This window comes from Pristiophorus japonicus, chromosome 2, assembly GCF_044704955.1.
Source record: "Pristiophorus japonicus isolate sPriJap1 chromosome 2, sPriJap1.hap1, whole genome shotgun sequence".
Classification (NCBI taxonomy): Eukaryota; Metazoa; Chordata; class Chondrichthyes; family Pristiophoridae; genus Pristiophorus; species Pristiophorus japonicus.
In genome coordinates, this window is record NC_091978.1 from 53,162,784 (window position 1) to 53,234,872 (window position 72,089).

Below are 72,089 nucleotides of genomic sequence, written 5' to 3' on the forward strand. Positions count from 1 at the left end.
GGGCTATCGCTATGACTTTATTCAAGGTTGGGGTCGCTACAGTCAAAAATTTGTGAAGTATCACTTCATGGCCAATGCCAAGTATGAAGAAGTCTCTGAGCATATGCTTCAAATGTCTTTCAAATTCGCAATGTCCTGCTAGTCGGAGGAGGAGCGAGTTCCGGGGACGTCGGAGGCCTATAAAGGCCAGCGGGAGTTTGTGGTCGGAGAGCTAGTCGGAGGAGCGAGTTCCGGGGACATCGAGGCCTATAAAGGCCAGCGGGAGTTCGTGGTCGGAGAGCTAGTCAGAGGAGGAGCGAGTTCCGGGGAAGTTGAGGCCTATAACGGCCAGCGGGAGTTCGTGGTCAGAGAGCTAGTCAGAGGAGGAGCGAGTTCCGGGGACATCGGAGGCCAATAAAGGCCAGCGGGAGTTTGTGGTCGGAGAGCTAGTCGGAGGAGGAGCGAGTTCCGGGGATGTCGGAGGCCTATAAAGACCAGTGGGAGTTTGTGGTCGGAGAGCTAGTCAGAGGAGGAGCGAGTTCCGGGGACATCGAGGCCTACCAGTGCAGCTACAGGGAGAAGGCAAAAAGAAGTATTGAAAGGTGACGTCACAGCCAAGGGGATAACTGATTGGCTAGTGATTGGTAAGTAGCTTTTCTTTTTCTTTCTTTATCAGTAAGTAACCTTTAGCATTATTGTTGCCCAATTAAGTTAATCCAAGGGCTAAGTCATGGCAGGAGAGCTCGGGCGCGTGTTATGCTCCTTCTGTACTATGTGGGAACTCAGGGACTCTTCTGGTGTCCCTGACGACTATGTGTGTGGGAAGTGCATCTGTCTGCAGATCCTGACAGACCACATTGCGGCACTAGAGCTGAGGGTGGATGAACTCTGGAGCATCAACGATGCTGAGAATTACGTGAATAGCACGTCTAGCGAGTTGGTCACACCGTAGGTAAAGGGAACACAGCCAGATAGGGATTGGGTGACCAAAAGGAAGAGCAGTGCAAGGAAGGTAGTGCAGAGGTCCCCTGCAGACATCCCCCTGCAAAACAGATACACTGTTTTAGGTACTGTTGAGGGGGATGACTCATCAGGGAAGGGCAGCAGCAGCCAAGTTCATCGCACCATGGGTGGCTCTACAGCACAGGAGGGCAGGAAAAAGAGTGGGAGAGCGATAGTGATAGGGGATTCAATTGTAAGGGGAACAGATAGGCATTTCTGCGGCTGCAATCGAGACTCCAGGATGGTATGTTGCCTCCCTGGTGCAAGGGTCAAGGATGTCTCAGAGCGGGTGCAGGACATTCTGAAAAGGGAGGGTGAACAGCCAGTTGTCGTAGTGCATATAGGTACCAACGATATAGGTAAAAAGCGGGATGAGGTCCTACGAGACAAATTTAGGGAGCTAGGAGCTAAATTAAAAAGTAGGACCTCAAAAGTAGTAATCTCAGGATTGCTACCAGTGCCACATGCTAGTCAGAGTAGGAATCACAAGATAGCTCGATGAATATGTGGCTTGAGGAGTGGTGCAGAAGGGAGGGATTAAAATTCCTGGGGTATTGGAACCGGTTCTGGGTGAGGTGGGACCAGTACAAACCGGAAGGTCTGCACCTGGGCAGGACCGGAACCAATGTCCCAGGGGGAGTGTTTGCTAGTGCTGTTGGGGAGGAGTTAAACTAATATGGCAGGGGCATGGGAACCTATGCAGGGAGACAGAGGGAAATAAAAGGGAGACAGAGGCAAAAGATAGAAAGGAGAATAGTAAAATTGGAGGGCAGAGAAACCCAAGACACAAAACAAAAAGGGCTACATTACAGCAAAATTCTAAATTGGCAAAATGTGTTAAAAAGACAAGCCTGAAGTCTCTGTGCCTCAATGCGAGGAGTATTCGGAATAAGGTGGATGAATTAACTGCGCAGATAGCAGTTAATAGATATGATGTAATTGGCATCACGGAGACATCACTCCAGGGTGACCAAGGCTGGGAACTCAGCATCCAGTGGTACTCAACATTTAGGAAGGATAGACAGAGAGGAAAAAGAGGCGGCATGGCGTTGCTGGTTAAAGAGGAAATGAATGCAATAGTAAGGAAGGACATTAGCTTGGATGATATTGAATCGGTATGGGTGGAGCTACAGAATACCAAAGGGCAGAAAACGCTGGTGGGAGTTGTGTACAGGCCACTAAACAGTAGTAGTAGTTAGGGGACAACATCAAGCAAGAAATGAGGGATGTGTGCAATAAAGGTACAGCAGTTATCATGGGCAACTTTAATTTACATATAGATTGGGCTAACCAAACTGGGAGCAATGCGGTGGAGGAGGATTTCCTGGAGTGTATTAGGGATGGTTTTCTTGACCAATATGTCGAGGAACCAATTAGAGAGCTGGCCATCATAGACTGGGTGATGTGTAATGAGAAGGGACTAATTAGGAATCTTGTTGTGCGAGACCCCTTGGGGAAGAGTGACCATAATATGGTAGAATTCTTCATTAAGATGGAGAGTGACACAGTTAATTCAGAAACTAGGGTCCTGAACTTAAGAAAAGCTAACTTTGACGGTATGAGCCATGAATTGGCTAGAATAGACTGGCAAATGATACTTAAAGGGTTGACGGTGGATAGGCAATGGCAAACATTTATAGATCACATCGATGAACTTCAACAATTGTACATCCCTGTCTGGAGTAAAAATAAAATGGGGAAGGTGGCTCAACTGTGGCTAACAAGGGAAATTAAGGATAGCGTTAGATCCAAGGAAGAGGCACATAAATTGGCCAGAAAAAACAGCAAACCTGAGGACTGGGAGAAATTTAGAATTCAGCAGAGGAGGACAAAGGGTTTAATTAGGAGGGGGAAAATAGAGTACAAGAGGAAGCTTGCCGGGAACATTAAAAACTGACTGCAAAAGCTTCTATAGATATGTGAAGAGAAAAGATTGGTGTAAACAAATGTAGGTCCCTTGCAGTCGGACTCAGGTGAAGTTATAATGGGAAACAAAGAAATGGCAGACCAATTGAACAAATACTTTGGTTCTGTCTTCACGAAGGAAGGCACAAATAACCTTCCAGATGTACTAGGGGACCGAGGGTCAAGTGAGAAGGAGGAACTGAAGGATATCCTTATTAGGCGGGAAATTGTGTTGGGGAAATTGATGGGATTGAAGGCCGATAAATCCCTAGGGCCTGATTGTCTGCATCCCAGAGTACTTAAGGAAGTGGCCCTTTAAAAAGTGGATGCATTGGTGATCATTTTCCAACAGTTCATTGACTCTGGATCAGTTCCTATGGACTGGAGTGTAGCTTATGTAACACCACTTTTTAAAAAAGGAGAGAGAGAGAAAACGAGTAGTTATAGACCGGTTAGCCTGACATCAGTAGTGGGGAAAATGTTGGAATCAATTATCAAGGATGAAATAGCAGCGCATTTGGAAAGCAGTGACAGGATTGGTCCAAGTCAGCATGGATTTATGAAAGGGAAATCATGCTTGACAAATCTTCTGGAATTTTTTGAGGATGTAACTAGTAGAGTGGACAAGGCAGAACCAGTGGATGTGGTATATTTGGACTTTCAAAAGTCCTTTGACAAGGTCCCACATAAGAGATTGGTGTGCAAAATCAAATCTCATGGTATTGGGGGTAATGTATTGGCGTGGATAGAGAATTGGTTGGCAGACAGGAAGCAGAGAATCGGGATAAACGGGTCCTTTTCGGAATGGAAGGCAGTGACTAGTGGGGTGCCGCAGGGCTCAGTGCTGGGACCCCAGCTATTTACAATATACATTAATGATTTGGATGAAGGAATTGAGTGTAATATCTCCAAGTTTGGAGATGACACTAAACTGGGTAGCAGTGTGAGCTGTGAGGAGGACGCTAAGAGGTTGCAGGGTGATTTTGACAGGCTAGGTGAGTGGGCAAATGCATGGCAGATGCAGTATAATGTGGATAAATGTGAGGTTATCCACTTTGGTGGCAAAAACACGAAGGCAGAATATTATCTGAATGGCGGAATATTAGGAAAAGGGGAGATGCAATGAGACCTGGGTGTCATGGTTCATCAATCATTGAAAGTTGGCATGTAGGTACAGCAGGCGGTGAAGAAGGCAAATGGCATGTTGGCCTTCATAGCTAGGGGATTTGAGTATGGGAGCAGGGAGGTCTTGCTGCAGTTGTACAGGGTCTTGGTGAGGCCTCACCTGGAATATTGTGTTCAGTTTTGGGCTCCTAATCTGAGGGAGGACGTTCTTGCTATTGAGGGAGTGCAGCGAAGGTTCACCAGACTGATTCCAGGGATGGCTGGACTGACGTGTGTGGAGAGACTGGATCAACTGGGCCTTTATACACTGGAGCTTAGAAGGATGAGAGGGGATCTCATAGAAACTTATAAGATTCTGACGGGATTGGACAGATTAGATGCGGGAAGAATGTTCCCGATGTTGGGGAAGTCCAGAACCAGGGGACACAGTCTTAGGATAAGGGATAGGCCATTTAGGACTGAGATGAGGTGAAACTTCTTCACTCAGAGAGTTGTTAACCTGTGGAATTCCCTGCCACAGAGAGTTGTTGATGCCAGTTCATTGGATATATTCAAGAGGGAGTTAGATATGGCCCTTACGGCTAAAGAGATCAAGGGGTATGGAGAGAAAGGAGGAAAGGGGTACTGAGGGAATGATCAGCCATGATCTTATTGAATGGTGGTGCAGGCTCGAGGGGCCGAATGGCCTACTCCTGCACCTATTTTCTATGTTTCTAAGGCGTCTTAGCTCGGCGACAAAACTTGCCACTTCCTGGCCTTCAGACTTATTGTAGGTGTAGAACCGGTGCCTCGTCATCAGAACGCTTTCCTTCAGGTTCAGATGCTCCCGGACCAGTGTGCACAAAACATTGTACGATTTCTCTGTGGGTTTCGCTGGAGCAAGCAGATTTTTCTTGAGGCCATACTTTGGTGCCCCGCAAATGTTGAGGAGAATCGCCCTTCGTTTGGCAGCGTTCGCTTCTCCTTCCAGCTCGTTGGCCACGAAGTATTGGTCAAGTCACTCCACGAAGGTTTCCCAATCATCTCCCTCCGAGAATTTCTCCAGGATGCCACTGTTCTCTGCATCATTGGGTTCGTCATCTGTATCTCGTTGCCAGCTGTTATGTATGAATAAAGAGTCTGACTGGATACTGTGAGCTCAAAGTAAAGTGTGACCTTAGTCTTTTATTGCCGGTCTCCTGAGTGCCTCTCCAACCCGTGAGGCCTCCTTAAATACCCAGGATCCTTTGGGACTCCAGGGAATGAGCCCTCTGGTGGCTACACAAGGTATAAACATATATAACAATCTCACCTGCTGAAACACCAGTTCACACGTGACTGCTGAGGTTTGATTCTGGCATCAATCACATCCTTTGTTTGTGCTGATGTTAATAACCACTATAATTGGCTGGTGTTTAAGTTTCTGGATATGTGTCCAACCAGTTTTGATATAAACACACTCCCACTCTGTTGTGTTCTTTATTTCTGTAAGATAGGAGACTAATTGATGTCCTGTTACTGACTGTTCTATTTTTAGGCCTTTTCTCCTTTCTAACAAGATTATTTCAGTTCTTATTCCTTTGGTTACTCTCATAGAAAGGTCCCAGCTCCCCATACCTTCCAGAGTGCCTCTCCTGGACTTGGAATCCAAATTTGGTGTAAATTTATTTATATGGACTTCCAGAAAGCATTTGATAAAGTCCCACACAAGAGACTGTTAACTAAGGTAGAAGCCCACAGAATTGAGGTCAAATTATTGACCTGGTTAGGAAATTGGCTGAGCAGCAGGAGACGGAGAGTAGAGCTAATGGGTAGGTACTCAAATTGACAGGATGTGACCAATGGTGTCCCACAGGGATCTGTGTTGGGGCCGCAACTATTCACAGTATTCATTAACAACTTAGATGATTGCGTAGAAAGTCATATATCCAAATTTCTTGATGACACAAACATAGGCGGCATTGTAGGCAATGCAGATGAAAGATAAAATTTCAAAAGGATATTACATAGGATATACAGCACAGAAACAGGCCATTTAGCCCAACCAGTCCATGCTGGTGCTTATGCTCCATTCGAGCTGCCTCCCATCTTTCCTCATCCATCAGCATAACCCTCTATTCCCTACTCCCTCATATGCTTGTCTCGTCTCTTAAATGCATCTATACTGTTCGCTTCAACCACTCCCTGTTATAGCAAGTTCCACATTCTCACCACTTTGGGTGAAGAAGTTTCTTCTGAATTCCATATTGGATTTCTGGGTGACTATCTTATATTGATGGCCTATAAATGTATAAGATTTTGAGGGGTTTTGACAGGGTAGATGCAGAGAGGATGTTTCATTTTTTGGGGAATCTAGAATTAGGAAGCATAGATTCATAATAAGGGGTCACCCATTTAAAATGGAAATTAGTAATTTCTTATCTTAGAGGGTCGTGAATCTTTGGAATTCTGTACCCCAGAGAGCTGTGGAGGCTGGGTCATTGAATATATTTAAGGTGAGATAGACAGATATTTGAATGATAGGAAGTCAAGGGTTATGGGGAGCGGGCAGGAAAGTGGAGTTGAGGCCAAGATCAGATCAGCCATGATCTTATTGAATGGCGGAGCAGGCTCGAGGGGCCAAATGGCTTGCTCCTGCTCCTATATCTTATGTTGTTATGGCCTCTAGTTATGCTCTTTCCCACATTTGGAAACATTCTCTCTGTGTGCACGCTATCAAAATCTTTCATAATTTTAAAGACCTTTATTAGTTCACACCTCAGCCCTTTTTTTTCCAAAAGAGACCCAGCCTGTTAATCCTTTCCTTATGTTTATATCCTTGCATTTCTGGTATCATCCTTGTAAATCTTCTCTGCACCTTCTCCAGTGCCTTTGCATCCTTTTTATAATATGGCGACCAGAACTGTACGCAGTACTCTAAGTGTGGCCGAACCAAGGTTCGATACAGGTTTAACATAACTTCCCTACCTTTTCAATTCGATACCTCTAGAAATAAACCCTAGTGCTTGGTTTGCTTTTTTATGGCCTTGCTAACTGTGTCACAACTTTTACTGATTTGTGTATTTGTACTCCGGGGTCCCTATGTTCCCCACCTAGACTCGCACCCTTCAAGTAATAAGGGACCTCCCTATTCTTCCTACCTTCATGGCAAACGAGCCAAAGGTGGGCAGCGGAAAGGTTACAAGGACACCCTCAAAGCTTCTCTGATAAAGTGCAACATCCCCACCGACACCTGGGAGACTTGGCCAAAGACCGCCCTAAGTGGAGAAAGTGCATCCGTGAGGGTGCTGAACACCTCGAGTCTCGTCGCCGAGAGCATGCAGAAATCAAGCGCAGGCAGCGGAAAGAGCATGCGGCAAACCAGTCCCACCCACCCCTTCCCTCAATGACTATCTGCCCCACCTGTGACAGAGACTGTGGCTCTCGTATTGGACTGTACAGCCACTTAAGAACTCATGTTAAGAGTGGAAGCAAGTCTTCCTCGACTCCGAGGGACTGCCTATGATGATGATTCTTCCTACCAATATGTAATAATTCACATTTATCTGTGTTGAACTTCATTTACCAATTATATACCCATTCTGCAGGTTTATTAATGTCCTCCTGTAATTTGTTGCAGTCCTCCTCAGTATTGACAATTGGTGAAATCCGCAAATTTAGAAATTGTGTTTTTGATTCCTAAGTCTAAATTATTCATATAAATTGTGAACAACAGTGGTCCCAGCACTGATCCTTGTGGAACACCATAACCCACTGCCCACCTTCTGCCATTGTGAATAGCTACCCTTTATACCTACTCTGCTTTCTGTCCTGAAGCCAGCTAGCTATCCATTCTGTTATTTGTCCCCTGACCTCACATTCTCTGACCTTGTTCATCAGTCTATTATGGGGTACCTTATCGAAAGCCCTTTGAAAATTCAGATAAACCACATCTACTGCATTAGCATTGTCCACTCTCTGTTATCTCAAAAAATTATAAATGGTTGGTCAAACAAGACTTTCCCTTTTGAAATCCATGCTGACTATTCATTACTATATTTTTGGTTTCTAAATTCTATTTTCTCCTTTAGTAGGGATTCCATTATTTTTCGTACCACTGATGTTAAGCTGACTGGTCTATAATTCCCTGGACATGTTTTGTACCCCTTCTTAAACATAGGTAGTACATTAGCTATATGCCAGTCCTCTCGCACTACAGCTATTTCTAATTAATGATTAACTATGTGTAATAATGCCTCTGCTATCTCTTCCCTAGATTCTTTTAAAATGAGTGGATGCAATCCATCCAGACCAGGGGTTTTATCCTCTTTGAGTTTGATTAGTTTATTTAATATATCCCCTCTTTTTATTTTAACTGCACTTATCTCATTACTAATCTCATTATCCAGTGTCATGTCCACCTGTTTTATCTCCCTCTTAAATACTGAAGCAGAATAATTATTTCATATTTCTGCCATCTCCCTATCGTTACCTGTGGTTTTATCCTGTCTATCCCTTAATGGCCCTATTCCCATCCCAATCTTCCACTTTTTATTGATGTGCCTGTAAAATATTTTACTATTTTGTTTTATGTTCCTTGATAATTTAACTGCATAGTTCCTCTTTACCTTCCAAATTGTTTTTCTGACTTCATTTCCAAATCTTATCTTATTCTCCCTTATCATGCACTCCCCTACGGTCCACGTACTTAATGGATGCCTCTTTCCTTACCCTCAATTGTTCCCTTATGGCTTTATTCATCCGTGGAGTCTCATTAGTGTTTAGTTTGTACTTTCCTTTTAGTGGAATATATTGTTCCTGTGTTCTGTTGTACACTGTTTTAAATGTTTCCCATTGCTGTTCTACATCATTTTTTTGTCAATATTGTTGCCTGTTTATTTTCCCAAGTTCTATTCTCAGCCCCTCAAAATCAGCTTTTCTCCAATCTATTACCCTGGTTTTCGTCATACATATGTCCTTCTCAATTATCATCTTATAAGCTCTGAAAATCTGAAGGGACACCAGCTTGGTCACACTAATGAGAGACCATTCATAAGAACAGAAGAAATAAGAGCAGGAGTAGGCTATTTGGCACTTAGAGCCTGCTCCGCCATTCAATAAGATCATGGCTGATCTGATCCTGGGCTCAACTCCACTTCCCCACCTGCTCCCCATAACCCTTATCATTCAAAAATCTGTCTATCTCCACCTTAAATATATTAAAAGACCCAGCCTCCACAGCTCTCTGGGGTAGAGAATTCCAAAGATTCACAACCCTCTGAGAGAAGAAATTCCTCCTCAATTCTGTTTTAAATGGGCGACCCCTCATTCTGAAACCATGTCCCCTAGTTCTAGATTCCCCGATAAGAGAAAACATCCTCTCTACATCTACCCTGTCAAGCCCTCTCAGAATCTTATATGTTTCAATAAGATCATCTCTCATTCTTCTAATCTCCAAGGAGTATAGGCCCAACCTTTCTTCATATGATATCCCCTTCATCTCAGGAATCAACCTCGTAAACCTTCTCTGAACTGCCTCCAATGCAAGTATATCCTTCCTTAAATAAGGAGACCAAAATTGTACGCAGTACTCCAGGTGTGGTCTTACCAACTCCCTGTACAATTGGAGCAGGACTTCCCTACTTTTATACTCCACCTCCTTTGCAATAAAGGCTAGCATTCCATTTGCCTTCCTGATTATTTGCTGTACCTGCATGCTAACTTTTTGTGTTTCATGCACAAGAACCCCTAGATCCCTCTGTACTACAGCATTTTGTAATTGCTCCCCATTTAAACCTGACCAACATATCCTTCTATTCATTTTACAATCTTGTGGCTTCCCCTTAAATGCAACTATGCTAGTCACCTCAACTGCTCTTTGTGGTAGCAAGATCAACATCTTCACCACTCGCCGAGGAAAGAAGTTTCTCCTGAATTCCCTACTGGATTTATTAGTGACTACTTTATATTTATGGCCCCATAAATTTGCTTTTTTATTTTTCCTACCGAAGTGGATAACCTCTCATTTTCCCACATTATAGTCCATCTGCCAAATTTTTGCCCATTCATTGAGCTTATCTATATCCTTTTGTAGATTATTTGCATCATCCTCACACCTTGCTTTCCCACCTATCTTTGTATCATCAGCAAATTTGGCTATGTTACACTCGGTCCCTTCATCCAAGTCATTAATATAAATTGTAAATACTTGAGGCCCCAGCACTGATCCCTGTGGTACCCCTCTAGTTACAGTTTGCCAACCTGAAAATGACCCATTTATCCCGACTCTCTGTTTTCTGTTAGATAGCCAATCCTCTATCCACGCTAATATATTACACCCAACCCCGTGAGCTTTTATCTTGTGCATTAAAGCCTTACCTACAGCCCTAGTTATTTGATTTGCCAGGACACTGGCTCCAGCCTGGTTCAAGTGTTCTGATTGTGGGAAGAGCTTTAAAAGCTCTTGTTAGCTGAAGAAACACCAGCTTGTTCACACCGATGAGGGACTGTTTACATGTTCTGACTGTGGGAAGAGCTTTAAAAGCTCCATGCATCTGAAGAGACACCAGCTAGTTCACACTCATGCTCCATGTGTGGGAAAGGATTCACTCAGTCATCCGACCTGTTGAGACACCGAGTTCACCCTACTCTGTGGTGCAGGGAGCTGTCAGCAGCTAGGGCAACGTGAACATGGAAAATGTTTTATAAATTTTGTACTGCTGTTTAATCTATCAGCCTGTTGAGCTGATGGTTCCCTTCATTTGACCTTTCATGGTATTACATGAAATGTAAAGCACTGAAACAGGCCATTCAGCCCAACTAGTCCATGCTGGGGTTTATGCTCCATACAAGCCTCCTCTCACCTTACTTCATAGAACCTGATCAACATATCCTTCTATTCCTTTTACAATCTTGTGGCTTCCCCTTAAATGCAACTATGCTAGTCACCTCAACTACTCTTTGTGGTAGCCAGATCCACATCTTCACCACTCTCCAGGTAAAGAAGTTTCTCCTGAATTCTCTACTGGATTTATTAGTGACTATTTTATATTTATGGCCCCATAAATATGAACTTCTGTTCAGCTGACTAATATGTTGTTGTACTTTGTCTTGTTCTGATGAATGAAACATTACTGAGCACCTGTACCAGTAATATGGGATGAAGTGACAGACAAGTAAAGACACAATGTCTGGGTGTGAAGCTAATAATAACCTCAGCCCATATAGGTGTAATACCCAGACCGCTTGTGGTTATAGTCTGGTCACAGCTGAACTAAAATCCCCGAATTAGCGGGGGTTCAGGAGGCGGTCAACAGACGGGTCCAAACAATCCCATTTCCTGAGCGGTAACCAAGCTTGTGTATAAGAATAGTCCACTTAGGTCGTTGTTGGTTGGAACAGACTTGAGAAAATGGTGCGCGAATCCACTGTACTTCTGTAATCCAGATTGAGGGAATTATCACCCGATCTGTGTTATGCAGCGCTCTTAATAAACCCTGGAAATATGGGTCCCAAGTTTCCACACGCGGCCAAACAGGCGCCCCTCCGAGCTGGGCGCCCGTTTTTCGCGCCGAAAACGGCGCCTGAAAAAAAACGCGGTATTCTCGAGCGCCTTGCAGCTCGATGTCTGCTTGGCGCGGTGCACAGGGGGCGGAGCCTACCACTCACGCCGATTTTGTAAGTAGGAGGGGGCGGGTACAATTTAAATGAGTTTTTTTGGTGCCGGCAACCCTGCATGTGCGCGTTGGAGCGTTCGCGCACGCGCAGTCTGAAGTAAACATTGGCACTCGGCCATTTTAAAAAGTGCTGCAGAAAAAGTGAAAATTTGTTTATTGAACCCTTGCAAAGGCTTGTATTTTAATTTTCTTGATATTTGTGTGTGTGAGGGAGTGCATTCTGTAATTAAAGATAGACTGTGATAAACAGGACACATGCACTTGTTTGAGACTATTCAAATTCTTTGTAGCTGTTCAATATTTTACATTTTTTAATAAAACCACATTGCCCTTCCATGATCAGCACTGAGGCTTCTTGCAGCTTTCTCCCCCTGCCGTCGGTCGGGCCCGATGGCAAACCGCTGCCTCAAGCACTGAGGCTTCTTGCAGCTTTCTCCCCCTGCCGTCGGTCAGGCCCGACGGCAAACCGCTGCCTGAAAGGCCTGCCTGAAGCACTTTCACACAGGTAGGAACATGGTTTATTTAATCTTTTCTTTGCTTATAAATTTTTATTCAGGTTGGATTTATTTGTATAATATTTGTATAAGTATAAATAAGGATTTATTGTAGAATTTAATGACTTCCCTTCCCCCACCTCGTTCCCGACGTCTAATTTCTAACCTGCGCCTGATTTTTTTATTGTGTAGAGAAGGTTTTTTCAAGCCTACAAAAATCTTCACTTGCTCCATTCTAAGTTAGTTTGGAGTACGTTTTCACTGTGGAAACTTTCAAATCAAGCGTCAGTGGCCAGACACGCCCCCTTTTGAAAAAAAAATTCTGTTCAAAAGTGAAACTGTTCTACCTGACTAGAACTGCAGAAAACTTAAATGTAAATAATTCCGATTTCTAAGATACTCTGTTGTCCACCAGTTGCTCCTAAAAATCAGGAGCAAATCATGTGGAAACTTGGGGCCAAAATGTTGTTGAGAGTTTTTTTATTTGTTCATAACATCCGGGTGTCATTGGCACGGCCGGCATGTATTGCCCATCCCTAATTGCCCTTCAAAAGGTGGTGAGCAGGAAATGTGTATTTAAATAAGCTTGTGTGGTGAAGCTGCTGTCCCTCTGACCCTTTGAAAGGCCGCTCACTGTGGCCCCTCTCCCAGATTCCAGCCCAAACTCTGTGCTCACTGTGGCCCCTCTCCCAGATTCCAGCCCCAGCTATGCTCACTCAGCTGCTCTCACCTGGGGACCGTGCATCACAACACTTTTAGAGGAGACAAAATAAAACATTTAAATCAAGTACCCCCCAGGGGCCACTCCAAACATTTTCCAATGCCCTTTTTTGGGTTTTTTTTGTATTTTTGTAGTTTTTTTTGTGTTTTTTTTGAGCATTAACATCGTATATTTTACAAGTGCCCCCTATAAAAGGGGAAGACACTAAAACCTGGCAATTAAAACAAATTAAACTTTAAAACATATAAATTCAAATTAAAATTTGGTTGCCGGGGGTAACGATGCACTCCAGCCCCTCCGGTGCCCACCTCTCGCGGAAGGCCGCGAGCGTACCGGTGGACACCGCTTGCTCCATCTCCAGGGACACCCTAAACAGCGCGTCACAACTCTTTTGGGGAGTACAAAATAACATTAGATCGAGTGCCCCACGATCTAGGGGACACTCCAGACACTTATAACTGCCCTCTTTTTTTTTGTTGTTTTTTTGTGTTTTTTTTCCTTTTGTGATTTTTTTTGGGGCATTAAAATCATATAATTTACAAGTGCCCCCTATAAAAGGGGAGGGGGACACTAAACCCTGGCAATTAAAACAAATTAAACTTTAAAACATATAAATTCACATTAAAATTTGGTTGCCGGGAGTAACGATGCACTCCAGCGCCCACCTCTCGCGGAAGTCCGCGAGCGTACCGGTGGACACCGCGTGCTCCATCTCCAGGGACACCCTGGACAGCGCGTCACAACTCTTTTAGAGTAAACAAAATACATTCGATCAAGTGCCCCCTCCCCCCATCTGGGGGACACTCCAAACATTTCCCAAGGCCTTTTTTTTGTTGTTGCAGCGCGTCACAATCGGCCCGAGCGCACCTCAGCTGGTCACCAGGCCCCGCCCCCTTGCTGCCCCGCCATTGGTTGGAGGATCCGCCGCCAACTCGCTCCGCCCACCTGCGCTCCCGCTCTTCCTATTGGCCAGAGCTCCCGTCAGTCAGGCCGGGCCTCAAGCTCATGTGTTCTTCGCCTCGACATCAGATGATCGACACGGCTGAGTCCGCTCCATTCGATGTCCGGGGAGCTCCCGCCTACTCTCGGGTTTGGATTTTACTTTATTCTCTCTCTCCCCGTCCCCACTCCCTGCACCGTCTCTCCGCCCAACCTCGAGCTCACTCGGTGCCGCAAACTCACTTTCCGCCGGTGATTCGGCCTCAATGGCCGCCCGTCTGCCTGACCCAGGGGGCCCCGCGCGATTGCACTGTTGACTCGAGCCCAACGCGCAGGCGCAGTAACGTTTTGATTGTTGGAGCGGGTACTGCTTCCTGAGCATGCGCTGCGCCCAGCAGGTTCCTGCCATATTTAAAGGGATACTGTTTCTCTGTTCCTGTGATTAAAGGGACAGATAGTGGCTTTGTGTTCGACTTTGATTTCAATGCAGAGAGGAAGGAGAGCGGGTTTTGGAAGAACAAAAAGACAAAATTTTAAAAATGGCCTATTGTGATGTGACCTTGTTTTACAGGGTATTACATGGGGAGGATTTGCAGAAGGGAAGCTCAAAGCAAACATCTTGTTTAGATCTAGGGAGGCACAAGCACAGTCACACTGTGGAGAGACTGTTGGAAGAAATTCAGTCATCCCTCTGAGCTGGAAAAGTATCAATGCAGTCACACCAGAAAAAGGCTGTTCATCTGCTCCATGTGTAGGAAGGGATTTAATCAGTCGGGAGACACTAGCATCTACACACCAGAGAGAGGCCATTCACCTGCTCTGCGTGTGAGAAGTGCTTTAGCCAGTCTTCCAACCTGTTATCACATGAGCGGGTTCACATGATGAGAGATCGTTTTAATGCTCTGATTGCGAGAAGTTTTAAAAGCTCCAGCGACCTGATGCAGCACAAGCACTTTAAATGTCCCAACTGCGAGAAGAGCTTTAGAAGCATCAACACATTCACACCGGGGAGAGGCCGTTCACCTGTTCCATGTGTGGGAAGGTATTCGCTCTTGCATCTTCTCTACCTTTACACCAGCTTGTTCACTCTGATGAGAAGCCATTTAAACGTTCCACTATGAGAAGAGCTTCAAAAGGTGCAAGGACCTGAAGATTCACCTCAGGCCATCCTGGTGGGGGATGGAAGTGTAGAGGGATTGGATGTCCATGGTGAAAAGGAGCCAGTTGGGGCCGGGAAACTGAAAATTGTTAAAGTGACAGAGGGTGTCGGAGGAGTCGAGGATGTAGGTGGGAAGAGAGTGGACAAGGGGAGAAAAAATTGAGTTGAGATAGGAAGTAATAAGTTCTGTCGGGCAAGAACAGGCTGACACGATGGGTCTACCAGGGCAGTCCTGTTTGTGGATCTTGGGAAGGAGGTAGAAGCGGGCTGTGCGGGGTTGGGGAACTATGAGGTTGGTGGCTGTGGAGGGAAGATCTCCAGAGGAGATGAGGTCAGTGACGGTCTGAGAAATGATGACTTGATGTTCAGTTGGTCATGGTCCAGGGGGAGGTAGGAGGAGGTGTCAGAGAGTTGGCGATCAGCCTCTGCACGGTAGAGTTGTTTGGCGAACCGACCAACAGCCCCACCCTTGTCAGCAGGTTTGATGACAAGTTTAGGCTTGGATCTGCGAGCGGAATGCTGCAAGTTCAGAGGGAAGTAGGTTGGAGTGAGTGAGGTGAGCAGAGAAACTGAGGCGGCCAATGTCCCGTCGGCAGTTTGCAATGAAGCGGTCGAGAGAGGGTAAGAGGTCAGAGGGAGGGGTCCAGGTAGAGCGAGAATTCTGAAAACTGGTCAGCTGTGCAGGTGGAAGACTCCTGGCCGAAGAAGTGGGCATGGAGGCAAAGGCAGCGGAAAAAGAGCTCAGCATCGTGCCGAGCTCGAAATTCATTGAGGTGGGGGCATTTGTTGAGGACTGAGATAGAGGAGCAAATTTGCAAGCAAATTACGAAAGATGCAGGAACTACTGAGTAGTGATAATGGGAGCGTTCAATTATTCTAATATAGACTGGGATTGTAATAGTATAAAAGTCACAGAGGGGGAGAAATTCCTGACATGTGGGCAGGAGAATTTTCTTCATCACTGTTTGCAGCCCAACGAGGAAGGAAGGAGTGCTGGATGTAGTTCTGGGGAATGAAATGGGGCAAGTGGAACATGTTTCAGTGGGGGAGCATTTGGGGAACAGTGATCATAATGGTGTTGTAATATCAGGTTCAGAATAGTCATGGAAAAGGACAAGGAACAATCAAGCAACTGAAAGAGGGCTAACTTCAGTGCATTGAGAAAATATCTGGCTCAGCTGGATTGGGATCAAAAATTGGTAGTCAAAACAGTAATTGAGTAATAGGTCAAGGGCCAATTAACAGAATGGATGGAAAGATGGCTACAAAACAGAATTCAGAGGGTAGGAGTTAAGGGATGTTTCTCCGCTGTGGATTAATGCTTGGGACTATGGGGCCTTCTCCCAGGGATAAATTAATGCTCTGGTTTATGGGGCCACATGGGTGGATTAATGTTTGGGCCAATGTTGCCCTTACCCACGAGTGAGCTAATGCTTGGACCTACGGTGCCCTTCCCTGGGGGTGGATTAATGCTCAATCCAAGGAAGCCCTTCCCCAGGGGTGGATTTTTTAAAAATTCCTCCATGAGATGTGGGCATCGCTGGGAAGGCCAGCATTTATTACCCATCCCTAATTGCCTTCAAGAAAGTGGTGGTGAGCCGCCGCCTTGAACTGCTGCAGTCCGTGTGGTGAACATAAGAACTTAAGAAATAGAAGCAGGAGCAGGCCATACGGCCCCTCGAGCATGCTCTGCCATTCAATAAGATTATGGCTGATCTGATCATGGACTCAGCACCACTTTCCCGCCGCTCCCCATAACACCTTATTGTTTAAGAAACTGTATATTTCTGTCTTAAATTTATTCAATGTCCCAGGTTCCACAGCTTTCTGAGGCAGCAAATTCCACAAATTTACAACCCTCTGAGAGAAGAAATTTCTCCTCAACTCTGTTTTAAATGGGCGGCCCCTTATTCTAAGATCATACCCACTAGTTCTAGTCTCCCTCATCAGTGGAAATATCCTCTCTGATCCACCTTGTCAAGCCCCCTCATAATCTTATTTGTTTCGATAAGATCATCTCTCATTCTTCTGAATTCCAATGAGTAGAGGCCCAACCTACTCAACCTTTCCTCATAAGTCAACCCCCTCATCCCCGGAATCAACCTAGTGAACCTTCTCTGAACTGCCTCCAAAGCAAGTATATCCTTTCATAAATATGGAAACCAAAACTGCACGCAGTATTCCAGGTGTGGCCTCACCAATACCTTATATAGCTGTAGTAAGACTTCCCTGCTTTTGTACTCCATCCCCTTTGCAATAAAAGCCAAGATACCATTGGCCTTTCTGATCATTTGCTGTACCTGCATACTATCCTTTTGTGCTTCATGCACAAGTACCCCTAGGTCCCGCTATATTGTGGCACTTTGCAATCTTTCTCCATTTAAATAATAACTTGCTCTTTGATTTTTTTTCTGCCAAACGGCATGACCTCACACTTTCCAACATTATACTCCATCTGCCAAGTGTTTGCCCATTCACTTAGCCTGTCTATGTCCTTTTGCAGATTTTTTGTGTCCTCCTCACGCATTGCTTTTCCTCCCATCTTTGTATCGTCAGCAAACTTGGTTAAGTTACACTCAGTCCCTTCTTTCAAGTCGTTAATATAGATTGAAAATAGTTGGGTCCCAGCATTGATCCCTGCGGCACCCCACTAGTTACTGGTTGCTATCCTCTATCCATGCTAATATATTATCCCCAACCCCATAAACTTTTATCTTGTGCAGTAACCTTTTTTGTGGCACCTTGTCAAATGCCTTCTGGAAGTCCAAATACACCACATCCACTAGTTCCTCTTTATCCACCCTGTTCATTACATCCTCAAAGAACTCCAGCAAATTTGTCAAACATAACTTCCCCTTCATAAATCCATGCTGACTCTGCCTGACTGAATTTTGCTTTTCCAAATGTCCTGCTACTGCTCCTTTAATAATGGACTCCAACATTTTCCCAACCACAGATGTTGGGCTAACTGGTCTATAGTTTCCCATTTTTTGTCTGCCTCCTTTTTTAACTAGGTGCGTTACATTTGCAGTTTTCCAATCTGCTGGGACCTTCCCAGAATCCAGTGAATTTTGGTAAATTACAACCAATGCATCCACAATCCCTGCTGCTACTTCTCTTAAGACCCTAGGATGCAAGCCATCAGGCCCAGGGGATTTATCTGCCTTTAGTCCCATTGTCTTACTGAGTACCACCTCCTTAGTGATTGTGATTGTGTTAAGTTCCTCCCCCCATAGCCCCTAGACTATCTACTGTCGGAATATTGTTAGTGTCTTCTACCGTAAAGACTGACACAAAATACGGTAGTGCCCTCTACCGTAAAGACTGATGGAGTGAAGGTACTCCCACAGTGCTGTTAGGGAGGGAGTTACAAGATTTTGACCCAGGGACTATGAAGGAACAGTGATAGGATAGTGTGTAACTTGGAGGGGAACTTGCAGGTGATGGTGTTCCCATGCGCCTGCTGCCCTTTTCCTTTTAGGGTGTAGAGGTCGTGGGTTTGGGAGGTGCTGCCGAAGAAACCTTAGTGCGTTACTGCAGTGCATCGTGTAGATTATACACACTGCAGCCACAGTATGCTGGTGGTGGAGGGGTGTTTAAAGTGATGGATGGAGTGCCAATCAAGCAGGCTGCTTTGTCCTGGATGGTATAGAGCTTCTTGCATGTTATTGGAGCTGCACTTATCCAGGCAAGTGGAGAGTATCCCATCACACTCCTGACATATGCCTTGTAGATGGTGAAAAGGCTTTGGGAGTCAGGAGGTCAGACACTCACCACAGAATACCCAGCCTCTGACCTGCGCTTGTTGCCACAGTATTTATGTGGCTGGTCCAGTTAAGTTTCTGGTCAATGGTGACCCCCACAATGTTGGTGGTGGATCCGGCGATGGTAATGCCGTTGAATGTCAATGGGTGGTGGTTATCCTCTCGGAGATAGTCATTGTCTGGCACTTGTGTGGTGCGAATGTTACTTGTTATTTATCAGCCCAAGTCTGAATGTCGTCCAGGTCTTGTTGCATGCTATGGAGCCCTTCCCCGGGGTGACGAGACCCCGCCACAATCTCTTGAGGCTTAACCACACTGTTCAGAATCTTGATGTCCCATTTGACCTTGAGTTGAGCTTCCGACCATATATCCTTTCTATTACCAAGAGCACCTTCCACCTCTAACATTGCTCAACTCTGCCTCTGCCTATCTGCTGCTCAAACCCTCATCCATGACTCAACTATACCAATGCTCTCCTGGCTGGTTCCCATCTGTTGCCCTCCATAAGCTACAGCTCCTTCAAAACTCTGCTGCCTGTATCCTGACTCTCACCAAGTCCCATTCACCCATCACCTCTGTGCTTACCGACCTACATTTGCTCCCGGTCCAGCAATGCCTCAAATTACAACTTTCATCTTTGTGTTCAAATCCCTCCTCGGCAGCGTTCCTCACCATCTCTGTAACCGCCTCCGAGATATCTCTGCTCCTCCAATTCTGGCCTCTTGTGCATCCCCGATTTTTATTGCTCCATGATTGGCGGTCATGCCTTCATCTGCCTAGGCCTGCAGGTCTGAAATTCAGAAAATCTACCTGCATCTTGCCGCCTTTAGGATAATTCTTAAAATCTACCTTTTTGATTAAGTTTTTCACCTGTCCTAATATCTCCTTATGTGGTCTGGTGTCACATTTTGTCTAACATTCTTGTGAAGAGCCTGAGAACATTTTACTAAAGTAAAAGCCCCAAATAAATGTAAGTTGTTGTTATTGTTGACTCAGCAGGAGGCACAGAAGGATCACCCACTTGGCACTTCTGGTTCAAGATAGTTACAAATGATTCAGTCTTGCCTTTTGCACTTACATGATGGGCTTTGCATATTAGTTGCTTAATTGTCCACTACCATTCGTGACTAGATGTGGCAGCACAGCAGAGCTTTGATCTGATCCATTGATTGTTGGATCGCTTGGCTCTGTCTACAGCATGCTGCTTTCTCTGTTTGGCAGACATGCAGTCCTGTGTTTTAGCTTCACCAGGTTGGCACCTCATTTTCAGGTACACCTGGTGCTGTTCCCGGCATGCACTTCTGCACTCCTCTTGAATCAGGGTCAGCCCTCTGGTTTGATGATGATAGACGAGGGAGGGGTATGCTGGGCCATGAACATAAGAACATTAGAATTAGGAGCAGCAGTAGTCCATATGGCCCCTCAAGCCTGCTCGAATAACGGGTCACCTCTTCAGAAGGAGCGACCGTTATTCAGAATAAGGGCTTGCCCATTTAACACGGAGAGGAGGAGGAATTTCTTCTCTCAGAGGGTCGTGAATCTTTGGAATTCTCTACCTCAGAGAGCTGTTGAGGCTGGGTCATTGAATATATTTAAGGTAGAGATAGAAAGATTTTTGAACGATAGGGGACTCTAGAGCTATGGGGAGCGGGCAGAAAAGTGGAGTTGAGGCCAAGATCAGATCAGCCATGATCTTATTGAATGGCGGAGCAGGCTCGAGGGACCAAATTACCTACTCCCTGCTCCTATTTCTTATGTTCTTATGTATGTTCTCCTCCATTCAATAAGATAATGGCTCAACTTCGACCTCAACTCCATTTTTATGCCCGATCCCCATATCCCTTGATTCCCCGAGAGTGCAAAATTCTGTCTATCTCAGCCTTCAGCTTCCACATCACTTTAGGGTAGAGAATTCCAAAGATTTACAACACTCTGAGTAAAGATATTCCTCCTTATCTCAGTCTTAAATGGCCGACCCCTTATCCTGAGACAATGCGCCCCAGTCCTAGACTCTCCAGCCACAGGAAACAACCTGTCACCATCTACCTTGTCAATCCCCCTCAGAATATTACATGTTTCAATTAGATCACCTCTCATTCTTCCAAACTCCAGAGAGTACAGGCCCAATCTACTCAATCTCTCCTCACATGACAACTTCCTCCCCCCAGGGATCAATCGAGGGAACCTTTGTTGAACCGCCTCTATGTCCATTCTCGGATAAGGAGACCAAAACTGTGCACAGTACTCCAGGTGTGGTCTCATCAGAGCCCTGTACAATTTTAGTAAGACTTCCTTACTCTCATACTCCAAACCCCTTGCAATAAAGGCCAACGTGCCAGTTGCCTTCCTAGTTGCTTGCTGTACCTGCATGCTAACTTTCTGTGTTTCCTGTACGAGGACAGCTAAATCTTTTTGAACACCAACATTTAATAGTTGATAAGAACATAATAAATAGGAGCAGGAGTAGGCCATTCGGCCCCTTGAGCCTGCTCCGCCAGTCAATGAAATCATGGCTGATCTTCGACTTCAACTCCACTTTCCTGCACTAAACCCATATCCGCACCTGGAGTACTGCGTGCAGTTTTGGTCACCTTACTTAAGGAAGGATGTACTAGCTTTGGAGGGGGTACAGAGACGATTCACTAGGCTGATTCCGGAGATGAGAGGGTTACCTTATGATGATAGATTGACTAGACTGGGTCTTTACTCGTTGGAGTTCAGAAGGATAAGGGGTGATCTTATAGAAACATTTAAAATAATGAAAGGGATAGACAAGATAGAGGCAGAGAGATTGTTTCCACTGGTCGGGGAGACTAGAACTAGGGGGCACAGCCTCAAAATACGGGGGAGCCAATTTAAAACCGAGTTGAGAAGGAATTTCTTCTCCCAGAGGGTTGTGAATCTGTGGAATTCTCTGCCCAAGGAAGCAGTTGAGGCTAGCTCATTGAATGTATTCAAATCACAGCTAGATAGATTTTTAACCAATAAGGGAATTAAGGGTTACGGGGAGAGGGTGGGTAAGTGGAGCTGAGTCCACGGCCAGATCAGCCATGATCTTGTTGAATGGCGGAGCAGGCTTGAGGGGCTAGATGGCCTACTCCTGTTCCTAATTCTTATGTTCTTATTATCCTTTGATTGCCTTAATTTCCAAAGATCTATCGATCTCTGTCTTGAATATAAACAACTGAGACTCCTAAGCCTTCTGGGGTAGAGAATTCCAAAGATTCACCACTCTGAGTGAAGAAATTTCTCCTCATCTCGGTCCTGAATGGCTGACCCGTTATTCTGAGACTGTGGCCCCTGGTTCTAGACTCCCCAGCCAGGGAAAATCAAGCCCTGTAAGAATTCTGTATGTTTCAATGAGATCACCTTTCATTCTTAAAGTCTAGAGAATATAGGCCTAGTCTACTCAATCTCTCCTCATAGGACAATCCCCCCCCCCCATCTTGGGAATCAGTCTCGTGAACCTTTGTTGCACTCCCTCTATGGCAAGTATATCCTTGGGTAAGGAGACCAAAGAGCCGAAATTCAGCACCGCTGGAAAGCTGGCTCTTGCCCCGACTTTTTGGGGCCATTACCGCCGAAATTTTTTCGGGGCTGGCCCGACCCATATGCAGCTCCAAAAGTCAAGCGGGCTGCAACATGGTGACGGCGCTAGGCCACCTCGGGTGCTACCTCTCCGGGGGGGTGGGGGGAACAAGTCTGTACCGGGGTTCTGTTGAGGAGGACTCAAGACGAGCCCATCGATGTTGCGGCTTATTAGAGAAGCCCATGCATTCGCAGATGTTGGGGGCACTGACAAGGGTGGCAGAGAGGCTGATGGAAGTGGTGAGGAGTGTGGAGGAGTCCGTCTCCCGAACACTCGACAGCTCTGCGCACATCATGGAGCCAATCATTGCCAATGTGCAGGCGATGGTGGAATCCCAGAGTGTCCGTGTGGATCCACATGTGATGCAACCTGCAGGTGATGTGGCAACTGCCATTTTGGTGCGCTCAAACGATCGCATCGGTGCTGCTTTGGAGAGGATGGCCACGGCCCTGGAAGCGCAGAATGCTCTTATGCACTCTGGCCAACAGGTCACCCAGCGTCTTAGTGCTGCCATGGAGCTCAAACCGCTGCCATCACTGGTGGATTTGAGACTGTGGATGCTTTCATTCAGTCTCAGCTCAATGCCATCCAACATTTCAGTGTTGCGTTCCCAGCTGGGTCCAACACGGGCCGTGGGGGACCCTCCGGTCTTGCGCCACAGCACCGACCTGACCTCCCTCAGCTTAGTGGTGGTGGTCATGTGCCACCCCCGGGGAGTGACACAGGCTCCTCGGACCAGGGTGCTGCTGATGTGCTCTCTCAGGATCGCAACATTCCTGGCCCCAGACCTGGCACTCCGCCAGTGCCTCAATGCATGGTTCCACCTGAGCCAAGCCAGACTGAACCCTCCCAGGAGGGTGCTGGCCAGTCTGCACCCAGCCCTTCCAGGCCCAGAGGTGTTCCAGTGCGTCCTAGAAGTTGCTGTATGTCCCAGACAACAATCACAGCAGCCTTCCTGGATCCATGATGCAGCCACAGGGATAACACTTGGGCTTAGTGTTGGGGTAGTCACGCGTAAGAGGTGTTCTAGTGAGGTGCGTAGGGGTAAAAAATGATTAGAGTATTATAATGTTGTTGTTTATGTTCTGTTTTTGCAGTGATTTGGATAATTTGATAAATATTTTTGGCACATATATCTGGCCAGGTGTTTCATTTGGGAGTGGGCAATTCTGTGTGAAGGCACTCATTGCGATGGCCATTGAAAGTGGGAGCTGAAGGGTCATGTGTGGATGGGGTTATCTGAAGCGAGCAGCTATCCGACGTAGCTGCACTTGCCTTGCAAGGTTGCGATGGGGACGATGCCTCCTAGCTCTGGGGCGACGAGGATCCTCCTCCTCCTGCGCCTCCTCCTTCTCATCAGGTGGTACTGCTGGCTCAACCTCCAGTGGCTGTCCCTTCATAATGGCCAGGTTGTGCAGCATGCAGCAGACCACCACGAATATGGAGACCCGTTGAGGAGAGCACTGCAAGGCACCACCAGAGCGGTCCAGGCAACGGAACCTCTGCCTGAGGATCCCAATGCGCTGCTCGATGATGCACCTGGTAGCAGAAAGAGCATCATTGTAAGCATGCTCTGGCGCTGTCCTGGGGTTCCACAATGGAGTGAGCAGCCAAGTGGACAGGAGATATCCCTTGTCCCCAAACAGCCAACTGCAATCCTGATTGGTGCCGGTAAAGAAGGCAGGCACACTGGTCTGGCGCAGATTGAAGGAATCATGGCTGCTTCCTGAGTACCTCGCATCACACACGAGCTGCACATTCAGCGAGTGGAAGCCTTTGCGGTTCACAAAGATCTTGGGGTGATATTGGGGTGCCCTGAGCCGAACGTGTGTGCAGTCAATGGCACCCTGCACCCTCGGGAAGCCTGCAATTCGGGCAAATCTGGCCTGACGTCTCCCTTGTCATTGGGAAGGAGATGTACTGGACCCTTGTCCTGTTTAGTGCATTTGTGACCTGCCGGATGCACCGATGTGCCAAGAATTGGGAGATGTTGCCAATGTCTGCAGTGGCAAACTGGAAAGCCCCCGTGGCATAAAAATTCAAGGTGACGGTGGCCCACGGTGAGGGCGGTCATGAGCCTTGTTTGAGGCTTAGATCTTCTCGCAGGACAGTGCAGAGCTCCCTGAGAACTTCTTTACGAAATCTTAGCCTTTGCAGGCATTGCTCATCACTAAACTAAAGGAAGGAGAACTGATGTCTGTAGTCTCTTTGAGGGTATGGCCTCCTTCCCCCATCTCTGCGTTGGCCACCTCCCCTGGCAGCTGGCTGCTGGCCATCTCCCTTTCCGATCGGCCACCCAAACCCCGCGGTAACGGTGAATTCAGGGACAGTGAATTTCGGCCCCCAAAACTGTACACAATACTCCAGGTGTGGTCTCACCAGGGCCCTGTATAATTGCAGTAAGATGCCTTTACTCTTATATTCAAATCCTCTTCTAATAAAGGCCAATGTACCATTTGCTTTCTTAATTGCTTGATGTACCTGCATGTTAACTTTGTGATTCGTGTACAAGGACACCCAGGTCCATTTGAACACCAACATTTCCCAATCTCTCACTATTTAAAAAATACTCTGCTTTTTTATTTTTCCTACCATAGTGGACAACTTCACATTTCTCCACATTATATTCCATTTTCCATGTTCTTGCCCACTCACTTAGCCTGTCTATATCCCTTTGAAGCCTCTTTGCATCCTCTTCACAACTTACATTCCCACTTTGCTTTGTATCATCAGCAAACGTGGATATATTACATTTGGTCCCTCATCCAAATCATTGAATAGCTGAGGCCCAAGCACTGATCCTTGCAGTACCCCACTCGTTACAGTCTGCCAACCCGAAAATGTTTCTCGCCATTTAAAAAAAAAAATATTCAGTTTCCCTCTTCTTAGCAAAGTGAATTTTTAAAAATTCATTTATGGGATGTGGGCATCGCTGGCAAGGCCAGCATTTATTGCCTTTCCCTAATTGCCCTTGAGAAGGTGGAGGTGAACCGCTGCCTTGAACCCTTGAACTTGACTGGGAAGGTTCTCCACAATACTGATACGGAGGGAGTTACAGGATTTTTCCCAGCGACAATGAAGGAACGGTGATATACTTCCCAGTCAGGATATGTGTAACTTGGAGGGGAACTTGCAGGTGATGGCGTTCCCATGCACTTGTTGCCTTTGTCCTTCTAGATGGTAGAAGTCGCGGGTTTGTGAGGTGCTGCCGAAGAAGTCTTGTGGAGTTGCTGCAGTGCATCTGTAGATGGTGCACACTGCTGCCATGGTGGAGGGAGTGAATGTTTAAGGCGGTGGATGGGGTGCTAATCAAACGTGTTGCTTTGTCCTGAATGGTGTTAAGTTTCTTGAGTGTTGTTGAAGCTGCACTCATCCAGGCAAGTGGAGAGTATTTCATTACATTCCTGATTTGTGCCTTGTAGATGTGGAAAGGTTTTGAGGAGTCAGGTGAGACACTTGCCGCAGAATACCCAGCCTCTGACCTGTTCTTGTGGCCACATTATTTATGTGCTAGCCCAGTTAAGTTTCTGGTCAATTGTGACCCCAGGATGTTGATGGTGAGGGATTTGTCAATGATGGTTAGACTCTCGCTTGTTGGAGATGGTCCTTGCCTGGCAGTTGTGTGGCACAAATGTTACTTGCCACTTATCAGCCCAAGCCTGAATGTCATCCAGGTCCTGCTGCATGCGGACATAAACTGCTTTATTATCTGAGAAATAAAACTGAAAATGCTGGAAATCTCAGCGGGTCAGGCAGCATCTGTGGAGAGAAAAACAGAGTCAACGTTTTGGGTCGATGACCTTCGTCAGAACTGGCAATAGTTCAAAAAGAACACATTCTTAAGAAGCACTGAAAGGGGCAAGGGAAGAAAGACCATCCCTTTTGTTCTATGATAGGGCGGAAGGCAGGAAAGATTAGAGAGACAAAAAGGATGCCTGTCTCCACAAGCACCAACTTGGTATCATTTGCAAATTTCGACAACATGCCTCCAATTTTTGATTGCATATAATGGTGAACAACATGAGTCCCAGCACATTCTGCTAGTCCGAGAAACTTCCCTTAGCTCATACCCTTTGATTTCTGTTTTGTAACTATCTTTTCATCAAAACATGCTACTTGACTCCACACGGCCTACCCTTTAACTCCACACAATCTGAATTTTGGTCAACTTGTATACTGTACATATTGCAGACACAGTGCACCAGTGGTGGAGAGAATCGATATCGAGTCCTGTGGCAAGTGTGCTGATGAATTGGCCTTCTCTGTCCCATGTGTTTTGATGGATCGCCAGTAGCATTTTTCACCTCTTTTCACCATGAGAAAAAAAATTGGTGCCAGCTTATTTAAGCCATTAACAGCTTCTCGGGTAGGACACACAAAAAAACGTGCTTCGCAAGAGTCCCTCTGAAAAACATTTCTACACTGAGTTAGAAAACATAGTTAGTAAATATTTAGCAATTAAACCAGACTGGGCGGGGCCTGAGGTACAAGTTCGTAACTGAAAAGTGGCCCCCAGCGTACTTGGCATGTGAGATTCTGTATAATGTATTAATTAATTTTGTTAATTGCCACTCTGGCCCCAATCACGATGGAATGTTAAAATAAAGGTCTCTTAAGCAATTCGACTTTCAATGGTGGGGTATTTACCCAGAATCCCCCACGGGGAAGAAAGTGGCCTATCGATGACTACAGGAACCCAGTGCGCAGCCGCAGGACTAGTGCTCTGGGGATGCGCAGTGCGAGGGGTAGCAATTGTTTGAAGCGGAAGAGACACTTCCGCGAAGTGGTAAGAGGTTGTGGGTGCAGTGGAGAAAGTGGACCCACGGGTGGGCTGGGAATTTTTATAAACACTTAGTTTAGGCCTCAGACCCCGAATAAGAACCCACAGGCCTCGTGTTTGCACCGCGGTGACAGGCCTGGTCGCCGGGTGAGCGGGATCATTGGCTGCTATCTTGGACAGGGCGGGATCATGGTGCATGCGAGACCATCTTGGCCAGGAACAAAGAGTGGGTGGGGCTTCAGGGTCCCAGTGACCAGGAGAGAAAATCATTGACTCATTGATTTTACTCTCACTCTGCACACAAGGGGTGTAGAATTGAACCCAAACAGAGTAGAGGGAAGGAGAAAACTGGGAGTGGAGGAAAGAAATGTTGGAGATGGTGCTATGGGTTTGGATTTCAGCACAGGGAGGAGGGATTTACAGTTTTGGCGGAACAAGAGAGGAAAGAATTGTTCCATAGAAACTAGAATTGTCTGATTTGAATTTCTATCCTGCACTCACAGTGATGATTTTTGTAAACTCCTTTTACAGGTATTTGAAGGCAAGAATTGCTGACGGGGAAACTCAAACCAAACATCTGGTCAAGATCTGACAGAGTTACTCAATTCATCAGGACCTGAATATTGTCTGTTCTGTCTGTGGGAAAAGATTTCAAACATCAGTGTGACTGGAAAAGCACTGAGACACACACCCGAGTGAGAGTTTTCCACTGACTGGAAGGAGCTTTAACCAGTTACACAGCCTGAACAAACATCGCACCATTCACAGCGGGGAGAAATAGTACACATGTGTGGATGAGGCTTCAACTGATCGTCCAATCTGGAGAGACACAAGGACACCCACACCATGGAGAAACCATGTAAATGTGGGGATTGTGGGAAAGGATTCAGTTCCCTGTCCCAGCTGGAAACTCATAAATGCAGTCACACTGGGAAGAGGCCATTCCCCTGCTCCGTGTGTGGGAAGGGATTCACTCATTCATCCCACCTGAGAAGACACCAGCGAGTTCATACTGATGAGAAACCTTTTAAATGCTCTCTCTGTGGGAACAGATTTAAAAGGTCTGAGGGATTGATTAGACACCAGCGAGTTCACACTGACATGAGACTATTCAGTTGTTCTCACTGCGAAAAGAGATTCAAGCACTCATCCAGTCGCACTGAACACCAGCGTGTTCATACTGGGGAGAGGCCTTTTAAATGCTCTGTCTGTGCAAACAGCTTTAAAAGCTCTGGTGAGCTGAGTAAACACCAGCGAGTTCACACTGACGAGAGACCTTTTAAATGCTCTGACTGTGGGAACAACTTTAAACGTGCTGCAGAGCTGATTAGTCACCAACTTGTTCACACTGATGAGAGACCATTTAAATGCTTGGACTGCGGGAACAGCTTTAAACGTTCTGTGGGTCTGATTAGACACCAGCGTGTTCACACTGATGAGAGGCCTTTTAAATGCTCTGACTGTGGGAACAGATTTAAACGCTCTGTGGGTCTGATCAAACATCAGCGAGTTCACACTGACGAGAGACCATTTCAATGCTCTGACTGTGGGAACAGATTTAAAAGCTCTGAGGGATTGATTAGACACCAGCTCATTCACACTGATGAGAGACCATTTCAATGCTCTGACTGTGGGAACAGTTTTAAAAGTGCTGTTGAGCTGATTAAACACCAGCGTATTCACACTGATGAGAGACCTTTTAAATGCTGTGACTGTGGGAACAGATTTAAAAGTTCAGAGGGACTGATTAAACACCAGCTTGTTCACACTGACGTGAGACCATTTCACTGCTCTGAATGTGGGAACAGCTTTAAATGCTCTGCAGAGCTGGTGAGACACCAACGAGTTCACACTGATGAGAGATCTTTTAAATGCTTGGACTGCGGGAACAGCTTTAAACGCTCTGCAGCTCTGATTAAACACCAGCGAGTTCACACTGATGCAAAGGGTAAATAAGATCAGAGAGATGAACGTGTGGCTTAAAGATTGGTGTGGGACAAATGGGTTTCGATTCATGGGCCAATGGGATAAGAGGGAGCTGTTCCATCAGAACGGGCTTCACTTGAACCAGGCTGGGACCCAGTGTGCTGGCGAATCCAATAACTAGGGCTATAGATAGGGCTTTAAACTATTTGGGAGGGGGATCCGGTGAGCAGAAAATTAAAAGTCAAAGAGAAAGGAGAAGGCAATAGTGCAGGGTAGTGATAGGGGTAATGATAACCAGAGTGTGACAGGAAGGGACAGAACGTATAGATATAAGTGCATTGGAAAGTGGGGTCAGATTAGGGAAACATAGAAAATAGGTGCAGGAGTAGGCCATTCGGCCCTTCGAGCCTGCACCATCATTCAATATGATCATGGCTGATCATTCACCTCAGTACCATTTTCCCGCTTTCTCTCCATACCCCTTGATCCCTTTAGCTGTAAGGGCCATATCTAACTCCCTCTTGAATATATCCAATGAACTGGCATCAACGACTCTCTCCGGCAGGGAATTCCACAAGTTAACGACTCTCTGAGTGAAGAAGTTCCTCCTCATCTCAGTCCTAAATGGCCGACCGCTTATCCTAAGACAGTGTCCCCTGGTTCTGGACTTCCCCAACATCGGGAACATTCTTCCCGCATCTAATCTGTCCCGTCCCGTCAGAATCTTATACGTTTCTATGAGATCCCCTCTCATCCTTCTAAACTCCAGTGTATAAAGGCCCAGTTGATCCAGTCTCTCCTCATATGTCAGTCCTGCCAGCCCGGGAATCAGTCTGGTGAACCTTCGCTGCACTCCCTCAATAGCAAGAATGTCCTTCCTCAGATTAGGAGATCAAAACTGAACACAATATTCCAGGTGAGGCCTCACCAAGGCCCTGTACAATTGCAGTAAGACCTCCCTGCTTATATACTCAAATCCCCTAGCTATGAAGGCCAACATGCCATTTGCCTTCTTCACTGCCTGCTGTACCTGCATGCCAACTTTCAATGACTGATGAACCATGACACCCAGGTCTCGTTGCACCTCCCCTTTTCCTAATCTGCCACCATTCAGATAATATTCTGCCTTCGTGTTTTTGCCACCAAAGTGGATAACCTCACATTTATCCACATTATGCTGCATCTGCCATGCATCTGTCCAAGTCACTTTGCAGCCTCTTAGCGTCTTCCTCACAGCTCACACCGCCAGCCAGTTTAGTGTCATCTGCAAACTTGGAGATATTACACTCAATTCCTTCATCCAAATCATTAATGTATATTGTAAATAGCTGTGGTCCCAGCACTGAACCCTGCGGCGCCCCACTGGTCACTGACTCCCATTCTGAAAAGGACCCGTTTATCCTGACTCTCTGCTTCCTGTCTGCCAACCAGTTCTCTATCCACGTCAGTATATTATCCCCTATACCATGTGCTTTAATTTTGCACACCAATCTCTTGTGTGGAACCTTGTCAGAAGGCTTTTGAAAGTCCAAATACACCACATCCACTAGTTATCCCTTGTCCACTCTACTAGTTACATCCTCAAAAAATTCCAGAAGATTTGTCAAGCATGATTTCCCTTTCACAAATCCATGCTGACTTGGACCAATCCTGTCACTGCTTTCCAAATGCGCTGCTATTTCATCCTTAATAATTGATTCCAACATTTTCCCCACTACTGATGTCAGACTATAATTACCTGTTTTCTCTACCTCCTTTTTTTAAAAAGTGGTGTTACATTTGCTATCCTCCAGTCCATAGGAACTGATCCAGAGTCAATAGACTGTTGGAAAATGATCACCAATGCATCCACTATTTCTAGGGCCACCTCCTTAAGTACTCTGGGTTGCAGACAATCAGGTCCTGGGGATTTATCGGCCTTCAATCCCATCAATTTCCCCAACACAATTTCCCGCCTAATAAGGATATCCTTCAGTTCCTCCTCACTAGACCCTCGGTCCCCTAGTACATCCGGAAGGTCATTTGTGTCTTCCTTCGTGAAGACAGAACCAAAGTATTTGTTCAATTGGTCTGCCATTTCTTTGTTCCCCATAATTAATTCACCTGAGTCCGACTGCAAGGGACCTACGTTTGTCTTCACTAAACTTTTTCTCTTCACATATCTATAGAAGCTTTTGCAGTCAGTTTTTATGTTCCCAGCAAGCTTCCTCTCGTACTCTATTTTCCCCCTCCTAATTAAACCCTTTGTCCTCTGCTGAATTCTAAATTTCTCCCAGTCCTCAAGTTTGCTGTTTTTTCTGGCCAATTTATATGCCTCTTCCTTGGATTTAACACTATCCTTAATTTCCCTTGTTAGCCACAGTTGTGCCATCTTCCCTGTTTTATTTTTACTCCAGACAGGGATGTACAACTGTTGAAGTTCATCCATGTGATGGTAAAAAGACAAAATAAAAGCTCTTTATCGGAATGCACGCAGCATTCGTAACATGATAGATGAGCTGACGGCACAAATAGAAATAAATGGGTACAATCTGATAGCCATTACAGAAATGTGCTTGCAAGGTGATCAAGGCTGGGAACTGAATATTCAGAAATATCTGACAATTCGGAAGGATAGGCAGAAAGAAAAAGGAGGTGGGGTAGTTCTGTTAATAAAGGATGAGATCAGTGCAGTAGTGAGAAATGATATTGGCTCAGAAGATCAAGATGTAGAATCAATTTGGGTGGAAATAAGAAATAATAAGGGGAAGAAGTCACTGGTGGGAGTGGTCTACAGGCCCCCAAACAGTAGCCACACTGTAGCCCAGAGTATAAATCAAGAAATAATGGAGGCTTGTAAGAAAGGTAGGGCAATAATCATGGGCGATTTTGATCTTCATATTGATTGGACAAATCAAATCGATAAGGTGCCACATAAAAGGTTGAGGCCAAGATCAAATGGGCCATGATCTTATTAAATGGTGGAGCAGGCTCGAGGGGCCAAATGGCCTACTCCTGCTCTTAATTCTTATGTTCTTATGAGACCATGTTAATGCTTTAACTGTGGGAACAGATTTAAAAGTTCAGATGGATTGATTAAACCAGTGAGTTCACACTGACTGCAGGAGTTGGATTTTGCTGTTTTTGCTGCGTTAATCACATTTAGGACTGAACCATGTTCATTCTGACAGTTGGGATTTATTTTTTGCTGGTGTTAATAATCCCTCTAAATGGGGCGGAATTTAATATTAAAAGAAAAGAAAGACTTGCATTTATATAACACCTTTCATAACTATCAGACATCCCAAAACGCTTTACAGCTAATGAAACTCAAAAAAAAATGCAGTCACTGTTGTAATGTAGGAAATGTGGCAGCCAATTTGGGCATAGCTAGCTCCCACAAACAGCAGTGTGATAATGACCAGAGAATCTGTTTTAGTGATGTTGATTCTGGATATATGCAAAATAAATCAGCTTTGTTTTAAACGTAGTGTGTCAATTCCTTGTTTTTTTCCATGATAAGAGACTAATGGATTTCCTGCTATTGATTGTTCCATTTTAATCCTTTTATCCTGTCTTACTCTCAATTATTTCAGTTCTTATCAATTTGGTTACCCTCATGGACAAGACCCAGCTCTCCATACCATCCAGAATGCCTCTCCTAGCCTTGGTGTACCCCAACCCTAAACCTTGCACCCTATCTGGAACCCCGGTCCCGAACCCTGACAGTAAGATCCTAACTCGAATCACTAACCCTAACCCCTGACTGTATCACCCTAACCACAGTCCTCACGTCTATCATTGATCCCTGAAGAGCCCGGTCTCAATAGTGATTGTGATGTCATCGAGGTACAGAGGTCAACGGCCAGGTTATTTTAAATATATATTTTCCTCTCCTCACATCCTGGTCCAAATGCGCCTCTCTGTTCCTCCACCGCTACATTCACCCAAGACCCATAGTATTTGGTGACAGGTTGCTGTAGAGATCCAATAGAGAATTCAGAAGAATGCAGCCTAATCAATGATTTGTTCTCGACGCCCCATTCATAAAACGTAGGATAACATTTTTAAACAAATTGATGAACTCCACTAGAAATCAAATAGGGAATTCAGAAAAATAGACTTTACCCAAAGGATGCTGAGAATGTGGAACTCGCTATCACAGGGTGGGGTTGAAGTGACTAGTCTAGATGCATTTAAGGGGAAACTGGAAAATCATATGAGGAAGAAGGGAATAGAGGGTTACGCTGATAGATTTAGATGAGGAAAGACGGGAGGAAGCTCGAGTGGAGCATAAACGCTGGTATGGCTAGTTGGGTCGAACGGCCTGCTTCTGTGCCGTAAATCCTATGTAATCCTCGTAAAATAGTCAATTATCAGTCACATCAATGGCGGTAGTGTGTACCCAAAATGCCGTGCGGTTGGGAATGTGCTCTATCTGAATGACGGGCTGAGTGCGCAGGCGCGGCAGAGCCAGGTTCAGGGCCGCATGGAGGAAGATGGTGGAACATAGCAGGACCTATGGGAGAGGGCGGGTGCAGTGGGAACAGAGCGGGACCTGTAGGAGAGGGCAGGCACGGTGGGAACAGAGCGGGACCTGTAGGAGAGGGCGGGTGCAGTGGGAACAGAGCGGAACCTGTAGGAGAGGGCGGGTGCAGTGGGGAGAGGGCGGATGCAGTGGGAACAGAGCGGGAACTGTCGGAGAGGGCGGGTGCAGTGGGAACAGAGCGGGACCTGTAGGAGAGGGCGGGTGCAGTGGGAACAGAGCGGAACCTGTAGGAGAGGGCGGGAGTGGGGAGAGGGCGGGTGCAGTGGGAACAGAGCGGGAACTGTCGGAGAGGGCGAGTGCAGTGGGAACAGAGCGGGACCTGTAGGAGAGGGCGGGTGCAGTGGGAACAGAGCGGGAACTGTCGGAGAGGGCGAGTGCAGTGGGAACAGAGCGGGACCTGTAGGAGAGGGCAGGCACGGTGGGAACAGAGCGGAACCTGTAGGAGAGGGCAGGCACGGTGGGAACAGAGCGGGACCTGTAGGAGAGGGCGGGTGCAGTGGGAACAGAGCGGGACCTGTAGGAGAGGGCAGGCACGGTGGGAACAGAGCGGGAGCTGTAGGAGAGGGCAGGCACGGTGGGAACAGAGCGGAACCTGTAGGAGAGGGCGGGTGCAGTGGGAACAGAGCGGGAACTGTCGGAGAGGGCAGGTGCGGTGGGAACAGAGCGGAACCTGTAGGAGAGGGCGGGTGGAGTGGGAACAGAGCGGAACCTGTAGGAGAGGGCGGGTGGAGTGGGAACAGAGCGGAACCTGTAGGAGAGGGCGGGTGCAGTGGGAACAGAGCGGGAACTGTCGGAGAGGGCGGGTGCAGTGGGAACAGAGCGGAACCTGTAGGAGAGGGCGGGTGCAGTGGGAACAGAGCGGGAGCTGTAGGAGAGGGCAGGCACGGTGGGAACAGAGCGGAACCTGTAGGAGAGGGCGGGTGCAGTGGGAACAGAGCGGGAACTGTCGGAGAGGGCAGGCACGGTGGGACAATAAAACACAAGGTGGGTTTATAAACACGGGGAACGGCCTTAGACCTGAATAACCGCCCCAGGGCCAGGGTCCGTCCAGCCGTGGGGCGGCAGTGCTGAGGCTTTCTCCCGAGGACAGAAGGAGGAATTGGAGGTGCAAGTGGGCCTCCATAAATACTGGGTGTAGGCCTCAGCCCCCGAGTGAGAGCCCACAGGCCCCGTGTTTGCCCCGCGGTGACAGGCCTGGATCAGTGGGGTCACTGGGTGCTATCTTGGGCAGGGCGCGATGACAGCGCATGCGTGGCCATCTTGGCCAGGAACAAAGAGTGGGCGGGGCTTCAGGGTTTCAGTGACCAGGTGAGAAAATCATTGCCTCATTGAGTTTATTCTCACTCTGCACACAGCGGGTATAGAACTGAACCCAACCAGAGTAGAGGGGGGGAGCAAACTGGGAATGGAGAGAAGAAATGCTGGAGATGGTGCGATGGGTTTGGATTTCAGCACAGAGAAGAGGGAGAATATGTAGGACAAGGATTTAAAGCTTTGAAGGAACAAGAGAGGAAAGAATGTTTCATAGAAACTAGAATTGTCTGTACAGAATTTCTATCCTGTACTTACAATGATGACTTTTGTAGAATCCTTTTACAGGGTATTGTAAGCGGAGGATTTGCAGACCGGAGACTCGAAACAAACATCATATCCATATCTGACAGTCACTTGATTAGCAGGACCTGAATTTCAAAAGACTTTGAATGTGGAAATGAAATGTTTTTCTGTTCTGTCTGTAGGAAAAGATTTCAAACATCAGTGTGAGTGGAAAAACACTGAGGCACACACACCCGAGTGAGAGTGTTCCAGTGCACTGACTGTGGAAAGAGCTTTAACCAGTTACACAGCCTAAAAAAACATCTCACCATTCACAGCGGGGAGAAACCGCACATGTGCTATGTGTGTGGACGAGGCTTCAACTGATCATCCAACCTGGAGAGACTCGAGGACACCTGCACCACGACTCCCTAAATCACTTTACAGCATAATAGGGACAAATATCACCCACAATTGGGGGAGACAAAAGCAGCCATTAGAGAAGCTAAGAGATCTTTGGTAAAAAAGATGGTGCATAATTATTGAAATAATAGCAAAATCGTTTCCAACTATGTCAAGAGTCAGAAGACATAGTTACATAGAGCTACATATAGAGTCTACAGCACAGGAATAGGTCATTTGGCCCAACTGGTCAATGCTGGTATTTCTGCTTCAAATGAGTCTTCTCCCAGTGCTCTTCAGTGAACCCTATTAACAGATCCTCCTATTCCTTTCTCCCTCATGTGCTTATCTAGCTTCTCCTATTCGCCTCAACTACATGTTGCACGTTCCACATTCTTATCTCTCTTTGGGTAAAGAAGTTTCTCCTAAATTCCCTATTGGATTTATTAGTGACCATCTGATATTTATGACCTGTAGTTTTGGACTCCCCCACAAATGGAAACATTTTCTCCATGTCCACCTTGTATAACCTTTTCTTAATCGTAAAGACCTTGATCAGGTCACTCATTGGCCTTCTCTTTATTCTAGAGAATAGAGCCCAGCCTGTCCATCCTGTTCAGTATATCCTCTGTTCTGGGATCATCCTTGCAAATCTTTTTTGCACCTTCTCCAGTGCCTCTATATCGTTTTTATATAATATGGTGACCAGAACTGTGCAAAGTACGCCAAGTCTGCTCTAACCAAGATCCTGTACAAGTTTACATGGCTTTTCTGCTTTTCAATTCTGGAAAGGAACCCCAGTTCTTGGTTTGCTTCTGTTATGGCCTTATTAACCAGCATTGCTACTTTTAGTGATTTGTGTAGCCCTTTGCTCCTCTGCCCCATTTTGACTCTTATTTTCCAAGGAGTATGTGGCCTACTTTTTCTTCCGACCAAAATGCATCAACTATCTTCAAATTCATTTGCTAATTACCCTCCCATTCTACTAAATTATTAATGCCGCCTTGCATTTTGTCACAGTCTTCCTCAGTATTAACTCTACCTCCAAATTTGGTGTCATGGACAAATTTTGAAATTGTAAGTCGTTTATGTAAATGGAGAACAACAGTGGTCCCAGCGCCAATCCCTGTGGAATATCACTTCCCACCTTTTGCCAGTCTGAGTAGCTTCTCTTAACCCCTAATCCCTGTTTTCTGTTTTATAACCAGCTTGCTATCCATAACAGTGTGTACGATCTACAAGATGACCAAGGTCAAGCCATGTAGAGTGAAGGGCCAGGCAGCAGAATGGATGAAAAGATGGCTACAAAGCAGAAATCAGAGGGTTGGAGTTAAAGGAAGTTTGTAGCGACCTTTCCATCCATTCTGTTACCTGACCTTTGACCACATGACCTGACCTTGGTCATCTTGTAGACCGTACAAACTGCAAACACAGTGCACCAGTGGTGGAGGGGTGGATATTGAGTTCTGTGGCAGGGGCACTGATGAAGTGGATTTTTCTGTCCATGAGTTTTGAGGCATCACTCGTGGCATTTTTCACCACTTTCCACCTTTGGAAAAAAACCTTGCTGCCAGTTTATTAAAGCCAATAACAGCCTCTCTGGTGGGACACACCAATAAATAAGGCCTTATAAATTTCCCTCAGAATGACAGGCCTGAACCCGAGTTAGAAAATATTTAGCAATTAAACCAGACTGGGCGGGGCTTGAGGTGCAAGTTAGTAATGGAAAATTGGTGATCAGTGTACTTCGCACCAGGGCTGAGAACCCGGGTACTTGGGTTTCTGTATCATTTATTGATTCATTTCTTCATTGCCCAATCTCAATTTGAATGGTGGCTCCCCAATGGACAGTGCTCTATGCGGGGGCCATTCCCTGCTTTTTGTGGCCGAGAGGAGCCCACAGGTTATGTATATATTCAGTGTGAGAGAGTTGCAGTCCCTGTATAGTTACCTGAAGGGGCTGCTCCTCAATGTTTGGTTACACTTTAGGCCTGTGATCCTAATCTTTGGCCGCCTGGTGTGGAGCGTGTGGGTAAGAAGGAGGATCTTCTCCTGGATCTGCTCTTGGGCCTGGCTGAAATATCAATTTGCCGGTCCAGGATGGGCGGGGCCCTGGGTGGGTGGTGGTGGGGGAATGGTCGCTCTGGCTGCCTGCCTCTCTTCCGCGGTCTTGTCCGTGTCTGGGTGACCCTGGAGAGGGAACATGCGGTGTCCACCGGTACATAAAAACATAACAAATAGGAGCAGGAGTAGGCCATTTGGCCCTTTTGGGCCTGCTCTGCCATTCAACAACATCATGGCTGATCTTCTACCTCAACTCCACCTTCCTGCACTATCCCCATATCTCTTAATTCCCTTGGTTTCCAAAAGTGTATCGCTTTCTGTCTTGAATTTACTCAACGACTGAGCTCCCACAGCTCTCTGGAGTAAAAAATTCCAAAGATTCACCATCCTCTGAGTGAAGAAATTTCTCCTCATCTCAGTCCTAAATGGCCGCCCCCGTATTCTGAGACTGTGACCCCGTGTTCTAGATGCCCCAGCCAGGAGAAACATTTCCTCAGCATTAACCCTGTCAAGCATCTTATGTTTTTTATATGTTTCAATTAGATCACCTCTCATTCTTCTAAACACGAGGGCATATATGGCTAGACTTTCCCGAAAGCCTCTCAACGCCCGATTGCCGCCCAGAAAAACTGCTAATGTTCTGGCGAGAATTTCTATAATTAAGATAAAAAAATATCGTCCGGCGAGAAAATGGATCTTGCACCAGTATTCTCGGCGGTTAAAGGTGATACTCAGTGAAACGGACGGTTCTTAACATTTTTTAAAAAATTTACTCCAAGACGCGGTTGGGCCTAGGGAGGGGGGAAAACTTTTTTTTAAAAGTCACAAAAAAAAGTTTAAAAGCATTCCCAAGATAGTTTTACAGTTAATCGCCATTTTACAATTTAAAAAAAAGAAAGAAAGAACCTTTAACTTACCTTTCTTTGCAGAGTACTCACCTACCGTCCTGTTTAAGTTGCTTTCACAGGGCGGTTCCCTCAGCGATCTAGATGGGTTTCCGTTGAGGCCAATCTTACGCCCTGGTGATTTTCTCAACGGTGCTTGTCGGTGGTTTGCTCCCGTTGGGCATTTCGAGATGTGGGCGGTACCATTCAAAAAGTAAGGGGGAAACTTTCGCCGGGCGGTTTCTCTCTCAAAAACAGCTGTACCGCTGAGAAAATGAAGGCGAAAATCTCCCCCATAGGCTTAGTCTACTCAATCTCTCCTCATGGGGCAATCCCCTCATCCCAGGAACCAGTCTAGTGAACCATCATTGCACTCCCTCTAAGGCATGAGTCCTAATTTTAGAAACATAGAAAATAGGTGCAGGAGTAGGCCATTTGACCATTCAAGCCTGCACCACCATTCAATAATATCATGGCTGATCATTCCTTCAGTACCCTTTTCCTGCTTTCTCTCCATACCCCTTGATCCCCTTAACCGTAAGGGCCATATCTAACTCCCTCTTGAATGTATCCAATGAACTGGCATCAACAACTCTGCGGCAGGGAATTCCACAGGTTAACAACTCTCTGAGTGAAGAAGTTTCTCCTCATCTCAGTCCTAAATGGCCTACCTCTTATCCTAAGACTATGTCCCCTGGTTCTGGACTTCCCCAACATCGGGAACATTCTTCCTGCATCTATCCTGTCCAGTCCCGTCAGAATCTTATACATTTCTATGAGATCCCCTCTCATCCTTCTAAACTCCAGTGAATAAAGGCCCAGTTGATCCAGTCTCTCCTCATATGACAGCCCAGCCATCCCTGGAATCAGTCTGGTGAACCTTCGCTGCACTCCCTCAATAGCAAGAACGTTCTTTCTCAGACTAGGAGACTAAAACTGAACACAATATTCCAGGTGAGGCCTCACTAATGCATCCACTATTTCTAGGGCCATCTCCTTAAGTACTCTGGGATGCAGACTATCAGGCCCTGGGGATTTATCGGCCTTCAATCCCATCAATTTCCCTAACACAATTTCCCACCTAATAAGGATATCCTTCAGTTCCTCCTTCTCACTAGAACCTCGGTCCCCTAGTACTTTTGTGTAATAACCTCTTGTGTGGCACCTTTTCGAATGCTTTTTGAAAGTCCAAATACACCACATCCACTGGTTCCCCTTTATACATCCTACTAGTTACATCTTCAACACACCTTCAAAAAACTCTTCATAAGATTTGTCAAACACGATTTCCCTTTCATAAAACCGTGTTGACTCTGCCTAATCATACGTTTAATACCTTCCGCGACCGGTGGACATGGAAGGTATCATAGGTGACAATCGATTCTCACAATCACATTATGATTTAATTATTAATTATGTGTCACAAATAGATTTTTTTCTATTTTGCTGTACTAGAGATGTTAAACTACTAGATATTTAAATCAGGGCTGCCGCTACTGAAAGGCTGACTACTGAGGTTTGTGGCAAGAGCTGGCAGACGTGTTGTTCTGAAGTGTGGTGTCTCACACCTGAAGAGTCTGTTTATGCCTGGTGTCAGAAAGAAAAATCAAAGGGAGGTGATGCCCCACTCTGTTAATGAGCTCTTTGACACATTTCCATGCATTTCCTTTCTTACGATCACAAGGCCATTAGTTACCAATCCTTTGCCAGTCTGCAAGTTTTTAGTGAGGCTTGTAAGGATTTGCTGTGAAGCTACACTTGCCCATCTGTCTGTGTGTCACTGTGTTTGGATTGTTAGACAACGTCCTAATATCTCGTCTATATCCATTACAATTTTTGAAATGTTAGATTGTACTTGGAGAAAGTTGCAATTCTGAAATTGGGAGCTGTTAATGATTTTTGTTTGTCACATAACTATACAGTGATGTGATCAGTCAAAGCAAATTAAACGATGATGCTGCTATTTACTTAACACAACCAAATAATTCTACAAGGATACCATCGCAGTCTTCCTCAGTATTAAATACACCCCCCAATGTTGTGCCATCTGCAAATTTTGAAATTGTACTTCTGATTCCCAAATCCAAATCATTCATGTAAATGGTGAACAACAGTAGTCCCAGCACCGATCCCTGTGGAACACCACTTCCCAACTTCCCCCTGTCTCAGTAAATACATTAAACTTGGTCCATTACTTTGAATGAGAGGGGATCTCATTGAAACGTTCAAAATTCTGACTGGGTTGGATAGACTGGATGCGGGGAGGATGTTTCCCCTGGCTGGGAAGTCGAGAACAAGGGGTCACAGTCTCAGGATACGGGGTAGGAAATTTAGGACCGAGATGAGGAGAAATGTTTTCACTCAGAGGGTGGTGAACCTGTGGAATTCTCTATCACGGAAGGCTGTGGAGACCAAGTCACTGAATATATTTAGGAGGGCGATAGATTGATTTCTAGACACAAAAGGCATCAAGGGGTATGGGGAAAAAGCGGGAATATAATGTTGAGATAGAGGATCAGCCATGATCATATTGAATGGTGGTGCAGACTCGAAGGGCTGAATGGTCTACTACTGCTCCTATTTTCTATGTTTCTATATCCATACTGCCCCACTCCCTATAATACCATGAGCCTGAATTTGATCAATAAGCCTCCTGTCTGGCACCTTATCAAACATTTTTTGACAATCCATCTACACAACATCCACTGCATTTCCTTTTTCACTACACTGTGTTATTTCCTGAAACCCTGCTGTCTGTCCTGAATGAATCCATTTCACTAACAAATGTTGCATTTTTGCTCCGCACCACAGTATTTCATCTGTTTAAATCCACAACAGAAAGGTCCAGTTTTCTCCTTGAGTTTGAGAGAAATCAGCTTTAAAAATGATGCAGAATTTTAGCCAATAAGGAAGATCCAGGCTCAGCCCCACCCACTGGGTGCCACAAGCCCCGCCCCTCACACTCCGATTGGTTAGAGGACCATCCGACGATTTGCTCCTCCAGCCTCGCCCCACTCTTCCTAACCCCAGGGGGACGCGGGCTTCACACACACTGAGTGTGGGCCCAGGCCCGAGAGAACACACTCCGCATTATCCGCCCCCCCACAATTACTCGCCAGTTTAAGGCACAAACTCCGGTACAACCAGGAAGTGCTGGGAAAGCCCCAGCGAGTCAGGGAGCGTCTGCAAATGGAGGAGAAATGGTGACTGGTCAGGGAGTGTCTGTAAATGAAGGAGAAGTGGTGACAGTGAGGGAGTCTTTGTAAATGAAGGCAAAATTGCTATTTTTAGTTAACAAATGTATCACAGATTTTATTGGGACTCTTTTCCATGTCCCAGCTCCTGTAAATCTCCGCTGACTGCTTGTGTGTCAGTGATCTCCCATCAGATTAATGTGCTTCTGCTATGTGTGTGTTTCATAAAGTGCCCAAAGCATTTCACAAAAGGTGGGGAACCAATGAATGTAGAATTGAACCCAGCCAGAGTCAGCATCTTCAGGGGAGGAGAGGGAGGGGAACCAGTGAATGTACAATTGAACCCAGAGTTGGTCTCCAGTTGTCCTGGGTAACCCTTGCCACTGGACCAAGACCTAGCTCTGTCAAGCCCGTGTGGTGGCTGGTGTGCAACGGCCACCACACATTAAAAAAATCCACACACAGGCATCTTCCACCATACAAGATGTAGTTCAGGACCTGGAATGTCAGGTCCTTCATTGAAGGACCTGGGAACTCATCCCTTTTTGGTGTGGAAGCAAGTCATCCTTGATACGAGGGGCCACCTAAGAACCCAGCCAGAATCAGCACCTTCAGGGGAGGAGAGGGAGGGAACCAGTGAGTGTAGAACTGAACCCAGCTAGAGTCAGCACCTTCAGAGAAGGGAGAGAAGTCAACTGAAAGATAAAACATTGGAGATGGTGCGATGGGTTTGGACTTCAGCATAGGCATGAGGGAGATTGTGTGGGATGGGAATTTACAACTTTGGGGGAACAAGAGAGAAAAGAATGTTCCTTGGAAACTGTGTTGTGTGTGTGGGCGAAGCTCCAACTGATCGTCCAACCTGGAGAGACACAAGGACACCCGCACCATGGAGAAACCGTGGAAATGTGAGGACTGTGGGAAGGGCTTCAGTTACCTGTCTGAGCTGGAAACTCATTGCTACAGTCACACTAGGGAAAAGCCGCTCACCTGCTCCATGTGTGGGAAGGGATTCACTAATTCATCACACCTTCTGAGACACCAGCAGGTTCACACTGATGAGAGACCTTTTAAATGCTCCGACTGTGTGAACTGCTTTAAAAGCTCTGCGGATCTGATTCAATACCAACGAGTACACACTGACGAGAAACTGTTCAGTTGCCCTCACTGTGGGAAGAGGTTCAGGCAGTCATTCAACCTCATTGCACCTCAGGCCATTTACTTGCTCCATGTGTGGGAAGGGATTCGCTTACTCATCCACGCTGCTGGCACACCAGCGAGTTCACAAGTGACTGCAGAGGTTGGATTCTGCTGTTACTGCTGCTGTGAATCACATCCAGGACTGAACCATGTTTATTCTGATAGTTGGGGTTTGTTTCTGCTGATGTTGGTAACCTATAACTGGGCTGGAGTTTAATATTCTGGATATATAGCTGATTGTGTTCTCGGGGCTACAGTGTACCTTTACAAACTGTTGTCTGTGATCTTTCTCCTTAATTCAGGAACTCTCATCAGAAATTATTTTAAAATAATATTATACTTTTTACTTCAATCCTATATTAATCTTAGTGCAATTCAGTGTCTGAAAGGTTCCATTGATTAACATCTCCAATGAGAAATTGTTGGTTAATCCTGACAATTCTAACTGACTTGCACATTACACACAGTGGCACCTCCATTATCCACCAGAAAGAAGGGGAATGGGAATTGGTGGTGAATCGAAAGTCCCCAAATGTTGCCCCTCCCATCTGGTACAGAAATCCCCTCAGCACGGGAATGGAGACAAGTCCAGTCAAAGTAAAGACACAGGCATTGTCCGCATACTGAAGCTCAACGACAGAGGTTGGGGCGATCTTGGACCTGGCCTGGAGACAGCGTAGGTTAAACAATTATACAGAGCATTGATAAGGCCACACCTGGAAACTGTGTACAGTTCTGGTCTCCTTACCTAAGGAAATACATACTTGCCTTAGAGGGAGTGCAATAAAAGTTTCACGAGATTGGTTCCTTGAATGAGGGGATTTCCCTATGAGAAGAGATTGAGTAGATTAGGCCTATATTCCCTCGAGTTTAGAAGAATGAGAGGTGTTATAATTGAAACATATAAAATTCATAAGGGGATTGACAGGGTAAGTGCTGAGAAGATGCTTCCCTTGGCTGGAGAATCTAGAAACCTAGGTCACAGACTCAAAATAAAGGGTTGGCCATTTAGGACTGAGATGAGGAGACGTTCCTTCACTCAAAGGGTTTTGAATCTTTGGAATTCTCTAGCCCAGAGAGCTGTGGCTGCTCAGTCATTCAATGTATTCAAGACAGAGAGCGATACATTTTTGGGAACAAAGGGAATTAAGGGATATGGGGATAATATGGGAGGGTGGAGTTGAGGTAGAAGATCAGCCATGGTCTTGTTGATTGACGGAGCAGGCCCGAAGGGAAAATGGTCTAATCTGGCTCCTATTTCTTATTTTGTTATCATAGGCAGTCCCTCAGAATTGAGGGAGACTTGCTGCCACTCTAAAAGTGAGTTCTTAGGTGGCTGTACAGTCCAATACGAGAATTACAGTCTCTGTCACAGGTGGGACAGATAGTCGTTGAGGAAAGGGGTTTGCCACACATTCTTTCCACTGCCTGCGCTTGATTTCTGCATGCACTCGAAGACGAGACTCAAGGAGCTCAGCGCCCTCCCGGATGCACTACCTCCACTTAGGGTAATCTTTGGCCAGGGACTCTCAGATGTCAGTGGGGATGCCGCACTTTATCAAGGAGGCTTTGAGGGTGTCCTTGCAACGTTTCCGCTGCCCACCTTTGGCTTGTTTGCCATGAAGGAGTCCCGAGTAGAGCACTTGCTTTGGGAGTCTCGTGCCTGGCATGTGAACGATGTGGCCTGCCCAGCGGAGCTGATCAAGTGTGGTCAGTGCTTCAATGCTGGGGATGTTGGCCTGGATGAGGACGCTAATGTTGGTGCGTCTGTCCTCCCAGGGGATTTGTAGGATCTTGCGGAAACATCGTTGGTGGTATTTCTCCAGTGATTTGGTGTCTGCTGTACATGATCCATGTTTCTGAGCCATACAGGACATAAGAACATAAGAAATAGGAACAGGAGTAGGCCACACGGCCCCTTGAGCCTGCTCCACCATTCAATAAGATCATGGCTGATCTGATCATGGGCTCAGCTCCACTTCCCTGCCTGCTCCCCATAACCCCTTATCCCCTTATCGTTTAAGAAACTGTCTATTTCTGTCAAATTTATTCAATGTCCCAACTTCCACAGCTCTCTAAGGCAGTGAATTCCACAGATTTACAAGCATCTGAGAGAAGAAATTTCTCCTCATCTCTGTTTTCAATGGGCAGCCCCTAAGATCGTGCCCTCTAGTTCTAGTCTCATCCATCAGTGGAAACATGCTCTCTGCATCCACCTTGTCAAGCCCCCTCATAATCTTATACGTTTCGATAAGATCACCTCTCATTCTTCTGAATTCCAATGAGTAGAGGCCTAACCTACTCAACCTTTCCTCATAAGTCAACCCCCTCATCCCCGGAATCAACCTAGTGAACCTTCTCTGAACTGCCTCCAAAGCAAGTATATCCTTTCGTAAATATGGAAACCAAAATTGCATGCAGTATTCAAGGTGTGGCCTCACCAATACCTTATATAGCTGAAGTAAGACTTCCCTGCTTTTATACTCCATCCCATTTGCAATAAAGGCCAAGATACCATTGGCCTTCCTGATCACTTACTGTACCTGCATACTATCCTTTTGTGTTTCATGCACAAGTACCCCCAGGTCCTGCTGTACTGCGGCACTTTACAATCTTTCTCCATTTAAATAATAACTTGCTCTTTGATTTTTTTTCTGCTGAAGTGCATGACCTCACACTTTCCAACATTATACTCCATCTGCCAAGTGTTTGCCCACTCACTTAGCCTGTCTATGTCCTTTTGCAGATTTTTTGTGATCTCCTCACACATTGCTTTTCCTCCCATCTTTGTATCATCAGCAAACCTGGCTACGTTACACTCAGTTCCTAAATAGTTGGGGTCCCACCACTGATCCCAGCGGCACCCCACTAATTACTGATTGCCAACCAGATAATGAACCATTTATCCTGACTCTCTGTTCTTTGTTAGTTAGCCAATCCTCTATCCATGCTAATATATTACCCCCAAACCCGTGAACTTTTGTCTTGTGCAGTAATCTTTTATGTGGCACCTTGTCAAATGCCTTCTGGAAGTCAAATATACCACATCCACTGGTTCTCTTTTATCCACCCTGTCTGTTACATCCTCACAGAACTCGAGTAAATTTGTCAAACATGACTTTTCCTTCATAAATCCATGCTTCCAAATGTCCTGCTACTGCTTCTTTAATAATGGACTCCAACAAGGCCAGCGGGAGTCGGGCAGTTCGAGCAGTCGGTCGAGGATGCGGGAGCTCGGAGCAGGGCGGGTCCGGGATCGGTGAGAGGCCTATAAAGGCCAGTGGGAGTCGGGCAGTTCCAGCAGTCGGTCGAGGAGGTGGGAGCTTGGAGCAGCGCGAGTCCCGGGTCGGCGAGAGGCCTATAAAGGCCAGCGGGAGTCGGGCAGTTCCAGCAGTCAGTCGAGGAGGCGAGAGCTCGGAGCAGCGCGAGTCCCGGGTTGGCGAGAGGCCTATAAAGGCCAGCGGGAGTCGGGCAGTTCCAGCAGTCAGTCGAGGAGGCGAGAGCTCGGAGCAGCGCGAGTCCCGGGTTGGCGAGAGGCCTATAAAGGCCAGCGGGAGTCGGGCAGTTCCAGCAGTCAGTCGAGGAGGCGAGAGCTCGGAGCAGCGCGAGTCCCGGGTTGGTGAGAGGCGTACCGGTGCAGCTGCAGTGGGGACAGAAGGCAAAAAAGTAAAAGAAATCGAAAGGTGACGTCACAGCCAAGGGGGTAAAGGATTGGCTGGTGATTGGTGAGTAGTTTTTCTTTTTCTTTTCTGTATCAGTAAGTAACATTTAACGTTGTTGCCAAATTAAGTTAATCTCGGGGTTAAGTCATGGCAGGGCAGCTCGGACACGTGTTATGCTCCTCCTGTACTATGTGGGAACTCAGGGACGCTTCCGGTGTCCCTGACGACTATGTGCGCGGGAAGTGTATCCGCCTCCAGCTCCTGACGGACCGCAGATTCACTCTGGAGCATCCACGATGCTGAGAATGATGTGACTAGCACGTTTAGTGAGTTGGTCTTACCGCAGGTAAAGGGTACACAGCCAGATAGGGATTGGGTGACCAACAGGAAGAGCAGTGCGAGGAAGGTAGTGCAGGGGTCTCCTGCGGTCATCCCCCTGCAAAACAGATACACCGCTTTGGGTACTGTTGAGGGGGGTGACTCATCAGGGGAGAGCAGCAGCAGCCAAGTTCATGGCACTGTGGGTTGTTCTGCTGCACAGGAGAGCGATAGTGATAGGAGATTCAATTGTAAGGGGAATAGATAGGTGTTTCTGTGGCCGCAACCAAGACTCCAGGATGGTATGTTGCCTCCCTGGTGCAAGGGTCAAGGATGTCTCGGAGCAGGTGCAGGACATTCTGAAAAGAGAGGGTGAACAGCCAGTTGTCGTGGTGCATATAGGTACCAACGATATAGGTAAAAAACGGGATGAGGTCCTACGAGACGAATTTAAGGAGCTAGGAGCTAAATTAAAAAGTATGACCTCAAAAGTAGTAATCTCGGGATTGCTAGCAGTGCCACGTGCTAGTCAGAGTAGGAATCACAGGATAGCTCAGATGAATATGTGGCTTGAGCAGTGGTGCAGCAAGGAGGGATTCAAATTCCTGGGGCTTTGGAACCGGTTCTGGGGGAGGTGGGACCAATACAAACCGGACGGTCTGCACCTGGGCAGGACTGGAACCAATGTCCTAGGGGGAGTGTTTGCTAGTGCTGTTGGGGAGGAGTTAAACTAATATGGCAGGGGGAAGGGAACCTATGCAGGGAGGCAGAGGGAAACAAGAGGGAGACAGAGGCAAAAAATAGAAAGGAGAATAGTAAAAGTGGAGGGCAGAGAAACCTGCGGTGCTATTCAATATGATCATGGCTGATCATGCAACTTCAGTACCCCATTCTTGCTTTCTCTCCATACCCCCTGATCCCCTTAGCCGTAGGGGTCACATCTAACTCCCTCTTGAATATATCCAATGAGCTGGACTCCACAATGTTCTGTGCTAGAGAATTCCACAGGTTCACCACACTCTGGGTGAAAAAGTTTCTCCTTATCTCGGTCCTAAATGGCTTACCCCTTATCCATAGACTGTGTCCCCTGGTTCAGGACTACCCCAGCATCGGGAACATTCTTCCTACATCTAACTTGCCCAGTGCTGTCATAATTTTATATGTTTATATGTTTTGATGTCAGGCTAACCGGTCTATAATTCCCTGTTTTCTCTCTCCCTCCTTTTTTAAAAAGTGGGGTTTCATTAGCTACCCTCCAATCCATAGGTACTGATCCAGAGTTCATGGAATTCTGGAAAATGACAAAAATGCATCTACTATTTCTAGGGCCACTTCCTTAAGTACTCTGTGATGCAGACTATCAGGCCCTGGAGATTTATCGGCCTTCAGTCCCATCAGTTTCCCTAACACCATTTCCTGACTAATAAAGATTTCCCTCAGATCCTTCTTCCTGCTAGACCCTCGGTCCCCCAGTATTTTTGGGAGGTTATTCGTGTCTTCCTTAGTGAAGACAGAACCAAAGTATTTGTTCAATTGGTCTGCCATTTCCTTGTTCCCCATTATGAATTTACCTGATTCTGACGGCAAAGGGCATACATTAGTCTTCACTAATCTTTTTCTCTTCACATATCTATAGAAGCTTTTGCAGTCAGTTTTTATGTTCCCTGCAAGTTTACTCTCATACTCTATATCCCCCTCCTAATTAAACCCTTAGTCCTCCTAAGCTGAATTCTAAATTTCTCCCAATCCTCAGGTTTGCTGATTTTTGTTGCCAATTTATATACCTCTTCCTTGGATTTAACACTATCCCTATCTTGTTAGCCACAGTTAAGCCACCTGTTTTATTTTTACGCCAGACAGGGATGTACAATAGTTGTAATTCATCCATGTGATCTTTAAATGTCTGCCATTGCCTATCCACCGTCAGCCCTTTAAGTATCATTCACCAGTCTATCCTAGCCAAATCATGTCTCATACCATCGAAGTTTCCTTTCTTTCAGTTCAGGACCCTCGTCTCTGAGTTAACTGTGTCGCTCTCCAATCTTAATGAAGAATTCTACTATATTATGGTCACTCTTCCCCAAGGGGTCACGCACGACCAGATTGCTAGTTAATCCTCTCTCGTTACACAAGACCCAGTCTAGGATGGCCTGCTCTCTAGTTGGTTCCTCGACATATGGGTCTAGAAGTTCATCCCTTATACACTCCAGGAAATCCTCTTCCACAGTATTGCTACCAGTTTGGTTAGCCCAATCAATATATAGTTTAAAGTCACCCATGATAACTGCTGTACCCTTATTGCACACATCCCTAATTTTCTGTTTGATGCCATCCCCAACCTCCCTGCTACTGTTTGGTGGTCTGTACACAACCCAAACTAACATTTTCTGCCCTTTGGTGTTTCGCAGCTCTACCCATATAGATTACACATCATCCACGCTAATGTCCTTCCTTACTATTGCATTAACCTCCTCTTTAACCATTAACGCTACCTGACCTCATTTTCCTTCCTGTCTATCCTTCCTATTGAATACCTGGATGTTGAGTTCCCAGCCTTGGTTACCCTGGAGCCATGTCTCCATAATCCCAATTACATCATATCCGTTAACAGCTATCTGCGCAGTTAATTCATCCATCTTATTATGAATGCTCCTCGCATTGAGACTCAGAACCTACAGGCTTGTTTTTTTAACACTCTTTGTCCTTTTGGAATTATGTTGTAATGTGGCCCATTTTGATTTTTGCCCTTGATTTCTCTGCCCTCCACTCTTGCTTTTCTCCTTGCTACCTTTTGCTTCTGCCCCCTTTTTACTTCCCTCTGCCTCCCTGCATAGATTCTCATCCCCCTGCCGTATTTGTTTAACTCCTCCTCAACAGCATTAGCAAACACACCCCCATCCGGTTTGTACTGGTCCCACCTCCCCCAGAACTGGTTCCAATGCCCCAGGAATTTGAATCCCTCCTCCTTGCACCATTCCTCAAACCACGTATTCATCTGAACTATTCTGCAATTCCTACTCTGACTAGCATGTGGCACTGGTAGCAATCCAGAGATTACTACCTTTGAGGTCCTATTTTTTAATTTAACTCCTAGCTCCCTAAATTCATCTTTTAGGACCTCATCCCGTTTTTTTACCGAAAACGTTGGTACCTATATGCACCATGACAGCCTCCCCCTCCAGAATACACTGCAGCCGCTCCGATACATCCTTTGACTCTTGCACCAGGGAGGCAACATACCACCCTGGAGTCTTGTTTGTGGCCGCAGAAATGCCTATCTGTTCCCCTTACAATGCAATCCCCTATCACTATAGTTCTCCCACTCATTTTCCTGTCCTCCTGTGCAGCAGGGCCACCCATCGTGCCATGAACTTGGCTGCTGCTGCCTTCCCCTGATGAGCCATCTTCCCCAACTGTACCCAAAATGGTGTAACTGTTTTGGAGGGAGATGACCGCAGGTGACCCCTGCACTACCTTCCTACTCCTGCTCTGCCTGATGGTCACCCATTCCCTATCTGCCTGTGTAACCTTTACCTGCGGTGTGACCAACTCACTAAACATGCTATTCACGACATCCTCAGCATCGCGGATGCTCCAGAGTGAGTCCAAGCAATCTGTCAGGAGCTGCAGCTGGATACAACCAATGCATTCACAATCCCTGCTGCTACTTCTCTTAAGACCTAGGATGCAAGCCATCAGGTCCAGGGGATTTATCTGCCTTTAGTCCCATTATGTTACTGAGTACCACCTCCTTAGTGATTGTGATTGTATTAAGTTCCTCCACCCCATAGCCCCTAGACTATCCACTGTCAGAATATTGTTAGAGTCCTCTACCATAAAGACTGATACAAAATATTTGTTCAGAGTTTCTGCCATCTCCATGTTCCCCATTACTAATTCCCCGGTCTCATCCTCTAAGGGACCAACATTTACTTTAGCCACTCTTTTCCTTTTTATATACCTATAGAAACTCTTGCTATCTATTTTTATATTTTGCGCTAGTTTACTTTCATAGTCTATCTTTCCTTTCTTGATCATTTCTTTAGTTGTTCTTTGCTTGCTTTTCAAAGCTTCCCAGTCTTCTGTCCTCCCACTAGTTTTGAAATTCAATCATGCTATGATCACTCATTCCGAGGGAATCCTAGCCCTGCAGAGCTTCATGACAGTTTTGAGGGCCTGGTCTTCAAACACTCTTTTCCTCAGGCATTCCGAAGTCTGCACTGGTGCACTGGAGATGGTGTTGGATCTTGTCGTCAATGCCTGCTCTTGTTGATAGGGGGCTGCCGAGATATGGGATGTGGTCCACGTTGTCCAGAGCCGCGGCATGGATCTTGATGACTGGGGGGCAGTGCTGTGTGGCGAGGACAGGCTGATGGAGGACCTTTGTCCTACTGAGGTTTTGCGTAAGGCCCATGCTTTCGTACGCCTCAGTAAATATGCTGACTATGTCCTGGAGTTCAGCCTCTGTCTGTGCACAGATGTAGGCGTCGTCCGCGTACTGTAGCTCGACATCAGAGGTCGGCGTGGTCTTAGATCTGGCCTGGAGACGGCGAAGGTTGAACAGGTTCCCACTGGTTCTGTAGTTTAGTTCCACTCCAGCGGGGAGCATGTTGACTGTAAGATGGACCATGGCAGTGAGGAAGTTTGAGAAGATGGTTGGGGCGATGACGCAGCCCTGCTTGACCCCGGTCCGGACGTGGATGGGGTCTGTGATGGATCCGTTGGTAAGGATCACAGCCTGTATGTCATCGTGGAGCAGGCGGAGGATGGTGATGTACTTTTGGGGGCATCCAAAATGGAGGAGGACACTTCATAGATCTTCGCGGTTGACAGTGTCAAAGGCCTTTGTAAGATCGAAGAAGGCCATGTATAAGGGCTGGCACTGTTCCCTGCATTTTTCCTGCAGCTGTCGTGCTGCAAAAATTATGTCCGTTGTGCCCCATAGGGGACGAAATCCGCATTATTTTGTTATGTACCGGTGGACACTGATGTGCCCTTAGATGCTCTAACAATGACTCCACGAGGCAGTGTGTTGTACTTGAACTGTATTGACCTTCGTTCTTTATTAGTTAACTCCAGAGTGAGGATCACACCGGGTGGCCTGCCTTTTATACTAGGCCGGGCACACCTGTACAGGTAACCTACGAGTCTCCCACTGCTGTGCCCTCTGGTGGCACACTTTGATATAGTACCAACAGTAGCCATGTAAGATACATGACAGACACCGCATGCTCCCTGTCCAGAGCGACCCGTCTATGGACTAGACTGCGGAATGGAAACCCGCGGCCAGAGTGACCGCCCCCGCCCCCCCCTACACCCCCACACCGGGCACTGCCCATCCTGGACCTGCAAATTGCTGTTTTAGCCAGGCCAAAGAACAGGTTCAGGAGAAGATCCTCCAATGTATCTACCCCCGTACATTCTGGGCGGCCAAATATTAGGAGCATGGGGCTAAACTTTGAACAGGCTGAGCTCTACTCTCTAGAATAAAGAGAAGGCCAATGGGTGACCTAATCAAGGACTTTAAGATTAAGAAAACATTTTCCACGGTAAACATGGAGAAAATGTTTCCACTTGTGGTGGAGTCCAAAACTGCAGTCATAAATATCAAATAGTCACTAATAAATCAAATAGGGAATTCAGGTGAAAATGTTTTCCCTAAAGAGAGGCAAGAATGTGGAACATGCTACCACAAGGAGTAGTTGAAGCGAATAGCGTAGATGCATTAAAGAAGAAGTGTCATGCTATTTGTAGCCACCAGATGGTGTCATTGTTGGAGGCCACTGAGCAGCACGCACATGGTGCTGCTCGGGTATAAAAGGCCAGCCATTTTGTGAGTCAGACACTTTTGGACTAAAAGCATAGACATGGTCGTACATTGCTTTGTTAAACAGTACTCAGTTTGAACCTTTATTGCATACTTAACATTTGGCAACGAGAATACAAGAACCTTTGCAAAATGAGCATGATTGGATTTTTAGAGTGATTCGTGGAGGGAGGAGATTGAGCGGACTTTGTGAGCCATTTGAAGCAGTACTTCGTGGCCAACAAAATGAAGGGGGTTAACGATGCAGATCGGCGCCGGGTCATGTTCCTCACTGTGTGCGGTTCAAAGATCTACGGTCTGATAAAGAATCTATTCATGCCTAGTGATCCAACAGAGAAAACATATAAGGAGTTGTATATGGGAGCACCTCAAGCCAGAAGATGGCATCATCATCTCGTGATACATGTTTTATACAATGTTCGATTGGAGGGCCAGTGCATGGCAGAATTTGTTGCGGAACCATGCAAATTTGGGACAGGGTTGGCAGACATGCTGCGGGACTTCTTTGTTATCGGTATCAACCACGAGGTGATCCTACGCAAACTTCTGGCAGTTGAGGAGTTGGATTTAAAAAGGGCCATCCAGATCGCTCAATCATGTATGACGATGGACAAGAGTTTAAAGCAAGTATCGGCGAAGAACCGAACCTCGGCAAGTACTGTAAAGGCAATTGATTCGGCGTTCGGCAGAGCAGCACATGGCAGGGCCTATCCGGCTGCATTCGTGAAACCTGTGTCTGCCCAAAGTCCGCCAGCGGGAACATATCCGACTTCTCCGTGTTGGTGTTGTGGGGGAAATCATCGGCACCAGCAGTGACGATTTAAGCAATATAATTGCAAAGGCTGTCTGAGAGTGGGGCATCTCCAGCGCAAGTGTCCGCAGATGAGCAAGTGAGTTGTGACACACCACATGAAGGATGAGAGTCAGATTAGCACGGATCCGGATACGCAATCCGAGATGCCAGAGGAGGAAGTGTGTGGACTGTACTCCTTCATAACCAAGAGTAAACCAATTTTGATTAATGTGAAGTTTAACAGGATACCGGTATCAATGGAACTGGACACAGGGGCGAGTCAATCGATCATGAATGAGAGGGGATTTGATAAGCTGCGGGATACTAAGTGTGAGGCCCAGGCTGAGCCCTGTTAACGCCAAGCTGCGCACGTACACCAAAGAACTGATAAAGGTGATTGGGAGTGCACAAATTAATGTGTCATATAACGGTGCGGTTCACGAGTTACCGCTGTGGATTGTTCCAGGCAATGGCCCAACACTGCTTGGCAGGAGCTCGTTGGAGAAAATCAGATGCGACTGGAATGACATAAAGACGATGTCGTCGGAGGAAGATACATGTGCCCAAGTATTGAGCAACTTCCCCCCCCCCCGCTGTTCAAACCGGGTATCGGCAACTTCACGGGAGCAACGGTGCTGATCCACCTGGACTCAGATGCAAGACCCGTCCATCATAATGCTCGGGCAGTATATGATGAGGGAGAAGGTTGAAATTGAACTGGACAGACTCCAATGTGAAGGGATCATATCACCAGTCGAATTTAATGAATGGGTCAGCCCCCTTGTTCCTGTGCTGAAAAGTGATGGCACAGTCAGAATCTGTGGAGTCTACAAGGCTACGATCAACAGAATTTCGAAACAAGATCAGTACCCGTTACCAAAGGCCGATAACTTGCTTGCGATGCTAGCCAGAGGGAAGTCATTCACAAAACTGGACTTGACGTCGGCCTATATGATGCAGGAGTCAGTCAAGACGCCGAAGAGACTTACGTGCATTAACACGCACAAAGGACTGTTTATTTACCACAGATGCCCGTTTGGAATTTGCTTGGCTGCAGCAATATTCCAGAGGAATATGGAAAGTCCACTGAAGTCCATTCCCAGAACTGTCGTGTTCCAAGATGACATCCTGATCACCGGTCGTGACTCCAAGGAACATCTGAACAATCTGGAAGAGGTTGCGACAGAGTGGGAGTCAGACTTAAACGTTCAAAGTCATCTTCATGGCACCGGAGGTCGAATTCCTCGGGAGGAAAATTGCCGCTGATGGCATCAGACCTACTGACGTGAAAACCAAAGCAATTAAGAATGCATTCAAGCCACAGAACATGACAGAGCTGTGTTCGTTCCTGGGTTTACTCAACTACTTTGGTAACTTCCTACCTTAATTGAGCACCTTACTAGAACCGCTGCCCATGCTATTGAGAAAAGGCGACAACCAGGTGTGGGGCGCATCGCAAGACAGAGCTTTCGAGAAAGCCACCAAGTTGTTTTCCGAGAGCAAAGGTATCAATACCAACGCTTCATCCCGTATCCAAAGGTGCCCATGATTATGTCATTCGCCACAGACCTGGCACAGAGAATTGTGCTGATGCTTTGAGCCGGTTGCCGTTGCCCACACCGGAGGTGGAAACACCACAACCAGTGGATCTAATGTTAATCATGGATGTTTTTGAGAGTGAAGGAACCCCTGTTACGGCTCAACAAGTTAACACCTGGACCAGCCAGGACCCGATTTTATCGGTGGTAAAGGATTGCATCCTCAAAGGGGATTGGGATTTGGTGCCGCAAGGTTCTGTGCTGGGGCCCCAGCTGTTTACATTGTACATTAATGATTTAGATGAGGGGATTAAATGCAGTATCTCCAAATTTGCGGATGACACTAAGTTAGGTGGCAGTGTGAGCTGCGAGGAGGATGCTATGAGGCTACAGAGTGACTTGGATAGGTTAGGTGAGTGGGCAAATGCGTGGCAGATGAAGTATAATGTGGATAAATGTGAGGTTATCCACTTTGGTGGTAAAAACAGAGAGACAGACTATTATCTGAATGGTGACAGATTAGGAAAAGGGAAGGTGCAACGAGACCTGGGTGTCATGGTACATCAGTCATTGAAGGTTAGCATGCAGGTACAGCAGGCAGTTAAGAAAGCAAATGGCCTGTTGGCCTTCATAGCGAGGGGATTTGAATACAGGGGCAGGGAGGTGTTGCTACAGTTGTACAGGGCCTTGGTGAGGCCACACCTGGAGTATTGTGTACAGTTTTGGTCTCCTAACTTGAGGAAGGACATTCTTGCTATTGAGGGAGTGCAGCGAAGATTCACCAGACTGATTCCCGGGATGGCGGGACTGACCTATCAAGAAAGACTGGATCAACTGGGCTTGTATTCACTGGAGTTCAGAAGAATGAGAGGGGACCTCATGGAAACGTTTAAAATTCTGACGGGTTTGGACAGGTTAGATGCAGGAAGAATGTTCCCAATGTTGGGGAAGTCCAGAACCAGGGGTCACAGTCTGAGGATAAGGGGTAAGCCATTTAGGACCGAGATGAGGAGAAACTTCTTCACCCAGAGAGTGGTGAACCTGTGGAATTCTCTACCACAGAAAGTAATTGAGGCCAATTCACTAAATATATTCAAAAGGGAGTTAGATGAAGTCCTTACTACTCGGGGGATCAAGGGTTATGGCGAAAAAGCAGGAAGGGGGTACTGAAGTTTCATGTTCAGCCATGAACTCATTGAATGGCGGTGCAGGCTAGAAGGGCTGAATGGCCTGCTCCTGCACCTATTTTCTATGTTTCTATGTTTCTATCCCTGAGCAAATGTGCGAGGACGCCAAACCGTACATTCATTGCAAGGACAAACTGTCTATTCAAGCAGATTGCATATTGTGGGGCAATCGCGTTGTAATGCCTAAGAAAGGAAGAGAGAAGTTTGTGCATGAGCACACATCCTGGTATAGTAATGATGAAGGCCATCGCCAGGTCCCACGTATGGTGGCCAGGAATTGATTCCGAGCTGGAAGCATGCATGCATCAGTGCAACACCTGCATGCAGCTCAGCAAAGCACCAGCAGAATTGCCGCTGAGTCTGTGGTAGTGGCCATCCAAACCTTGATCCAGGATCCATGTAGATTTTACAGGTCCCTTCCTGGGCAAGGTGTTTTTAGTGGTGGTGGACGCTTATTCGAAGTGGATAGAATGCATAATTCTGTCGTCCAGCACGTCCACGTCAACCATAAAGAATCTCAATATCATGTTCGCGACACATGGTCTGCCTGACATAGTGGTGAGCGACAATGGGTCATGCTTCACTGGTCAGGAGTTTCAGGAGTTGGTGAAACTTAATTGCATAAACCATGTAAGGTCAGCACTATTCAAGCCTGCGTCCAACGGGCAAACAGAACGTGCAATACAAATGATCAAGCAAAGCATGAGGAGAGTAACCCAAGGCGCTGACAGGGCTCAGCCTGGGCCTCACAGTCTTCGTATCCCACAGCTTATTAAATGCCCTTTTGTTCATGATCGATTGTTTCGCCCCTGTGTCCAGTTCCATCGATACCGGTATCCCATTCAACTTCATATTAATCAAAATTGGTTTACTCTTGGTTATGAAAGAGTACAGTCCATACACTTCCTCCTCTGACATCTCAGATTGCGTATCCAGATCCACGCTAGTCTGGCTCTCATCCTCCACGTGGTGTGTCGCAGCACGCTTGCTCATCTGCGGACACATGCGCTGGAGATGCCCCACTCTCAGGCAGCCTTTGCAACTATATTGCTTAAATCAGCATTGCTGGTGCCGATGATTTCCCCCACAACGCCAACACGGAGAAGTCGGATACATTCCCGCTGGCGGATTTTGGGCAGCCACAGGTTTTGCGAACGCAGCCGGATAGGCCCTGCCATGTGCCGCTCTGCTGAATCAATTGCCTTTACAGTACTTGCCGAGGTTCGGTTCTTCGCCTACATTTGCTTTAGACTCCTGTCTGCGTCATACATGATTGAGCGATCTGGATGGCCCTTTTTAAATCCAACTCCTCCCCCGCCAGAAGTTTGCGCAGGATCACCTCGTGGTTGATACCGATAACAAAGAAGTCCCGCAGCATGTCTGCCAACATCATCCCGAACTTGCACAGTCCCGTTAGACGTCTCAGGTCAGCAACGAATTCCGCTGCACTCTGGCACTCCGATTGAACGTGTGTATAAAACTTGTATCTCGAGATGATGATGCCGTCGTCTGGCTTGAGGTGCTCCCGTACCAATGTACACAACTTCTTGTACGTTTTCTCTGTTGGATCACTAGGCATGAGTAGATTCTTTATCAGACCGTAGATCTTTGAACCGCACTCAGTGAGGAACACGGCCCGGCGCCGATCTGCATCGTCGACCCTTTTCATTTTGTTGACCACGAAGTGCTGCTTCAAACGGCTCACAAAGTCTGCCCAATCTTCTCCCTCCATGAATCGCTCTAAAAATCCAATCATGCTCATTTTGCAAACAAAGGTTCTTGTATTCTTGTTGCCAAATGTTATGTATGCAATAAAGGTACAAACCGTGTACTGTTTAACTGAACAAGGTACAACCTTGTTCCTGCTTTATTACGGCCCAAAGTGCCTGACTCACAAAATGGCTGGCCTTTTATACCAGAGCAGCACCATGTGCGCGCTGCTCAGTGGCCTCCAACAATGACACCATCTGGTGGCTACAAACAGCATGTACTTACATGACAATAAGATCCTATTTGCCTCATCTGAATTCACATTCTTTCCGAGCTTGGTGTCATCTCCAAATATAACTGTTTTATATTATGATTATGAGTCCAGGTCACCTTTGTAGACCACAACCGGGAAAGAATGTCAGCATGGACCCCAGGGGTAACCCACTCAGTATTCTCCTAGCTTCACCTCAACAGTAATTAATCAAGATGCATGTTTTGCCTTGAAGCCTACTGATCTTAGTTTGCAAAGAAGTCTCTCTTGCAATACTTTATCAAAGGCCTTTTGGATGTCCAGGTGCACTGCACCATTTAATTTAGGATGTCACCTAATTCTGAAAAAAATTCTAAGACGTTGGTTCGGCAGCCTGCAGGGTTACGGACCTAGAGCTGGTAATTGGCATTAGACTGGATAACCTCTTGTTGGACGGCGCAGATATGATGGTAAGTACTGCAGGGAATAAAATATGACCAGAGTGATCTCCTGGACTAGTTTCGATCGCCTGGATGTGTCGGAGAGGCATTTTCCCTGATTTTTTTCCCCCCAATTGGCCTAGGTTTTTGCCTCTCCTAGGAGATCACATGGCTCTGGTTGGGGTGGAGTGTAGAATGTTTCAGTGCAAGGGGTGTCGCAATTGTGTGGGGAGGACTGGTTAGGCTGGGTGCTCTTTACCTTTCCGCCATTGTTCATAGGTTTATATGTAACCTTCAGGGCTACTGACCGAGAGCCGTGCGACTCTTTGTCGGCCCACGCAGACATGATGGGCCAAAATGGCCTCCTTCTACGCTGTAGATTTCTATGTTTCTACAATCTATTAACTTTAATTCTCTCTTCACAGATGCTGCCTAACCTGCTGAGTATTTTTATTTATAATAGAGAAGGTTGAAGTTGTGCCTGCCCCTTTAACAGCAGCTGCCCAGACACAGTGTACTGTTCCTTTAAGAATGAGTGATGGGGACAATCCAGATTCTGCTTTAAGGTTTTCTGGGGAGGATGTCAGGAGCCCAGCGCACAGGCACGCGACAGGCTCTGCGCAGTCTCCAGTCGGAGCTGCAAGTCGGCGGGAGTGGGGTCGGGAAATTAATAAACTGCAGGTAGAAACATAGAAACATAGAAAATAGGTGCAGGAGTAGGACATTTGGCCCTTCGAGCCTGCACCACCATTCAATGAGTCCATGGCTGAACATGCAACTTCAGTACCCCATTCCTGCTTTCTCGCCATACCCCTTGATCCCCCTAGTAATAAGGACTAATCTAACTCCTTTTTGAATATATTTAGTGAATTGGCCTCAACAACTTCCTGTGGTAGAGAATTCCACAGGTTCACCACTCTCTGGGTGAAGAAGTTTCTCCTCATCTCGGTCCTAAATGGCTTACCCCTTATCTTCAGACTGTGACCCCTGGTTCTGGACTTCCCCAACATTGGGACCATTCTTCCTGCATCTAACCTGTCTAAACCCATCAGAATTTTAAACGTTTCTATGAGATCCCCTCTCATTCTTCTGAACTCCAGTGAATACAAGCCCAGTTGATCCAGTTTTTCTTGATATGTCAGTCCCGCCATCCCAGGAATCAGTCTGGTGAACCTTCGCTGCACTCCCTCAATAGCAAGAATGTCCTTCCTCAAGTTAGGAGACCAAAACTGTACACAATACTCCAGGTGTGGCCTCACCAAGGCCCTGTACAACTGTAGTAACACCTCCCTGCCCCTGTACTCAAATCCCCTCGCTATGAAGGCCAACATGCCATTTGCTTTCTTAACCGCCTGCTGTACCTGCATGCCAACCTTCAATGACTGATGTACCATGACACCCAGGTCTCATTGCACCTCCCCATTTCCTAATCTGTCACCATTCAGATAATAGTCTGTCTCTCTGTTTTTACCACCAAAGTGGATAACCTCACATTTATCCACATTATACTTCATCTGCCATGCATTTGCCCACTCATCTAACCTATCCAAGTCACTCTGCAGCCTCATAGCATCCTCCTCGCAGCTCACACTGCCACCCAACTTAGTGTCATCCGCAAATTTGGAGATACTACATTTAATCCCCTCGTCTAAATCATTAATGTACAATGTAAACAGCTGGGGCCCCAGCACAGAACCTTGTGGTACCCCACTAGTCACTGCCTGCCATTCTGAAAAGTACCCATTTACTCCTACTCTTTGCTTCCTGTCTGCCAACCAGTTCTCAATCCACGTCAGCACACTACCCCCAATCCCATGTGCTTTAACTTTGCACATTAATCTCTTGTGTGGGACCTTGTCGAAAGCCTTCTGAAAGTCCAAATATACCACATCAACTGGTTCTCCCTTGTCCACTCTACTGGAAACATCCTCAAAAAATTCCAGAAGATTTGTCAAGCACGATTTCCCTTTCACAAATCCATGCTGACTTGGACCTATCATGTCACCTCTTTCCAAATGCGCTGCTATGACATCCTTAATAATTGATTCCATCATTTTACCCACTACCAATGTCAGGCCGACCGGTTGGTCTATAATTCCCTGTTTTCTCTCTCCCTCCTTTTTTAAAAAGTGGGGTTACATTGGCTACCCTCCACTTCATAGGAACTGATCCAGAGTCTATGGAATTTTGAAAAATGACTGTCAATGCATCCGCTATTTCCAAGGCCACCTCCTTAAGTACTCTGGGATGCAGTCCATCAGGCCCTGGGGATTTATCGGCCTTCAATCCCATCAATTTCCCCAATACAATTTCCCGACTAATAAGGATTTCCCTCAGTTCCTCCTTCTTACTAGACCCTCTGACCCCTTTTATATCCAGAAGGTTGTTTGTGTCCTCCTTAGTGAATAGCGAACCAAAGTACTTGTTCAATTGGTCCGCCATTTCTTTGTTCCCCATTATGACTTCCCCTGATTCTGACTGCAGAGGACCTACGTTTGTCTTTACTAACCTTTTTCTCTTTACATATCTGTAGAAACTTTTGTAGTCCGTCTTCTTGGCTGCGCCACACGGTTTATAAAGCCGGAGAATGGCCTCAGGGCCCACGGCACAGTTTGTGTTCCATCAGACGGCTTTTTCTCGGTGAAAGTCTTGGGTTACACACTGCCATCTTGGTGGAGGAAAAACAGAACGGCTCCACGTGCAGCATGGCGAATGTGCGACCAGCTTGGGATAGGAGTAAAGAGTGGGTGGGGCTTCAGGGTCCCAGTGACCATGAGAGAAAATCATTGACTCATTGATTTTATTCTCACTCTGCACACAGCGGGTGTAGATCTGAACCCAACCAGAGCAGAGGGAGGGACTAAACTGGGAGTGGAGGAAAAAAATGTTGCAGATGGTGCAATTGGTTTGGATTTCAGCACAGGGAGGAGGGAGTGTGTGGGACAGGGATTTACAGCTTTGGGGGAACAAGAAAGGAAAGAATGTTCCATAGAAACTAGAATTGTCTGTTCTGAATTTCTATCCTGTACTTAGTGATGACTTTTGCAAACTCCTTTTACAGGGTTTTAGAAGGGGAAGATTTACAGACGGGAAACTCAAACCCAACATCTTATCAAGATCTGACAAAGTCACTCCATTCATCAGGACCTGAATATCATTGGCCTTTGAATGTGGAAGGAGAAATGTTTGTCTGTTCTGTCTGTGGGAAAAGATTTCAAACATCAGTGTAACTGGAGAAGCACCAAGACACGCACACACCCGAGTGAGAGTGTTCTAGTGCACTGACTGTGGAAAGAGCTTTAACCAGTTACATCGCATGAAAAAACATCACACCATTCACAGCGGGGAGACACTGTACACGTGTTTTGTGTATGGATGAAGCTTCAACTGATTATCCAATGTGGAGAGACACAAGGACACCCAAACCATGGAGAAACCGTGGGAATGTGGGGATTGTGCGATTGCATTCAGTCGCCCCTGCCATCTGGAAACTCATCAACGCGCTCGCACCAAGGAAAGGCCATTCACCTGCTCTGTATGTGGGAAGGGATTCACTCAGTCATCCAGCCTCCAGTTACACCATCGAGTTCGCACTGACGAGAGACCGTTTAAATGCTCTGACTGCGGGAACTGCTTTAAAAGCTCAGCAAAATGAATTAAAACACCAGCGAGTTCACACTGGTGAGTGACTGTTCAGTTGCTCTCATTGTGGAAAGAGCTTCAGACAGCCATCTCACCTCATTCAACACCAGTGACTTCACACTGGGGAGAGACCACTTAACTGCTGTGTGCATGGGAAGGGATTTACTTCCACATCCAATCTTCAGATTCACCAACGGGTTCACTCTGGGGAGGGGATATTCACCTGCTTTGTGTGTGGGAAGGAATTCACTGCGTCATCCAACCTGCTGAGACATCAGCAAGTTCACACTGGGGAGAGGCCGTTCATCTGCTCCTTGTGTGGAAAGGGATTCACTCAGTCATCACACCTGCTGACACACCAGCAAGTTCACAAGTAACTGCAGGAGGTTTAGCTATGGCATTACTCACATCCTTTGTTTGTTTGTGCTGATGCTAATAACCCCTATAACTGGGCTGGAGGTTAATATTTTGATATCTGCCTAACCAGTTTTGGTGTAAACGCACTGTGTCCAGTATTTTATGTCTCCAAGATAAAAGGAGACTAATTGATGTCCTGTTGCCGACTGCTCCATTTTGGGGCTTTTCTCCTTTCTAACTCCAGATTATTTCAGTTCTCATATCTTTGGTTATTCTCATGGACAAGTCCCAGCTCTCCATACCTTCCAGAGTGCCTCTTGTAGCCTTGGTATGCAGGGAAGGTATTGGTAACATGCCCGGGATCACTAAACACAAAACCCAGTCTGTTAATCGCTTTCAGCGACTGGACTTAGCGTGTGCTCCACAGCATCTCTCTCACCTTCGATGTGTGAATAGAGCATCACATGAGCAAACCTGGTTTTAAATTTAAATGCACTCGGGAAATGTATTGAACAAGAGATGAACAAATAAACAGGTCACGGCCCAATCCTACAGCTCTATACTGCAGGCCGATGAGACTCTGTTAAGGTGCCAGTGAGCTGCTCTGCATTTTGCCTCTATTGAAAAGTGACTGAAGATTTGTGCCAGTGTAACCCTTGCTGTTGAAATGTGTGTATTTTAATGAGCCTCACGTCATTGCTCAGGTCTGCTACAATTGTGTAGAAAGGGGATGTGTAAAGAGATGGTCTTTGTATGGAAAAATAAACAAGGAAACGATATCTGTGTGTGATAGTGACAGAGCCTTGTAGTCACAGTCAGAACAATGCTCAGATATCCTGGTTATGGTTTGAGCAGGATCAGATCATAAATGTGGTAAACAAGTTAAATATAAATATCGCCAGTGTAGCCACAGCTTGTTAGAACAGACCTGGGGAGAAGAGAACTCTGAATCCACTGCATTATCTCTGTTCTCCGGATCAGGTAACTATACTCTGTCTGTATTTTGCAGTGCTGTTAATAAAGTCAGTAAAAGACAATCTATTGTTTGAGCTTGATTATCTGGTGTCTGAAACCACAAGATTCAATATTTAGAGACAACAAAATGAACAAGTAAACACATCACGGTCCAATACTCCAGCTCTATATTCACAGGAGGAAGTCTGTTATCTAACCCCTTGAGTGGACACAATAAAGAAAGATTCAAACTGTAAATATTAAGAAATATCTTTCAAATCCTGACTGATATCAATTGTCAGCGTACGATCCAGTGAAGTCAATGGAAGACAAGAGGGGGGCTGGAGAGCAGGGCTGAGAGATGAATTTGTGTGAGAAGGGTTGTAGAGTAGGGTGAAAGGGGAGTTGGGTTGAAGGGGGCCCACTTCTCATTAATAGACTCTGTTGAACGATGATGAGGTTTGTTTTCTGTTTAAAATATTTTAACTTGTGTGAAGTCTGAAGTTAACTGGGGCTGCAGTTGTTCGTGGGCCTTGGGCAGTTATGAATGTGGACAGTGTTAATGGGGAATAGATTTGTGTGGGATCATACTGTGCTAAGCACATTGCTAGGTTGCGGGTTTGCCCTCAGTCCGAATGAAGAATTGCTGTTAAAACTGTTATGGAAGTAAACATTGTAACTGTGGAAGACTTGCCACCAGAGAGCGCGACTGTTGGATGCCCAAGGGTCACCGGCACACTTTGTGCAAGGGAGTACAAATGATTGTCTGCCATGCTGCTTAGGCACTCTGGAGTTGTATTAAAGAGACTAAGGTCACATCAGTTTTAGCTCACAGTACTCAGTCTTGTAGAGTTCTTCCATACCTAACAATTGGCGACGAGTAACAGATTACGAACTTTCATGCAGTCATGGCTGCCGTTGGTATTTTAGAGAGATTTGTAAAGGATGATAATTGGGAAGCCTTCGTTGAGCATCTCGACCAGTACTTCCTGGCTAACGAGCTGGATGGGAACGATACAGCGATCAAGAGGAGGGCGATTCTCCTCACCGTGTGTGGGTCCACAATATACGGCCTCATCAAGAATCTGCTAGCACCAGAAAAACCAATGGGGAAGACATATACAGAGTTGTGTACGCTGGTTCAGAAACACCTCAAGCCGAAGGAGAGCATCTTAACGGCCAGGTATCGCTTCGACACGCACCACTGCTCCGAGGGCCAGGATGTGGCGAGTTATGTCACCGACCTGAGACGCCTTGCGGGAACTTGCAAATTTGCTGGATTTTTGGGGGAAATGCTGCGGGACATTTTTATGCTTGGCATCGGCCACGAGGCCATTCTTCGCAAGCTGCTGTCCACTGAATCTCTAGACCTGAGCAAGGCCAACACGATAGCCCAGGCATTCATATCCACGAGCGGTAATACCAGACAGATATCTTCCCAACATCGAAGCTCACCGGCAAGTACTGTGCATAAAATAACGTCGTAAGCAGGCAGAACTGCATAGGGCAGGGCTGCAGTTGCAAGACCTAGGATGGCTCAGAGTCCGCCAACGGGCGTGAACGCAAATCCATTAGCACCATGTTGGCGTTGCCGGGGTAATCATCGAGCCCATCAATGTCGATTCAAGCACTACGTGTGCAAAGGCTGTGAAACAATGGGGCACCTCCAGTGAATGTGCAAGAGTGCTGCGACTCACCATGTGGCAGAGTCAGCAGAGGATGATCGATCCGGCACAGATCACACCGAGCAAACAAGAGAGGCAATGTAACCCTAGGAAGAAGTGTATGGGGTACACACCTCCACCACCCAGAGCCCTCCTATCATGCTGAAAGTCAAATTGAACGGTATTCCGGTATCAATGGAGTTGGACACGGGGGCGAGTCAGTCAATTATGAGCCAGAAGGCTTTTGAGAAACTGTGGGGCAACAAGGCACAAAGGCCCAAACTGAGCCCGATTCAGACAAAGCTGCACACCTACACCAAAGAGCTCATCCCAGTCATTGGCATTGTGGCAGTTAAGGTATCGTACGATAGAGTGTGTATGATTTATCACTCTAGATAGTACCAGGCGATGGGCCAACATTATTTGGCAGAAGCTGGCTGGGAAAGATTTGATGGAACAGGGACGACATCAAAGCACTATCTTCAGTGGATGATGCCTCGTGCGCCCAAGTGCTGAGCAAGTTTCCATCGCTATTTGAACCAGACATCGGCAACTTCACAGGTGCCAAGGTGCAGATCCATCTAGTCCCTGATGCAAGGCCCGTTCATTACAAGGCTCACGCGTTTCCATATATGATGAGGGAGAAAGTCGAGATCGAACTAGACAGACTTCAACGAGAGGGAATCGCCAGTCGAGTTCAACAAGTGGACCAGTCCAATTGTTCCGGTGTTAAAAAGCGATGGCGCGGTCACAATCTGCGGAGACTACAAGGTAATGATCAACAGAGTCTCGTTACACGACCAGTACCCGCTACCCAAGGTGGATGACCTGTTCACAACGTTAGCGGGGGGGGGGGGGGGGGGGGGAAGAGTCGTTCACCAATTTGGACCTAACCTCCGCCTACATGTCACAGGAACTGGCTGAACCTTCGAAAAGATTGACGTGCATCAAGACGCACAAAGGACTATTTATATACCACAGGTGCCCTTTTGGGATTTGCTCGGCTGCTGCCATCTTGCAGAGGAACATGGAGAGTCTGCTACAATTGGTTCCACGCACCGTTCTGTTTCAAGACGACATCCTTGATCACCGGTCGTGACACCACCAAACCTGCACAACCTGGAAGAGGTTCTAAGTCGACTAGAGAGAGTGGGACTCAGGCTGAAATGCTCCAAGTGTATTTTCCTGGCGCCAGAGGTCGAATTTTTGGGGAGAAAGATTGTGGCAGACGGCATCAGACCCACGGACTCAAAGACAGAGGCCATCAAGAATACACCCAGACCACTGAATGTGATGGAGCTGTGTTCATTTCTGGGACTCCTCAACTATTTTGGTAACTTTCTACCTGGGTTAAGCACTTTGCTGGAACCGTTGCACATGTTGCTACCTAAGGGTGATGACTGGGTTTGGGGTAAATTTCAAGAGCCAGCCTTTGAGAAGGCCAGAAACCTACTTCTCAATGGCTGTCTCTTGAGATTTACCCCAAACACCACTTTGTTCTAACAAGTTACTTGTACTGTATGATCCGAGTAAATGATTAGTGCTAGCTTGTGATGATCTTCTTACTGGGTTGGCTGTGTGTTACAGCAAACCAATGTATCGGGCAAACTTCAACCGGTTGCATACTTGTCTAGAGAAATCTGCCTAAGGCTGAAAGAGCCTACAGTATGATCGAGAAAGAGGTGTTAGCATGTGTATATGGGGTTAAGAAAATGCACCAATACCTACTTGGACTTCGGTTTGAGCTTGAAACCGACCACAAACCGCTCATTTCGCTATTTTCAGAAAGCAAAGGTATAAACACCAATGTTCCGTCCTGCATCCAAAGACGGGCACTAACTTTTGTAAGGGGGTGGTCTCTATGAGGGGGTCAGGTTCCCTTCTGACCAACTTGAGCGGTTTCGAATCGCTCCCACTCCCTTGGGTTTTAGACTCTGGATTTATTTGGGGGGGGGGGGTGTGACAAAAGTGCAAAGGATACTGGTTTGATGCAAAATAACTTTGTTTTTATTACAGTCAAGGAAATACAAGCTTATTACTCGAGTAAGAGAATACAAGGCCAAACTTACAATCGTTCTGATAAGAGACAATACAAGGAAAGGTATAAGGTCACACTTATAATCATGCTAGTAAAGAACCATACACTACACATTCAAAGAGGGTTACAGTAAAATTATACTGTACCTCCCAATACCTAATTCTAGCTAGGTTGGACTAGTTAGGCAGGCAGGGACTATGCTTACCAATCCTTTTGACAGTTAATGGTAGATCACGGTTTTGGGGTTCACTGGAGGTGGTAGGGTCTGCTTGCCATACCCTGAACGTTGGAGAGGACTTCTTGCTGCGCAATCTTCAGTTGGGTTGAGTCCGCTAATGCAGTAAGGCGCGTTTTGGATCTATGGGGTAAGTACCCGTTTTCTTTGGTTAGAAATAGGTTTCTACAGTCTTTTAGGTAACGTTTTACCCATTGGTAGGTCAGGATTAGATTGTAGAGTGGAAACCTTTTGATTCTTTGTTTTTTTCCCATTGGAGTTTTGTTTAAGTTTGGTCGATCGTGGTGGTTTTCCGTTGATACCACGTTGACTGTGGTCAGTTGCCGCCGCGATGGTGATGTTCGTCCTTCCTTCAAGACTTCAGGATTTCAGGACTTCAAGGCTTGAGAAGTTACTTTATAACTCTCGCTTTGGTTTCTCTCCTTGTCGTGATGACACCAGCGTAGTGTGGTACTAGTCTGTTGGTCAAGTATGTCATCTGAGGTAGTAGCAACCTTGTAGCTACCTAGCAACTTAACCTCTGTTGAAAACAGGGGCCAGTTATATGATTTCAGTGTTTCTAATCTTGGCGCCAAATCAGTTCAAAATCCTTTGTATAATTTTGGCGGGCTTGGTTCTTCTTTGTAATATTTTGGCGGGCTCGTTAAAAGTTGATATGTTTTGGGTGAGTTGATGTTCGAAAACTGTTTCCTGATGGAAATATTAGTTTGGTAATTGCAATGTCCTTTTGTGCTTAGTTTTTGCATGCAGGCTGGGTTGGGCCTCTTTGTGATGTAAATGCTGAAATGGTTTTCCAGACCCATGTTGATGGGTAGCTATCTCTGGGTGATTTTATGATGTTAATGTCTCTTGTGGAGAAGGATTCTCGAATACTCATTCCACCAGACAGGTTAACTTAGTCCTCACACCCAGGTAGCTTCACTTAATCAGACTGTCTCCTGCTAGTTCCTTAGACACGCCCACAGCCTTGAGTTTGTCTTTTAAAATCCAAAATTCTATTAAAGTTCGTAGTTTCTTTCATAAGCACTTCAGAGTTCCAAACTTTTTGGTAGATAGTCCCAAATTAAATTTCCTTTCGAATGAGCCCAAACACAGAGGGGGGGGGGGGGGGGGGTGGGGTGGGGGGAGGTTCTTGTGAATTTTGCACCTCCTTCAGTCCCCCCTGTTGCCACTCCACACTCCTGAGTGTCAATCAATGTATGTAAAATTCCTGCTGCCGTGAGTAAACCTTCCCTGCATTTATACTAGCTAAACATTACCCTGCATCCCCCATTGAAATGCGAATGCAATTTACAGGCGAATACAGTCATTGCAATTTGGTTATAGCATAGAGGGGGGTATGGTGTCCCTCTTTTACTCGGTTTTCACAGTAAAATAACGGTACATAGTCAAACACAGTTTAAGTAAAATAAGTAAAAGCACATAGTCAAACACATTCTCAAGCGACATAAAGGTCCATAGTCAAACACATTTTAAGTTCAGTAAAATAAAGGTACATGATCAAACACATTTTAGGTAGCATTCTCACAATATTTCCGATTTTTGTGGTTTACAGCAGGTAAAATCAAACACCAATTAAACATGGTAGTATGGTGTCACCCCTTCCTGCGCGATTCCCAAGTTCAGCCAAGGATCGTATAGCACCCTTTGTTGCCTGACCTGACGGCCTCTGCGTTTCACTCGGCAAGTGAGACACCATATGTAAAGTATAATCATGAGTTGACAAATAACTAAAGTATGGGAAGCGATTCTGATCCAGACTAGGACTTCTATATTTCTGAAAAGGTCCCACCAAGGCGGAATGGTGATCTCAAGAATCTTTTTCCCTATCTCAATGGTTTTCTGTTCTAGAGTATAGAAGTGTTTTTGTGAGATAATTACAGCTTTTAGCAGAGTGCTAAGATATTCGGGTAGAGGGGGAATTGCATAGCCAAAATGTACAACATAATCCTGCAGGTTTGTAATGTTTACCTTCACAGTGAGCTGGACAGTGGAGGGTTCAGGAATGGGGACAATCCATTCCTGGGCCACTTGAACTGATGCCTCAGGTTTGAAGCAAAAACTGTTGTCACTTACCGGACACCAGAAGTGTCCGTGCTGGTAGTGGGGCACACTGGTGGTGACACAATATGTCCCACCCCCTATGTATGCTACCTGTGGAGGGACATGATCTTGTGCCATTACCTCCATGGTGCAGTTAGTAGGCTGTGCGCCAGCAGCTTTAAACCCACACTGTGACTTTGAATGGGCACTCAAGTACTGGGAACACAGTATTACGTGTGCACCCCGGCTCCGGCACCCGGAGAGGTCAGTACCCGTTACAGTGTGTTCCCACTTAATGACATAGGGTGGGACCGCTGCGAAACAAATGTGTGCACCTCCCTGAATAACTCCAATGTTCTCCACCCGGTATACCGGTGCAGGTCGGGCTGTCCCACCAATGACCGGCATCCTTAGTACTATTCCCATAATGATGTAGTTAGATTTCCCACAGTCTACTGGGACAGGGTAGGCTTCAGAGGCTAGGCGGAGCTAGCACGGGCTTAGTGAATTGCTGTTCGGGTGGAGGGCTGCGAGGTGCTTGTCCCTGATCCAAGAGGGGACTACACCTTGTTTTAAATCCTCCAGGTTGTTGCGGCCCTCGCCCAACAACCATGCCCCATATAGTACGCACAGCTCGTTCTGTGCAGCCTGGTCAGAAGCGTTTCTATCCTCCCGTATGAGTGCATTCACTGTCTGTGCATGTTTTTCCAGCTCAGCCACTATTTCTTTTAAATGGACAGTCATAGCCTGGTCCTCATGTAGTTCTGATCCTACTACAGTGTTTTCCTGTTTCAGGGTTTTTCTCAATTGGGTCTTAGAACTGCAAACACAGATAAACAGTTTAATGTCATCTAGACTATTTATTACAGAGGATGCTGTATTGTAGGTAGTGAAAACGTCGTTTATGATTCCCCTTCTAGGCCTTCCTGAGCCCATGGTGTCCCTAGCGTTTAGGATGTATAGGTTTGCTTTGTCTACATTTCCAAAGTCTAATTCATAAAATTTCTTGAACATGTCTCTACGTAGGGCCTGGTACAGCAGCTCTGTTTCCTTCGGACACCATGCAGGTAGGTGTACCTCGGTAAGGTTTAATATTACTGAAGCGACTGCAGAATGTACCCCCTGCTTTTCGGTGGGTACCAATACTAATCCATTTCCAGGTCCCTTGGTGCTGGTAGGACATCTTTCTATTACTGTGCATATTGGTGGGGGTGTGGGCAGGGGTTTCTTAATGTGTGCTCTTAGCTCGGTGGCGTTAATTGGGAGTGGGGAGTGTGGGACCGTGCACCCGTGTAGGCTAGAATCCCACCCCATCCCTTTCCCTTCATCTTGCCACTGCCTGACGAAGGCGATCAATATGCCTGCAGGACAAATACTCGCTGATCCCCACATGCAAACATAAATTCCTTGTTTGGATTCCCACCATTTGTCCCAACACACTTTTACTCCTCCCCATGTCCCCGTGGTGGTGCATTACCGAGTCTTTCCCAGTCCGATTCTTGGTCCCATGTGTCCTTGCTGAGTTTTCTAAGCCATCACCATCTTCCCAGGGGAATGTTCCCTTTGCAAGACAAACACACACGCTTTCCCTCCGTAACACTGACTCGGGCAGCGATGATCCGCATCCAGGGGCATGGAAGTGAGGCCACCTCCTAGGTAAAACCTTCCTGGCTGGAGTAGTGGGTAGAATTAGATCCCAGCCACCCTGGCCATCTTCCCGCCTGGGTGTAAACGGCGAGTTCTTCCACGCTTGGGGTGCCACCCCCGGCGGTTACGATCGGTGCTCTTCCTCCTGAACACCCGTAGATGAGGGATTCTTCCACGTCTCCTCGGTCGCTGCTGCTCATCCTTATCAGGGTGAGCAGGAACAGGATCCTTTCCATACTGTTCTCTTTCCTGTAGGGGCACATAAAACCGAATTGTCTAGCCCTGAGAAAGTTCTCTGGCTTGACAAAGGTGACCGAGTTCCAATTTGGGCTCATAGTCTTTAATTGAGTGGCTGTCTTATTCAGTTCCTTGAGGGCTGATGTCTGCTAACTTTTATCTCACAGCCGTTTTGTTCTTAGTTATACCGGTAGATTCTTCTTACCCCCGGGCATTACCTGGCCTGTGCCTCTTTTAATAGCTGCACAGGTAGATTCTTTTCCTTACCCCAGTTAACTAATACATTTCTATACTTATCATTACACAATCTTACACTACTCTAAATTATTCACCAACCATACTTAAATTCATATCGCTATATATATACATCTGCCACCTGTCTCCGGGTGGCCAGGTTAATTCTTGCCTTCTTTCTTTCTTCTTCTTCCGCTGGGTGTCTGTAATGTCCTTATTCTACAGCATGAAACCACACGAGGCACATTCCAGGGACAAGGCCACTCTGTGACCTTAGCTCTTTATTACAGAATTCCAGAAGTGATGACCCTGCATGGGACCTCCCTTTATATACCTGTGTGACCAGGTAAGGAGTGTCTCCCACAAGTTCACCCCCTGTGGTCAAGGTGTGCATCTAGGTTGAGTGTATACAGTAATACAGTGGTGTTACATTGTAGTTACAAACATGACATCACCTTCCCTCCCCCCCCCCCAAAGTCTTACTGGGA

The 72,089-nt window shown here is 46.4% G+C and overlaps 1 protein-coding gene across 1 annotated transcript; it reads left to right on the plus strand.

Moving 5' to 3' along the window:
• The first annotated feature begins 13,861 nt into the window (after nucleotides 1–13,861).
• On the plus strand, nucleotides 13,862–32,463 carry LOC139237951 (zinc finger protein 132-like). The gene is made up of 2 exons (XM_070867284.1): nucleotides 13,862–13,949; nucleotides 27,623–32,463. Exon 2 carries the CDS (start codon nucleotides 27,938–27,940, stop codon nucleotides 29,045–29,047), a length of 1,110 nt encoding a protein of 369 aa, XP_070723385.1. The 5' UTR covers nucleotides 13,862–13,949; nucleotides 27,623–27,937; the 3' UTR covers nucleotides 29,048–32,463.
• The last annotated feature ends 39,626 nt before the right edge of the window (nucleotides 32,464–72,089 follow it).

Excerpts from the sequence above, each read along its gene's own strand:
- LOC139237951 (XM_070867284.1), top strand. The coding sequence starts at position 27,938 with ATGGAGAAACCATGTAAATGTGGGGATTGTGGGAAAGGATTCAGTTCC.